General features: G+C 38.7%; 1 protein-coding gene across 2 annotated transcripts; it reads right to left on the bottom strand.

The window, feature by feature from the left end:
• Positions 1 to 318: 318 nt before the first annotated feature.
• Positions 319 to 44,466, bottom strand: OSBPL3 (oxysterol binding protein like 3). Of its 2 annotated transcripts, XM_074150169.1 has the most exons (22): positions 44,322 to 44,466; positions 34,488 to 34,604; positions 34,227 to 34,280; positions 33,904 to 34,017; positions 32,956 to 33,126; positions 29,460 to 29,586; positions 28,514 to 28,617; positions 28,282 to 28,374; positions 27,523 to 27,679; positions 25,035 to 25,165; positions 22,172 to 22,279; positions 19,259 to 19,393; positions 18,460 to 18,553; positions 15,152 to 15,402; positions 13,138 to 13,275; positions 10,222 to 10,285; positions 7,167 to 7,245; positions 4,913 to 5,057; positions 3,305 to 3,449; positions 2,504 to 2,630; positions 1,810 to 1,932; positions 319 to 415 (listed from the first exon to the last, which is right to left on the bottom strand). In XM_074150169.1, exons 1-22 carry the CDS (start codon positions 44,412 to 44,414, stop codon positions 319 to 321), a joined length of 2,667 nt encoding a protein of 888 aa, XP_074006270.1. In that variant the 5' UTR covers positions 44,415 to 44,466. The 2 variants fall into 2 exon arrangements, with proteins under 2 accessions (XP_074006270.1, XP_074006271.1); XM_074150170.1 differs by lacking the exon at positions 22,172 to 22,279.
• Positions 44,467 to 60,948: the final 16,482 nt, after the last annotated feature.

Raw genomic sequence — 60,948 nt, 5'->3', positions numbered from 1 at the left:
GTAAAAGCTCCTCTTTTCCCTCTCACCCTTAACATTCAGTACTATTTATTAAATATTTTATAAAAAGAAGTTAGGGCATTTATACATTCAAACAATCACTGCAATAGTCAAAATAAAGAAAACAAATGGATTATCAGGTTCTAAATTATGCACAGTTCTGGAGATATGCACACTTACACACATACACACGCCCCACACATATATTATATGTGTGTGTGTATATATATATGGATGTATATATAGAGATATATTTTATATATACTTCTTTTAAATCAGATCTGAGAATACAGTACAGAGTATCTTCACTTGGCTCCTCTTTCACCAGAGGACAGGATTGTCCAGTTTGGAAAAACCAGGTTCTTTTCTAAGGTCCATGTAGGTTCCATTGCTCACCCAGGAGTCATCGCTGGATTTCCTATCAAAGATTAAACAAATGCCTTAAATGTAAAGCTTACATTTTCCATACATATGCTGTGTAATGCAATGTAGCACTATGCACAGACACCCAATCCAGCCCATGAACCACGTGCGGTGCAACTCAGTACAGCCCTCAAACAAGGCAGTATAGGCTGGGGAGGGGAACTGGGATGTTTGCACTGGGCCTCGATGGCTCACCGTGGTTATTGCACCAAGAGAGCCTATAGCTCTCAGTCAAGAGGCAAGACTCATTGCACTAGATCCTCTACCTCTGCTTTTAATCTAGTGTACAACGTTTTTGGCACAGTCACAAATCATTCTTTTAAGTAAATCAAGGCTTGTGATTTGTTGAAGATAGAAATCACTATTGAAAAGCCAAATGCATAATTCTTATCTCCTCTAACACTGGGTAACACTTTTGCTATACAGTCATTATTTTTTTTTTTTACTCTGTTATTTAAATCTACACCACAAATCTCAATTTTCAAATCCTCATTGTGAGGATGCAAATCCTCATCCGCGTTCACGTTCCTCATTGTGAACGTACAGTTAGAAAGTATTAGACTTTGTCTCTATCCTGCTGGAAGCAGCATTTCCTTCTCTTTGGCAGGTGTGATTGCCATGCGTTGAGTTGGCTCACCAGCTCCTTGTACAAGCAGAGCTCTGAGGCATTTCCCGTTTGCACCCATTTAAAACATTTCTGTGCTTGACAGAAGTATAATATCTATCTATCCAGAGAAAAAAATAGGATGCCAGATGTGTTAGCTGTGATACATAGGCCCATACAACATTCACCTTGGCTCCGACTCTTTCATTGCAGGAGAACAGAGAAGCCAGAGGGGAAAAGGCCATGTCCTCACTGGCATTAGTTTTTGCCTTTTGATGGCTGAAGCCTCCCATTAATTGATTTACAACAGGAAGAAATAAAGTGCCCTCTGAATCATAATTCTCTCCCTATCATATAGGGGAAACATGTCCAAAAATAGCCCTGGAAACCAAAGTCCCCAAATCTGCATAGTTCTGCACAAGGCAATCCCACTGAATTCAGCAGAAGTCCAGCAGAGGTAATTAAGCTAAATCCAGCTACTTCACCTTGCTTGAAAGAATCAAAGATGCTACATTCACTCAGGCAAATTCAAACATAGACTAAATTATTAACCATCATCATCAAGGCAAAAACATTAGAAAGAATTTCAGGGATGCACTAGTGAAAAAGCAATATATAAGCCTGAGTTTTAACGAAGTCTGGAGTGTTCTACATTGCCAAAGTACAAAAATCAAGAATATAGAAGAAATCTGGAAAAAACTGGAGCCTGCTCTATGGCATTTTAGAACCATAACTATAATATCAATTTCAATAAATGATAGTATATGCTAATTATTATATAGTACCTGAAAAATCTAGGCTGATGCTCTAGATTGTTTTCTTCCAGCACCTTCCGTCGTTCTCTCTGTAGCTGCTCGATCCTCTGCTTCTGCATTTCAGCTCCTTCAATATTCCCTTCTTCTAGAAACCTGTAGCACCAGCAGTGACAAGAGACACAATTGGTGCTCCTGTCCCCCATCTTTGCCAGGTCCCGCAGAGCTCCAGCATCTAATCTTTACAGCAGGCAGCTCACAGTGTTTGAAAGGTGACCAGCTACATCTGCAGGCAACTGCACTATCAAAAAGTACTTAAGGAATAAGTAACGTAACAAGCTCAGAGTCATTGTTAGATTATATTCTTTTTCCTTAGAAGTTAGCAACAGTAGAAATTCCACCGCAGAAAGATGTTTCAAGTGTCTCAGTTTTTGGCTACTCAAACACAGTACGCTCAACATCCAGTACCTGAAGTACTGAAGTTTTAACATCTCTGGAAAGGCAGTTATCTAGAAGCATGCAAGAGCCAATTTTAGGAAACACTGGTCCATAATGACTAGACCGTCTCTTGGTAAGTGATTAAAAAGCCTGTCTCAGATGCACATTAATGTAGAAATAGAAACACGCTGCAGGTGTCTACACAAAATGGTCTAAGCCTAGGGTAAAGCAAGCGTACAGAAGATTAAGAACCATTTGAGGAAGACATTTAAGTGTTAAAATTTCTTACCTTTGGTCTGGCCTAAAACGTGTATCAGTGGATGGGAGTAATGACCTAGTTTGCATATCCAGTTCATTTAACTCCAGTGCAAATTGAGTAAATCCATACCACTGTTCATAATCTTTAGGCATCGGATCTACAGAAGAAAAGTACATTCAGAATTACAATTAAATGCTATTATCTTTAGAAGGAAAATTCCAAGCTCCCCTCAGTCATTTTTTCATCTCTTAACCACGGTCTCAATCCTGGGGGAATAAAAGTTTTTTAATAACGTGACAAAAGAGAACATCCCCCTTGATAATTGCACTGCAACTAAACAGATTCTGTTTTCTCAGCTGAATCAGAGCACAACTGTGAGAAGGTCGTGGTATTATCATAGCGCTTTTTCAAACTACAGCAGACAAAATTCCACGAGTTTGGGAGAAGTTCAGATATGGCTGTCATTACAGAACTGAGCTTTGTGGGCTATCCTCCAATGTTTGATACATGAAACACACAATGCTTTTCTACACAAAAAGTGGGGAGGGTTTGTTCCTTTTTTTTTCTCCCCTTCCATTTAGAGTCCTCACTTCATGCCCAAATATGAAAATGAGGGAGAATGGAGAAAATGCAGGAAGCCATGGGATTAAGTTCTCCATACTATTTAAGTTAAATGATCTGTTCTTCTGGTCTAAATTTTAAATGCTTAACAAAAATCTAATATTCCACATCAAAATAACAAGAAGTCGGGGCGTAATAAAGAGATGAAAATAGTAAGCTTATTCTTAAGCAGATCTTAAGTTCTGTACATTAGCCATTCTCATCACTAACTTGCTCTCCATATGCAGTTTGAAGATGAAGTTGTCCCACAGTATAAACTTTCATGCCACTTCCCAAAGAGCCGATGCACAACTTTCCCGGCTTTATCCATGACACTGCCTTCAATCTCGTGTGCATTTGGATTCCAATACTTTGCCTACGATTAAAAGAAACAAAGGGGCAAAAAGGTGCATAAGAGATCAAGTGTGAGTGATTTTGCCATGTCAGCAGCACCCTGCTGTAAACCGGTTTTCTGCATTACAATACAATTACAATTACATATGCAAACAATTGCTTTTAGTATTATTAATTGGCTAATTAAAATACTAACATCGAGAATCATATTTATTTTGTTTGCCTTTTTTCGGGGCAGTACTAGGTGAAGCACAGCTGATGAATTTTGCCCAATGAGAAATAAGACTGACTCTCGACTCAGTTATCTACATCCTTTCCAAATTTGCAGCATAGGAAGAGAAGGAATTGACACAGTAACCTCCACTTTAGACAATTCACAGTATCAAAGGTGTAAGATACGCAGGCTCTCAATTTTAAAAATTTGAATTCTAAACATCCATTGCAACTCTGCAATACACTACAGTACTTTCAAATAAGTATTTGCAAAAAAATATCACCCTAATGCTTCTTACAAAGTGCAAAGTATTCAGGAAAACAAAGAAGAAAAGGAAACTTTCCTTCTGCAGCTGAGCATGCCATGCTGCGTAAGTGTGAAGTACTTAGCTTCTATCTGTATGGTCTGTTTCTATGTAAAGCTTTCCCCAGCAATCAGATGCAGAAAACGCAGGTTAAGGTAAGTCTCCCAGCATGCTTTGGAAAACTATTCCTCAGGTTAGAAAATCTGGCATTGTTTCAGGTTTTCATAAATTTTCCTTTACTAGGAAGAAGTAATCTATTGCCAACACCTAATTTTAATCTCAGGTACAAGGGCGTATCCTCAGGAAGGCATATCTTGATGCCTTGTACTGAAGCAAAAGCTGTAACACCACAACCTCTCACTTAAACTCCTCCAAGGACCTGCAAAGGGCTAGAAAAGAGCGTTGGGTGAAGCACCCCATGTAAGCACTGGTTCTACTCTTGCTGAATGAATGCCATCACAGCAGGTGCCAATGTGTTAGCAGGAGGTACGTAGTTAACCACCTTACGCCCACCTCTCTCGTCCAACACAGAGTAGGTTTTTCATCCACTCGTGGATGCCCCATCCCTGAAGGTGTTCAAGACCAGGCTGGATGGGGCTTTGAGCAACCTGCTCTAGTGGGAGGTGTCCCTGCCCATGGCAGGGGGGTTGGAACTAGATGAACTATCATTCTACCATTCTATGATTCTATGGTCATATTTCTTCCTTTCCTTCCCCCATATTTTCCTGCATGTCAAGTGAAATCACCCGAGAAAGCTGTTGCTTCTCTTTCTTGTCTGGCTCTGCCTAGTGAGTGGCAGTTCCTTCAGAGTTAATATTTCTCAAAGACCCACAGGTAATTACAGCAGAACTAAAGGAAAATACAGCTTGTAAACAGTTGTACTGAGCTTCAGCAGAGACCGCCCACCCACTGGTGTGTCTGTTAGAAAAGGCTTTGCCAACATTGCTGCAGTTACTGCTGAGATTACCTTTATGAAAGTCAGTTTGCAGTGGCAAGTGTCATCGTTAAGATTTTTGATGATGATCTCTCCATAGTGTTCAATCCATCTTTGCCCACTTAAGATGTTATGGATACAAGATGTCACCTTGTTCCATGCAAAATGATCTTTAAAACTGTAAGAAAAATACACACAAGAAAAATCTCATGCAATGTTCAAACAAGCTGATAAACTTGTGAAAAAAAAATGCAGAGAACTTGATTAGAAAAAAACCCAAAAAACATTTTTTATTTTTTTTCTGGAATGCCTCATCTCCTTGTCCCACACCTTCTCTGAAACAAACCCTATGACAACAATCCTGTATCCCAGAAAACCCTTTTCACTTCGGCTGTAAACTTTGGTCTTGAACTCAGTTTTCTCTCAATTTACTTGTCCCTATTTTCCAGTTTTAAGTTGCCAAAAGTAATCATTCTAATATCGTCTACTGGCGGAAATGCCCATTTCACAGCTTGTAACACAGTGATGACTGAAAACAAAAGGACGTGGGCCACCACAGTCATCAGAAGGCTTATTGAGTGGAATAGCTTGGCTCAAGCTCTCAAGGCTGAGCCTGTGTGTGCTTCAGGCAAGAGCAAAACTTCTCACCAGGTAGTTCAAGATGCAGTTGCACACTAAAGACAGCAGCCAGGGAGAGATGAAAAATACCAATAGGTAATACAACATTTTACCTTTTATTAGAGAAGTATATGTTCTTATAAAACAGCTTTATAAAACTTCAAGTAAAGGAAAATCTCATGAAGACGTATGTTCTACAATTTGTTCTGGGTATTGATAGCCAAGTTGCTACTGGTAAGGTCAAGGGTAAACTTACAAAACACCAGTTTCCTCACAGCAACTGCCTCGCACACATCCCATGAGGACATTAGAATCACTCCTTCCCTCCCTTTAATCCCCTGCTTTCACTTGGTGCTTTGAAAGAGAGTGCACAAGGACAGTTTTTAGAGACTAGCAGACATGCAGCCAACTTACCCCATAGGAACTTGCTTTCCTGCCCCTACCTGCAGGCCACATGCTCTATTACGCATGCTAAAAATACTGTATTTGCTCCAGAACCCCCCTTAATACTAATGCTTTATTTTTGCCGATAGCCTCAGTACCCTTTTTTATACTCTATTCTACAGCAGATATTCAGGGATACAAACCAGCACATGGAGATGACACATGAATCAAATTATTTTCCACTTCATCAGCCCACCCTGGGCCCTAATCCCTTAGTTACCTTGCCTCGGAACACTCACTCACATCCTAAAGACCTTTCACTCCACAGCTCAGATTAGCCACTATGAACACAACACCTTTTATATATTACCTTTTGGACACTATCTTACTATACGGGAATTTTACGCACTTAGAAGAAAAAGGCATGCTTAGGTGCTTAGTCTGACAAGTGCTAGGTTCTTGGGTTATTTTTCTCTCTTCAGATGGCAGAATAATTAATTTCATAGGCGCTCTTTGAAAAACATTTAATTGGAGCACTACTCAACCTTTAGACCTCTGGTTCTGCAAACAGGACAGATACAGGCCAAATTTTAAAGGATTTTGATTGTTGATCTATAATGGGCACTCTGACAAGCCAGCAGAGGAACACTGCAGAATTTTATTAAAAAAAAAAATAAACTATACTCAGCACTTAACTACAGTGGCGGCTTACTTCCTTGGATAATAAACATCAGATATGCAACTGGTTCTATTTGTCACTTACAATAATTATTTATGCAGTGATGATAGCTATCAGCCTCACCTACAGAGCAAGACCACATGGTGTTAGGGCTTGTACAAATATAGGTACAAAAGACAGCACCACCACCGCCGCCCGCTCCCCAAAACCCACACTCAAGCAAAAGAATTCATAGCTTCTTCTACCATGCAGTTTTTCCCTGCGAGTTTAAAATGCACAAAGCTTGAAATTCAACTTAAGTATGAAAATACTAACTTTGCTTTTTTCAAGATACACAGGAGTGATGTTTATTTCATCTTTTCTTTATAACCCTTGGAAGAGTTAGTGCTTCTGTTTTACGCTTCTTTTTTTGGTTTGGGTTTTTTTAATTCCCCTCCACCCCCACCTCCCGCCTCTTTCTTTTTAAACTAAATTATAATCACCAATTCTTCCAAAGGTCTAATACGGCACAGCACAGCTTGTTCTCATCTGGATAAATGTGGCTCCAGCGTGTGCAAGCATGTCTGTGCCTGTGTGTGAACAGCACCGCACGACTGCAGCACTTACGCGGGAAGAGTTACATGTGTTGTACCAACTGGAACAATTTCCATGGACTTCCCCCAGAATTTGTTTTTCCATCTTACATCTGAAACAGGAAAAAAAAAAAAAAAAAAAGACAAGTTTAGTCATAAGCTTGGGTGAATCATTCTATTTCTGGGTTCTACTTTATTTTCAAGAAATGCAAAATAACAAAGTGCAACATAACAATGATGGTCAAAGAATGATGTGGTTCTTCGAATGTGATTTGTTGGTTTGTTTTTTCATTACATTATTGGTTATCTAAATAGCAAAGTAACAGGTTTAAAAGTTTTCTCTCAAAAACTTTTTCAAAAGAGAGGAATTTGAATAAGCTATAGACAGCACATATTTATCTGCAATTCAGTCGCTAGTGAATGAATGCAGACATTTCCAAAAACAAGAGCATAATTTCAAATACAAAAATATAGCAACTAAGAACATCCACAGTGGAGAAGCAAAAGAATGTTTCAAAAGGCACAAAAATTGCAGAAGGACTTAGTCCAACTTCCTCTGCAAGTTTAACTGGCCTTTCAAAATCTTGTCTGAATCACAGAAAGATGTGTCCAAGTTTCACATCATTTCTCAAAAAAGAGATGAGAAATCTCAATGCAAATTTAACCAAATTTATTGAGCAAAAACACCTGGAAGAGAAAGAAACATGGACAGAGAAGCGTGGCAGAAGGGCTATAGGTTTAAATTAGGCTAGATAATCAGGCAGTAACTTCCACAGTAACTTCAGAGTTCAGGGGAATAGTATCCTTGCTGTATTAGACACTAGGAACTCCATTCCCTGCCCAATCCGAAAAATAGGGGAAAAAATCACCTCTAGTCTCAAAAATATGCTAGTACTAACACAAGGAGACCAAACCACTGTTTCCTATGCAACCGTGGGGGGAGCTGATATGCCAGCTGAGAGATAGATGCTCAAACCATAGTTAGAGGACTACATCTCTCCTGAGTGTGTATGTTCAAGCGATGGGACCGAGTCACACCAAGCTGCCTACCATTGCAAAGGCTGGAATGGGACATAGGGCAGAATTGATCATCAAAAAAGAACCCTTTGGTTTTTTTTAATTTTTGAAGTTTGATGCTGGGCCAGCATCCTTAAAAACAGCAATTCTCTTGTGATTCTAATACCGCACAATAAGAGGTCCAAAACTGCCTTGACTGTTACGGTATCGAGCCAAATTCTGTATTAGCTTTCTCTCTTCTGCAGTGGGATGGAAAAAAAAGGGCAAAGGCACATCCTGCTGAGTTGAATAGTTTAAATGTAATTATCAGACTGTGTTATGTTCGGTTTTCTTATAAATGGCACAGCTGTCCCATGGAGGTCAGTACATGGGAAACATGTTGGGAACGAGTGTGTAACTTGATCATGCAAAAATTTTAGAGCAACTAAGAAAAGGGAAGTTTTATTTTCAAAGCTATGTTCAGACTAATTCAGGCACAGATGCTGCAATAGCTGGAACTTTCTATTCTGCATTTCCATTGTTTGTGTGTCCACGCTCCTTTGCAAAAGCAGAGTCAGCTTCCTAAGTCAGGGAAAATGATTTCCAAAATAACTGCCCCTTGTCAGAACCCAGTCTTCTGGCTCACTAGAGATGATCAAGAGATTTCTTGATGTTGAAACAGATGAACTAAGGTCAGCGTCTGGTGGGATGACAGCACTACTCTGGCAATGTTGCTGAGGACTGTCTCCTTTTCCGCTGAGGAGATAATATGGTAAAAGTGAACAGATCTTCGCACACAGAAAGAACTTACCTGATTGACAAGCTACCTTTATGATTAACTTGATGTTAATCTTTCCACATAAGTTAATGCAGCCGCATAACAGGAGGCCAAAACATTTACAAACTGTCTTTGCATGGAAAAAAACCCATTGTCTAGATCTCCCATAAGCTCAGGCGGCCACATTTAAAAACCAAACCAAACCCCAAGCCCCTGCAGTAACCTGATTGAGACTCCTGCGCTAATCAAGACCAAATCTTACATGCCTTCTCATTGATCAGGTCATGTTTACAGAAGAGCTTTGCTCTCTAAATGGAAGTGTTAAAATATTTGAGCGATAACCGTTGTCAAGATCTGTAAAACAAATCAGTCGCATCAGATTTTATTAAGACAGGCTGCTATCTAGTTTTACTTATACAGTATTCAGTCAGTGAATAAATTTTTTATCATCTCTGCTTTTTGGCTAAGAACAAAAGGACTCTTGTACCAGTATTTGTTTACAAAGCAAAGAATTATATTGAATAATGAAACTCAGACTAACGACAGAGTTCCAATTTCTGTGCAATATGGCTCCATCGGTAATAACTACAATCAAGTCAGCAGAGTCAATCTTAACAGAATTCAAGGTTATAATGTGGCTACAGTGCGAATTGACAAACCTCTGCTTGAAGGACTTTAACTGAGTTAAAAGGCACAGTTATGTTCTGTGTACACTCCAAAAATATCTAACCACACAGGTACTGTGACTGGCTGACAGCTGCACCAGCGTTACACAGCAAACAAAGCTCCAAAACAGGCTTTTTGGAAACATGTTCATAGTCAAATTGCACAAAATCTTACATACTGTAATAACGCCAGCAGAGAAAGACATGGTAAATATATTTATCCTTGCTGTTATGCTCATTTTTGGAATTTTTTCTCTGGACAGGTTTACAAGATCTGCCAACACTCAGGGTTTAACGTGTAGTTTTTCAATCTGTGTTCTAGCTTGTTTGTTTTACAAATAGCTTGAGGGACAACTCTTCTTTACTAAAGAACCCCCCCCAAAAAACCCACTTGATTTTAAAGAAATGCATTTGTACATGAAAAGAATCAATTAATTTTATAAAAAAACCCACAAACTTGACACTTTTATAATGGTAGAACATCCAAGTAAGAAACATGCAAGTAAGTACAGGATAGCATTTCTTAAAGACATTCTAATACAATTTAAGCAGGAATTTCACCTTTTCTCAATTTCTGGATGTTTCATGTTAAGACATACACTGAAAATATTATGAACACTGTAAAAGTAAATGATAGACTAAAGAGTTACCTTGCCAAAAAGCAAAATTCACAGATTCAGCATGGCATGCAGAAATAGGTGGATGGTGACTGACCTAATAGCAAGACATGAAAAGAGGGGAAAAAAAAATAGGACATATTAACACTCGAACAGCCATTTTGGTTTGGGGTGGTTTTTTTGTTTTTCATTTTTCATTGAGGGTGGTGAGACACTGGAACAGGTTGCCCAGAGAAGCTGTGGATGCCTCATCCCTGGAAGTGTTCCAAGTCCAGGCTGGATGGGGCTTTGAGCAACCTGCTCTAGTGGGAGGTGTCCCTGCCCATGGCAGGGGGTTGGAACTCAATGATCTTTAAGGTCCCTTCCAACCCGAACCATTCTATGGTTCTGTGATTCATTCCTATATGACATTTATAAATTGGACATTTACTTTCCTTTTGCAGTTATGTCCTGAAGGGGGAGTCAGTGAGATTAATACGGTGCTGAGACCTACCAAGCCTTGAAAGAAATGGGAAGCACTTATTTTAAAAGGCCTGTGAATTTTGTTCATTGAGTGAGAATCTAACTGTATATTTTGTACCTTGTCTCTAATGTGATAATTATATTTATCCTTAGGGCCCCCTTAATATATTAACAGAAGCTGCACTTTAAGCACACAGACAAAAGTAAAAAAACCAAAGGGACAAATTCTTCTGTACAGTAAATACCCACAAACCCCTGACTATGAGGGAGGAGACAGCGATCAGCATCTCTGAGGGGGCCACGGGTGGAGATATCAAGCCATGAAATTCCATCAAGCAACCCCTACTATTGCAGTAGTGACACCTTAGGTGTTTCTAGTGCGAAACTCTCACCGCACACGCTGCATTTTATCAGCTTTGGGTAATTGCACATACACGAATTAGAGCAGCCACCAAAATAGCAAAGCGAGGACTGAGTAAATAAAGAAATATACAATGCAGACTATTCAAAGGGAATAGCAAATAATACCCTTCTGGGTGAACACGAGTAACAACTGACCAGGACCAACTCTTTGATGTGTAATGCCTACTCTTCTTTCGACAGACAACTTTCTTTTCAAGTCAAATTGCTATTTCTCACTATGAATTTAATTTCTTAACCACCTACAGGGCTCAAGTGTAGTTTTACTTTCTTCTTTGTTACTCATTTTGCAAATATGTTATCGAGCATTTTTCTGCAGACATCCAGTTATTTACTGAAGATCCTCTACTTGGTTTTAAAAAAAAAATAAAATAAATTACTAATTACTCTAAAATATGCCCTAATCCACCAAGACCAACACTCTCTCTCTCACATACCGCACTGAGATTAACCCCAGATGTCACTATAATTCATGGGTTAAACTTAGCTCTCACTTAAACTGTTATAATTCCAGAGTAAAGTCATGGGGTTAAGTGGAGTTACTCTAAACTCACTCTAGTAATAGAACAGAATCTCTGTTATTTTACAGATTTTGCCTATGCATTTAATGGATTACATGCTATCTGCATTAACAAGATATTTACTGTATGCATCTAAATGCTTGCACAAACAAGCAATAAACAACAGCTTCTGATGCAAAGAAAATATTTAATGCTTGCAAACTGCATGAAATTTCTTTCCTCCTATACTGCCCTCCCCTCCTAATATCCCTCCATCCCATACTATTACAGTAACTTTACCACTCTATAAACTCATGTCACATATTGCATGTATTAAAACAATAGTTAATAGCCCAAGCCCCTTCAAGTATTAAAATTCTTCTTTGGAAAAAGTAGCCTTTGTATTGATAAATCCAATATTCATGGGAAAATCTCTTCCTTTAATTCAATCTAACATTAAGCTTAGTACCAACTTTTATTCCCCACTGCAGCGGTCTAGACACGTCATCTCAGAACTGAAGTAACGCAGTGAAGAACCAGACCCATTACTTGAACTTTAAATTTGATTCTTGCTTTGACTATTTTGCACTTTTTTTTTTGCCCCTTATTTTTACTCTTGCCTGTGACATTTCCCGAGACTAAGGAAAGAAAACACAGCACTCCTTTTTGTCAGTTCTCACATGTAATGTACAAAATGTTGTATCTTCAAAGGTGGTCAAAACCACTTTTTGTTTCCTAAAGGAACCCCGTTCGAAGGCTTTTTTGGATCAAATTTCTAGGTTGTACACCCTTGCTTGCTGCACTTTTTGTATTTTTTTTTTATGTCTAGACAGAGTGAGACAGCTTTCCATCATTCTTACTCTGTGAGGCATCAGATTACTTAAGTTTTATCTCTTTTTAACATAGGTCGCAAGCTTAGCAATTTTGGTAACTTGGTTGGTTTAAATTTAATATTTTTCACCCATACTTAATAATTATTCTCCTATTGGGGAATTATTTTCAGAAACACTCAGACCTTGGTGTGTTGTATGCATCCTTCACCTACTAAGCTGTGGTACCAGAGTTGAAAGGCTTAGCCCACAAAGTATTTGGACAGGAAGGAGAAACATTCACAGTGCCATAGTAAATACTAGTGGTTGATTGACTTACACAAGGGAAATATTTGTGACAAAAGAAGACATTAAACAGCTGAAGATACAGTATTTGTAACGATCACACACAAAAGAAAATGACAAGAATGTGAATGCTTGTTGGAGCTGTGCTCAGATTTCAGCATGGGGAATGGCACTTTACTTAACCAAGTTATCTAGTTACTGCAGCAGGCAGCCTGCCAGCCTTTGCTTCCCGAGTGTCAGCTGCCGGTTGTCATGTTCCATCCCAGAGACAGCAGACTTTCCTCATAAAACAATTTCCTTCATTTATAATTCTGCATTGTCTCTTGAGTTTTGCTAGGCTCAGGTCATGTAAAGTAATTTTGTATTTCTCTCAATTCCAGAGGATACCAGCCACGCGTTTAGAATTAAGCAGTGTATCAAGTAGCAAATCTAAGGGTTGCAGCATACAGTACCTGTTCCGCAAAGAACTGGAAACCCTTATCTTCACGAATACATTCATAGGTTTCTCCAAGCACAGGATTAAATGGCTTACTTCCAGCTCGGTAGTAACTGGATGCATATGCAGAGACTGCAAATGCAGCTATATACACCTGGGAACAACAGATGTGGAATTTTGGTTAATTAATTTATCACAGCCACGCACAATTTTTGCTACACATTTTTATTTGACAGAAGGAAAAAAAAAAAAAAGTTTCTTATCCTGACATCAGATTCTGTCTTTTTCCCCATCATTTGCAGACTACAAACACGAATGCCTCCTGCAAGTTAAGCACTAGCTCACACATTAGAAAATTACTCAATCTTCAGAGAGTCATTTGATGGTTCAGGGATGGAGTTATTAGGGTCAAACACTACAAATTTCATCAACTGAAAACAGCATTTGTGAAAACTGTCTGAAATAGCTTAGCATTCTGCCACACAGGTCAAAGCAGTAACCTTAAAAATCACAGTTAGATTTTGTGTTATATCTGGCTTTTATAGTTATGGTCTGCGATTGTACGGATTTTCTAAACTTGGCACAGGAAGTATTGGATGAGTTTTCACCAACTTTGGTATTTCTAATGCACTTTGAATTTAATTGCCTTTTACCTACTGTGTGCTATTACCTAATCGTGAAACTGTTTTTGATTATGATTGAGACACAGGTAATTCTTCCAAATTTTTGCAGTCAACTTAAGCATAATTCCTCCTAAACCGGAGGAATTAGAATTGGGGTTGCTCAATTCAGGTCTCTTTTGTACCATTCTTCTCCCTTTTCATTCCCTTTTCCTCATCTTGTGAAAGTGTAGATGCTCTCGTTTCACAATTTCAGAAACTGAATCCACTTCAGAATGGCCCTTCTATGAACTATTACAATTACTATGCAACAGCCAGCATTAATCTTGCCTCAGAAATTTCTCAAAGGCAAAGAATATTCCATTCTGAGGTAATTGCCAGATGCTTGGGTGTGGGAAGGAGGGGAAAAAGGTTCTTCTCACTCCCATATGAGCAACTACTGCTCATTTCCTTTTCCTTTTAACACATGTTCTCAAGAGAACAAAAAAAAGCTATGCACCTAAAACCCCCATTAATAGCCACATCCTCTGTCCTGAGAACAGACATTAAATTGTAACCCTTGCAGAGTGTCAGAATGGAGCAAGAGGCTTTTCAAACAGTATTTTTAACACGACTACTTACATTCATTAATAACCTAATTTTAAGATAAATACATTGAGTTGCAAATGCTTAATTCAATTTAAGGGACAATCTATAGCTTCCATATAAGAGAATTTAGAGAGCTTTTAATCCCTTATTTATGGGCTTACATATTAAGTAGCTCTTGTGCACCTGGAAGCGGAACACCTGAAAGGCATTTTTCTCTTGTTCTTTTGCCAAATGCTGAATTCAGGGCTCTGCACCAGCAGAAGATGACACCGTTATGGTACTCAACATACCTTCATAGTGCCTGGTTTTGAGATCCTGAACATTTTGGATCAACCCCAAAACTTCACAAAACCAGTTAATAAAACAAATGGAGCTCATGTAGTTAATCTAAAGATGTCACAATAGTGTAGGGCTGGAAGATCCAGCACCTTCTACGTGCAAATGTGTTACTAGATTAGCCACCCTTAAAAAAAGATCTATTGTATTTTTCATGCTCAAGAGGGATGTTTACTAGTTCAATGACCCCCTTCCCTTTTTGCTGTAAATTTTTAATCTTACAGAGTAAGAGCTGCAAAACAGAACTAAGCTACAGCAAAGTACTTGAGGAGACAGAATTCCTGATAAAGAAACAGAAATTATGCAGAACAGTCAAAAATAGGGGGTACGTAAAGATATAAAGACACACGTTCGTAGAGTCTGCATTTCTCAGCTGGTTGAGAAAAAGAAAAATGGAACAGAACGTCTTCAGTTCTTTGGCAGATTGTTTTTGTATTTATTCTAATCATATTAAATGTTACTAAGTATTTGGAATAACAGATTTACCATCCGTTCAAATGGGTTATGTGTATGCGCTGCTTTATCTAGTAGTTCACTGTACTCCAGCTCCTCGCAGAGACGCTGAAGGGTGTTAAGTGGCTCATTTAATTCAACAGGCATGGCCACTTTGGAGAGATCCTTTCCTATATTATTTCTCAGGATATTCCAGAGGCTGATGTTACTCGTATTAGGACACGGAGCTGGTAAACACGTTCTTCGTTTAGAATTGCATCCGATTCCACTTTCAGAAATACAGTCTGAAAAGGAAGGAAGTGGCAGAACAAGTCAATTCACTGTTTACTTAGTTTCATCCCCTTTGCAAACATACATTAAAATGCAACCATCTTTTTTTTCCGTAAAAAATTCCTTCCACCCTCACAATTCATTCAAGTATTTCACTTGTGGTTTAAAGATAGCCTGTTACAAAAATGATGAAATTAAGAACAAGGTTTTAATTTCTGTATGTTATCTGAGGTAAATGTCAGGAAAAAAAAGTTCCTTCACCTTAAATGCTGTAAGAAAGGCTCACGCTTCCCGCTGATTTTGAATGTGTGAATATTACAACTATTTTACTTGTAACAGAGACGGATTCCTATCTGTTTAAGGGACATAAAACCTCCCTCCTTGACAGAGCTTCAATTAAGTTGACACTTCTGAGAAGGCAAGGCGGAACTTACAGATCCAAGCTTAATAACAACTCCTACCTATTTTTTCCTACTTTTTTGAATACTCCTACCAGGGAAATTTACTTCACATTCACATGCAGGCTTTTCCACAGCGCTCCCCGTAATGCTTAGCATTTAAAAAAAATTAGTGATAGCTTTTACATGCAGCCATATGTTGGTGGAGAAATGGCCTGTTTTAAAGGTGGAAAAGCTGAAGCAACTGTGGAGCTATGGGTTTCCTGGAGATTTTAAAAAAAGAACTCATGTCAAGAGTCCTTCACATGAATATCCGAGGCCTGTGTTGCAATGTCAAAGCAATTGGAACAGGATAAATAGTTCTAAGTGCACCATGAAATGATGTGTGGCAGGATCAAAATAGAGTTACAAGCTTCTGCAACAGGCACTAGTCTAAAGTGATTACATTGCTAAGCTGTACATCAATCTCACCTCAGAGAGGAATACGGTTGCCACTACAAGAACATATTTTATCTTTGCATGTCCTTGGAAGCACTAGGAAGCTCTTACCCTAGAATCATGTCTCCATTTGGAGACATTTAGGTATAGCCCCAGTCTGTCAACCCCTGTCCGCATCCGGGTTTCCTCACACAGCTTTGTCTTAGAGGAATTAAAACAGCACTGGGCAGCATGTCTTTCCTGTGCTGCACGTGCCCAAAGAATCACTGCCCTTAAATGCACTATTTCAACCAGAATTTCCTCTGCTGGTCCACTGACACAAGCATGATATCAGCAGTGCTTCCAACAGTGACGAAGAACAGATAACTCTAAGGGCTAACTCTCCGTCACTGCTATGTATGCCAGCCCATGCCTCAGATGGAGGATTTCAAGTGCAATCAGCAGCCTCAAAGTTTTAAGGAAGAAGTTTCCATCTTTCCTGCCACTCACAAGCTAGAAGTCTTAGTATCTCATATGACCGAGCTGCTGTAACAAGGACGGGTGAACTATTTGCACTCTACTGCCTATCTCTTTCTTTTTGCATAAAACTGGCATATGCACTATGAACCAAAAAATCTACCAGAAACAATCATACTGTTAAGAGTTAAGAGGTTGGCTCCTGTACTTCCCTCTTGAAATAGTTTATTTAATACCAGAAGAGGCCAAAAAGAAGGATGTTCCTGTAGATTCCTCAGAAATGAGGGGATATCTGGAGAGGAGGGAGGCAAATGCTAAAAACTTGTCCTTGTTCAAAAGGGCTCTCTGAAATGGGATTTGGCTATGTCCTTTGACAGCTTCTGATTAAAAGCAGAATACTGATTGACTGGACTACATATTCTGGACCAGTCCATTAACGGGGGTAAACTGGTGACAAAACTAAGTAGAGAAACAACTAAGATATTCAGACACCAAATTTTCTATATAGTGAAGTTTGACCATCCTCCATGAAAAGAAAAACCCGTGCAGTTCTGGTTTGCAAGAGATGTGACAAATGGCCTGCAAGAATACTGAAGGAGATTAAGATGTCTGGCCTCCAGCTAGACTCAGTGACTTGTAAGGCCAGACTGGACCATTATCATCATTTGGTCTGACCTTCTACATTACAGTGGTCAGAGGATTTTATCATAATCCCACAATTTATGGTTCAGCTAAAGCCCTGTAGGAAAAAAACATCCAGTTTGCTATTAACGGGAGCGGCAGCCTGCCCAAAGCACAGAAATAACAGGTACCAGAGAAGCACGTGGAGGTGCTGCTAACTCGGAAGAGCTTCAGTGTTACAAAAACATGAACAGCCAGACTAGTACAGTTTTCTAAGCTCCAGATCACGAGATAAACCAATCTGTACTATTTCCTATCTTTCAAAAAAAAAAAAAAAAAAATCTTTATTTTTAAACAGTTACAGAATACAACAGATCTCCAGGCATATCAAACCACACGAGTTCATAGAGATCCACTGGTCCTTGGAGATGATCAGGAAACAGCTGCTAGTAAGAAACCACTGTTCAGCATTTTTGAAGATAAAAATATATTGATAGAGCGGGAAGAACATTGTGGTTAGCTGAAAAGAGCTGAAGGCACAAAGCCAATTAGTTTGTTATGACCAGTTCTTCTCCCTCTTTTTTTGATTCTGTCTCTAATTAGCATGACAATTAAATAAGCATATGTACTAACAAGACTATCATGATAAAACATGCAAAAAAGAAATCCTTATGATCATACACCAGGCCTGCCACTGTGTAATTATTCTCACGTTTAAACACCGAGTTCTGCTAAAAACAACAGAACTGTGCGGTTGCTAAACTGCAGACTGAAAAAACAAAGTGACAAGAAAAAAAAAATTACTTTTTGGAAAAAAGAAAGCAGCTAGGCCTTGCTACTTTGAAAAATCCTTGGCCATGAAAGGAACTGAAAAGGAGTGGGAGTTGCACAAAAGAAGCCAAGAAAATAGGTGTTTCTCTGCTGATGCAGAGCCACCATCCTGCTTGCTCAACGGTGCCCAGGCCCTGTTAATCAGATTAGCCAGAATGCTCTGTTCTAAACAAATCTGAGGCTGTAAGAGAAAAAAAATCGCAGGCTGTTCACATCTCAAAACCTGTAATAACAAATTTTTTCTAGTAAGATAATTAAAAAATAATCCCAAACAAAAAGAAACAAGGAAAATTCTCAAAATATTGTATAATACAACACTGAACTTACCTAAAGTTTGTCTTTCATTCTCTATGTCATTGCTTAAGTTATCTTCTGAGGCATTATCACTGATATCACTTACATATGAGTCATCATCCGATACCTGAGTGTGGGGTGGAGAAATAAGCAAGATACATCACTCACTAAAATAACCCCATATGCACATAAAAACTGTTACGTTCCACTACAATTCTTGTTTTAGTAGATTTGAACTGTTTAAGCTGTGTTTCAGTATTACAGGAAAGTACTAAGAAGTCCTAAGAAGACATAACTGAGTTTGGAAAAGATTAACATCATTGAAAATTCAACTATTCTTTTAGTGGAGACACGCTTCATCTTCTTGACCCCACAGCTAAGGCAGCCTTCCTCATATCAAAAGCCAAGGTTTTTATAGAGTTTGAGAGAGGTGACAATATGAGCTATTAAGTTTCAATATGCAGGACATCAGCATCAAGGTACCTGCAAGTACCACAAGGACAGGTATGAATATATATTTCCATGATACAATTTCTTAAGCACCTGTATAATGACTCAAGGCAGACAGTACAATACACGCAGTATGTGCATACCAGCTACCTAATTGCTATTTGTCTCAATGTGTGTATAAGACTTCTCCAGAATAATTGTTACATTTTACTGTGAAGAGACAATGATAACGAATAAATACATGGAGCATGTTAATTTCTAAATGTTTTGACAATTTTCATTTTCTGGCAGTCATCTGATGTGCCAGATGACTCAGAAAGACTACACATCAAGTAGCAGCTAAGAAACTACATCAGAGTGATGTCAATCTGAATGCTCAGACCTCATTTTCTGAAGAGCTAGCAGACAGCAGGACTTCCTGTGCATCAAAAAATTCCGTGAGAGAGTCAGCTATAGACAGTCTGCTTTCATTGGAGACCTGGTGGACCAGACCTCTGCTTTCTTCTCTTGAATTTTCCTGTTTCAAAGAAATAAGAAGTTTTGAGAGGAGAAAAGAGAAGTACCACAAATCCCATTCCTGCATGCAATTCCACAGTCACATAACCTGAAGGGCTGTAAAACACAGGGAGAAGATTGCACGTGCTCCCCTCCAATTTGGTGAAAGGTAGCATGTGTTTCAAAGAGGGATTTAAAACCAAATTTAAACAGACAAAAGAGAAGAAGAAAAAAGGAAGGAAAAAAGCAATGCATATTCAGTAAATCAGTTATGGTGCTGCATGTACATTTTCCTCCAAAAAAAATAAAGTCAAAATGCTTTGATATTTGATTGATTTAGCCAGATATACACATGTGTATCATCAAAAAGCAAAACTCTAATCTCTTTACATTACATCCCAGATTCACATTCCCTTCTGATCTTAGCAAACGAATTAGTCTTCTCCCAAGTCTTGTTTAATGCAAAGCCTGTGGTGCGGTGGCATACAAAATTCAGGGGGGCAAAGTTGCCTTCTGTATAATAGCAATGCTTTCCCGGTTCTCTCTCCTCACTAGGTAATTTTCTATGCTGTGCTTTGGAAAGCTTTCCTTCATATCCACACCTGAGTCAGCTCCACGTAAACCAAACCCAACATATTATCAAAGCCACGTAGATGACATTGCTTTTGCTGCTGCAGGCATGTTCAACAGCCACAGAGATTTTGGTAACTCCTCACGTGGAAGCTCTACAGATCGGTGGTGTAAGCAGAGTTCCAAAAGGTGGCCTAGCAAAGGTGGGGCGATCAGGGAGACTTGGTTCATTCTGTGGATGTAGTAAAGAAGTAGGAGAACATTGTGCACTATTGTTTTCCCTTGTAACTCCATCAACACTAAGGAAAAGGGCTGGCTGGCCCAAAGCAGTGCATTAGCTGCTCTCAAGCTTTTCTTCAGGAGATGCTTTACTAACTGACCGCCCTATCATGATTTTGCAGGAATTGTAGTCTTTTACTTTCGGAACAACATAAGGAATAATCTGACAAGCCTATAATCAAATTGATAAATCTTCTTTCAAAGCTTTTCTGCCAGTAGATTTTATTATAGTATGGAATGTTATTCAGTACGTGCAGATAATGGTGACATCGTAACAAACCAAACTGTTATCAAACAATAGACTTTTAAAAAAAAAATAAAAAAATAGTTCTGATACAGCAGTGAGAAAAGAGGAAACCTCAACGTTGTCTCTTCTAGGGGCAGGCAGGTAGACTAGCCTACAAGTTAAAAAAAAAATCACACACGCGAAAGTATTGCTACGGGGATTGTTTCCAATACTACTTTGAATCTGAAAACGAAAGTGTGCAGGACTTGCTCATAAAAGAACAGCAGGTTTTTACATTTATCACGAGAGTTTCAGGTTGTCTTCTTTCATGGTCCCACTCTGGCATGATAAACTACAACATAAACTGCCCAATAGAAAAGGTAAACTCTAACCTACCACAGCACCTGATGCATCATTTAGAGCCAAGTTTTGTGCAGTGGCTCTGTCTTCCTATGGGGCAGCGCTACTGTATCATAGTCCTCAGACAAATCTAAAACAAAACTTCTCCAGTGTAAGTCATTTCATCCTTAAGCTCCATCCCAAACTGTGCCAGAGGGAATTTTTGAATAAAACCTCCAAAGGACCTTTTGAAGCTATTTTTGTCGTGTGTGTGTGTGTAGTGCATAGAAAAAGTTTCAGGAAATAATCCGTCGACATTGCAAGGACCTCCACTAAATATAAAAATAAAGAACTGAAATTAAAAATCAATGCATTAATGCTTGTCTGGATAGCAGTTTAAGTGCTGTTCAAATTCTCATGGGATTAAAAGCAAAAGGCATTAGAATGATAAACTGATCAATTTTGAAGAAAAAAACCCCAACAAAACGAACTGCTAAATATGACCAAAACACAGCTCTACGAAAACAGAACTAAACCAGAAGTGAGCAGACGGAATGACTAAACTGTCATTAAAAATAAAAGGAAATAATAAGTTATATAAAACCCCCACCATTACATGCACTCAAGTTCTAATAAAAGATTTATACTACAAGCACAGCAGAAGTTTCTGTATGAGTTCACATTTAGAAAAATCCATCAGAACTAACACAGTTCTTGCTTCCCTCACTAGCACCATTAGCACCTAGATCCTATGACCTATAAACGCACCATATTCACATGCATTCTGCAGCAAGCCAAAAAACTGCCTGAACACCAGTACGTCTCAAACTGGCTAAGTGGATATGTAGAAGACTCCCTGGCTTCACACAAAGAAAATGAAACGGCTGAAAGGGCTCTTGTGTATCTCATTTCTTTGATCCTTTCATGGAAATGCCTGACAGTTGTTCTAAACCTTATAGGAGCCACGCTGGTAGCCAGCGTTCTGGGCTAACAATATTTATAGACAGGCAACAGAAAGAACTACAGAACTTGAAAGTTAACAAGGGAATAAGGGGGAGAGAAACAGTAGCATGAGGGGAACATGGCAGCAGCTCTGTTCATGCTGAACGGGAAGCAGGCAGGAGGCGAGGGAGACCACCAGGAACCAGTAGCAAAACAGCGATGGAAGTGTGCTCAGGGAAACTGCTCACAAGGAAAGTCTTTGAAATCAAATATTACACAATGCATCATCAGAAATGACTCATAACCATGACAGCGGACTTATTTTGCTAACACAATACACCATAGGGAAGACACGAAGAACACAACAAGATGCAGCTATACAGCACTGTCTAGATATAGGGGCTTGAGGGACAGACATCACTGAAAGAGGAAATCCATACCCACCTTCACCAAATCTGGACTTGATTTTGCATTAGATGCTGAATCAAGGATCATAGATTCGGCATGTATTCTGCGTAACCGGTCTTTAAGATCTGTGTTTTGTGCTATTGCCTGGAATATTTAACAAAAATATTGGGGATATAAAGTTCTCTCAACTAACTTGAAAGTGGCTTTATTGTGTAAAAAGGGCTGAAGAGTATTTAAAGTGCAATATGAAACACCATCATCACATGACTTTTTACTGGTTCAGCAAATCATTTATTGTAAATGCTTCAAACCTTGTTCATTATCTCCCAAAACTATTCTTCTTAGTCTGAAGGAGAATCACATAAATGGAGGAAAAAAAGCCAAAGATGGCAGGTATATTTCAAGTTACCAGGTTTTGCAGGCTGATTTAATAAGTTATAAATCAATTTTGTGCATCTTCTGTCTTTTCAAGCTCCCCTATCTCCAACCTAACATCTCTCAACATTCAATTTTCTCATCAGCCATATACTGATAGTTCCCTTTGCTTTCTACTGACAGAGAAATAAGACTTAAATTCAAACAGGTACAGGCACGATTTGTGTCCTATCAGCTTATAATGGCAATGATAAGAATAAAAAGCCTCTACTGCAAACTCATGTTTGTTACACGTTATTTACTCATGCTGGGTGCATCTGATGGACACGTGTCAGGTAGAGCAGACTTGCAGGAAGTGAATGCAACCCTTCCTGCAATGAAAATACCTCTGAAAAGAAAGATTGGCTTACTAATTTTGGAACAATACTGAATACTTACTGCCCATTTTAGTGATCTGAATCAATACTAGGATGTGGAGAACCCTGCTGTTTACACATCTGCTTCTGATCTTGACAGTAATTTTTGCTGGAAATAGTCTTTAGGGCAGGAAAGACAGTAAGATTGAAGTGATGATGGAGAGGAGAAAGTAATTTCTGGCTTTACATACATGTGGTCTGAATTTGCCATAGAGCCATATAGCACTTCCATGTCAAATGTTCAAGTGGACAGCATTCTGTTATACCCACAACATCAAATAAGTGCAAAAAAGAAATTACACAGTTTTCCTGAAATAGTATCCTCCAATTTTCAATGTTTGCTACCAAGTGTTTTCTTCTTTCTATTGTCTTCTTCCTCCCCCAAAAATAAAAATATTATACTTTTCCCTATTCTGTATTTGCTTTTCTTACACTGTGTGTAGGTCAAGGATACAATCTCAATGAGGGAGAAGCAGAGGCAAAGATGCTAATTTTGTGGTATTTTATCCACTTTAAATAATCCACTTTAAATTTTTTTCCCCTGCCAGGCTGATGAGAGCAAAACAGGCTGAAGTCTAATAGCTTCCAACCTGTGAGTCTGAGTTTTTGTTCCTCACGTACAGAAAACAAACTGAAATGAACAACAACAAACACTAAATCAAAGTCATCAACACAGGACTCTGCAAGGAAGTCTTAGAAATATGACAAGTTTATCATATCTGTGCTTCCATATGTCATCAAAGGAAGCTTATTCCTTTCTCCTACAGGATCTCTGCTGTACAGGGTGAGAAAATTTCTGTTGGCATCATGGCTTTACAGATCTACAGACTAAGAATAGCTCTCACTGGTGTTAACCTCTGTTGAAACTGCCAAGATGACTTCCTAATGGGCTACAAAAGGCTTATTATCAGATAAGACCTAAAAGGATGACTTTCAGAAGCTATTTAGAGGATCAAGATGGACAACAGAATTTCATTGCTTAGAAAAAATATTTCATGCTAAGCCGAGTGTTCACTGAGTTCAGAAATTTTAAAACAGATTTTATGATATGAAATGGTAGGCAAATAGCACTGGAAAAATAAGTGTCACCTATTCAAATATCACAAGTGGAACGTCTGAAAACCGAAAAAAAAAAAGAAATGCAAGCGAGTGAGTATAGTTATTATGCAACATGTTTCAGCTTTCTCTAAATGCTATGAAGACATCACGGCCCCTAAAGGTCTAGGCAAAGAGGCACGTTACTTAAAAACCTATAACCATATGCAGCTTTTGTAAAGCAAAGTGAAATTTTCATGCTGAAATAATTTTAAGATGATCTGTATCACATTTTTCAATGCCAGAGAGTCTTCCCTGCCTCTGATTTGGAATTTGCAACAAACACTGAAATTTTAACACCATAGCAGTGATGGCCCTCCTGACTCTGAAATCAGATCGCTGTGTGGTTGATCGTGTCACGTTCAAACGTGACAAACCTGAAAGTTCTGGTCTCAACCAGTTACAGAAAGCACACCAATTAAAATCCCCAACTTTTTAAACAGCACAATCTTTTGTCATTTAGAACTCTGCCCTAACAGCTCCGTTGCTGCTTTTAGACGACTAACAGATAATTAAGGTTTGAAGTCAATATAAACAAGTTTTACTTGAATTTGCTTTGCAGCGTCTTGGTGCAGCATGGTGAAGCTCTAGTGCAGTAGAAGGGACAGCTGAGTGCTCTCAGCCACTCTCACCTTTCTTTTATGCCAAGTCATACAGTGAATACTTGAGTGCTGTTTAAAGAAAAGGAGAAGAAAGCCCACAACGTTCCAGAACTGAGTGAATAAACAGTGAATGTTTCAAGAGAAAGCAGGCTTAACACCTCAGAGCAGCCCTCTGATTCTTAACATCAAATGATACAGATTACGCTATATACTTAATCTATCAAAATTCAGTGATTTCACAATACCTTGAACATTTAGGAAAGAGTATTTGAAAAACACCACATAAAATACTATAATTCAATACTGCAAATTCTAGCAACAGATACCAAAGAAACTGAAATGAACTACTATTAAATTTAAAAGTAGTATCTGCTGACGATAGAGCTTGCTGAAGTTCAGCATGTCACTTACGGATGTTAAGGCATTCTTCAAGCCAACTATCTGTGCAGATGGAGACGAGGATGCATCATGCTCCAGCATCTGCTTCAGCTTTTCTCTCTCTGTAGATAGGGTGCTGAAAGCTGACCTCAAGGTGAAGTAAACTGGAACCATTTTGTAAAAAGTGACAGTTAAAAACAGCTACCAATTGTATACATATCAATTATGTAAAACTTCAATGAAACATCATTTATGGTGACAGAAACAAGAATTTAGGTTGAGAAATCCAGGGTGGGTTACTAAAAACAAGTAGTATTAATCAAGGTTATAGGGCAGATTTTTTAGTAGGAGAAATGTTTATGGTGAATGCTACCGTGTTGACTATATTAGCCACAGTCAAAATTACTCTGATTATTTGTGACAGATGGCAACAAAGCTAACTAACCACATCTGCTCTTCACTTGCTTTTGTTCCCCAATTAGCTTGAATCTTCAGATGGTCATGACTCTATTCCACATTCCTTTAAGAATTCCAGTGGGGGAGAAGAAAAGAGGGAAGAAAAAAAAATGAAATAGAAAAAAAAATACCAAAAAAACAGCTACAGGGTTAGTAGTTTCCCAATAAGCAAGTCAACCGTGCTGTTGAGTTTTGTTATCTCTTTCTGGGATAAAGAAATTTCAGCTTGTTAGATGATTTAGTGACTCGAAGGATCAGATCCTGAATATTGTGCATGTTACGCTGCTACTTCTATTCCTTCCTGAGCCAGTATCACCAGCCTGAAACATTTAAATCATAAAACAGACCATGCAATTTAAAAATCACTACATTTTTAAAGGGGAAAGACACTTTCCTTATTTTTTTTCCTTTTAAGACATTTAATCTTTAACCACAAGGAATAAAAATTTATTTGAGATTTGTTTATATAGGATTTCAACATTCATCTAACTGGAGAATTACAGGATTTCTGAGGGCCTAATAAATCCTTGTAATACAGTCATGAGAACTGCCAATGCAAAAACATATCCATTTCCAGGGAAATGGTGACAGAAAATCTGAGCATGGATGCATGGAAAGGACAAAGAACAAGAAATCTCTGATACCTCTCCTAATCATCCACTCTGAGTTAACCTGAATCATCATCACTTCATCGAGTATTTGTTGTAATGTAATTTACTCTTCTAAGAAAATATTCTTAAGGTATATTTCAACACTGCAAACCATTACCAAAGCTAATTCTCATACTTAAACCTATTTGAAGAAATCTTCAACAGTATCACAGGGGGCAACGAGGAAGATATATCCACTATGATCTATTTTGTTAGCCTTTCATAAGCGGAACACATGACCAGAATCTTCAGTGACCTTTAATAACATTTAATAAATTGTATTCTAACTTAAATTTCCAAGAATTATTACATAGTAAAGTACTGATGTTACATTTTATTTAATTTGTATCAAAACCTAAGGCAATAGTTTTCTTCGCTACCCTTTTTTGGAAGGGGTGTGGTATAAAGCAACTTGGGGAAAAAAATTCTTTGTACTCATAATAAAATGATACTGTATTAAATAGTACCAAGTCAACTGTCCCCTCAAATTCACGGGTCAATCTAACCAAAATTTCCAACATGGACATTTCAGGTAATATGATCTTGAGTAGGTAATTTCTTTGCTCTACTTAATAGCAACTTTTCCAACTGCACCCCATCCCCACTTCTCTTCTTTTGGAAGCGCACATCAGTTTTGACTACAATTGACTTTATAAAGTTTACTACTTCAATACATTCCTTACATAACGAAATCAAGATACATCAGCACTAGAGGGGAAAAACAAGCAAAGAATGCTTATTGATAACATCAACCATTATTTTGTGCAAAAGGAGAGAAAGCCAATACTTCCACAAGTCTTTCAGACGTAAATGCTTAAGTGCCTTCCTCACCAAGATCATTTAAACAATAAAAATGTTTCTGGTGCGAGGGTGATGGAGCAAAGGACTGCTAATGAAAAAGGATTTTGAGAGAAGAAACATTTCTAGTCAAGCTGCCCCTCTGGCTGCTTTACATGATTTTACTCTTCTGTATTCACTAAAAATAGGTTACTACCATAGCAACCCTTGCATCACCAACAAATGTTAACTCGGAAATACAGCGAAGCATATCGAATATACAAACATACATGTGCTCATATACACACATATGCAAACACAAGAGTATAATCAGCTGTTGTATTTTTAGCAACTGACTTTAGGATTATTTTTTGGGGCGAAAAAAATGCAATCTAGGTTTTTAGCACATAAAACAAAGGACTGACCCTTATTAAATAAAAAAATTTTAAAATGTGATGATTAAGCCACTTTTTTCAAATGACTCAAGATCTCAACATTTGCAATTCCTCAAGGGAATTAAAGGAAGGGAGGGCAATTTCTGATTTTTTCTGAACATTAAACAGGGAGCATTCTCAGAAGTCGCATCATTATTTAAATTGTGATGATATAAAATCATATACGAAAGAGAATTTCACTACCTTTATGTGCAATGTGAAATAAGTCTTCTTGCATTTTAGTAAATTCTGATGATGTTTCAGAGCCATCGGAGTAATTTTTCTCCTCTACAAAATCTATTGTAGATAAGTTCGGATTGGAAGCATGCAGTCTCATGGGGGCAGAGAATACTGAAGGCACCTGTAAGGAGAACAGCCATTTGTGACGTTTTTACAAACTGTAAAAAAAAATTTTGTTTTATTGTACCCACCTGGGTTACATGTTGAAGACACCAAAAATGGGAAAACTACTGTCAACTACCAATAGGCTTGGAATAGATGACACCTGGCAAATGAAACCATAGATATAACTTTGCCCAAGATATCTAATTGGAGATTTGGCAAAACGCCAAGAAACAAGTCTATTGAGAGCTGTAGCATATGCTATACTATTTTTTCCCACTTTTAAATATCTAATGGTCTCGGGATGCAAATGTGTACAAAACTATCTGGAGAATTTGCAAAAATCTGTACTGATAAAAAAAACTCAACACCACAATAACCCCTCAAATTGGAGGAAAATTTAAAACATGGGTAATAAACAGGGCCAGTCTCCTGAAGGTAACAGCACAGATCCTATTGCAGTTATCGACGACAACATATTTGTGTTTGATATATTACCACTTACAATGAGCTAGCACAAGACACTGCTTAGAAAGGATTCATACTTCCTGAACTGGTCACACTAAGAAGTGACCAATAACTAAGATCTGGAGAAAGATGGGCACTGAAAGGACTGGTTACCTGTAACGTTCCTTTAGCCTCTTTCCCAACAACTCTGGATCGCCACCTCCTGTGTGTTCTCTTTTCCTTCTTCGGGCTTTCAAAAGGTCCAACCTTTTAACAACACACAGGACAAAAATAATACAGATTGACATAAACCTAAGAAGAAATACCTTGATCCTTTAGGATTTGGGGTTGTTTTTTGGAATTGCAAGGGAAAAACTTTTTTGGTTTTGTTTTTTAAACAACAAACCTGCATAGCATTTATAGCAGGCGCTGAGTATGTCCTGTGAAGAACATCCATGCTCTGTAACAGCTGGTTCATTTCCACTAAATACGTGTGACAGTTGGAGAGGTCTGTTTTGAACAAGAGAATATTTTCAGTTGCCCTGAAGTAACAGACACCCAGTAAGTTTTTTTCTTTCTGGTTAGTCTTCTTTTGATTGCACCTAACTTAAGTTATTCATTGACTAAAAGCACATAATTAGACAACTGGATAAAAACCATCTATCCTTCTATCTTCAAGTTCAAATTCAAAATATTGAAATGCATCTATATGGTATGTATAATGATAATATTTTATCCTAGTTGGTTGCAGAAAAATGAGAATAATGTGAGAATTACTGCAGTCTGGGACGAGTCGGAGCTCCTCATGGTGAGGGTAACGATGCCATAGGCATCAAGACTGAATCGTACATTCAGAGCTAGAGATGAGGCTCCTCTATATTAGAGCTGAAGCTGGCTGGTACATAGAACTTTACCAAGTAAGTATTACACAGACACTACCAACATGAGAAAGTTCTCCATGCTTTTAGGAAAGCATAAGAGCAGAAGGTGACTTTGAAGTACAAAGACTTAGCGCTTTTTAAATTACTAGATTTTGGATGCTTCCCATTTTGAATACCCAGCTTAAGAAAGTTTAAATCTTACTACTGAAGGTGATGTTTGCATATAAAAGAAAATGTACTGAAATACATAGGTTCCTTAAAGAGGTGCCCACAATTGATACCCCCACATCCAAAGTCACTAGTCCTTTTGAAAACATGCAAGTAGGCAGATATTCAACAAACACCCCTTTCCTTCTTCCAGTTTCAGAGAAAACTCTAATTGTAATGACTGCTTAAAGTGCAGTATCCTCGCTGTCAAGAAAAACTAGGGAAAATATTAGGCTATTTTCAAGTTCCTTCAAATATCATTACCTCTTGAGCATTTTTCCATGTCTTCAGAAGACTGTAGCCAAGATGAAATCCTGGACTCATTACTCGAAAAGGAAAATGACAAGTTACCTCCAGCTGACAATGAATTCTGTTTGGTCAAGCTGCCTGCCTGTTCCAAAGAAGAACAAGTGAATTATTAACAAACAATATTTTAATGTTTAAATAATTAATAAATAATTAATAATAATGTTGTATGCACAAATTTTGACAATCAACAGTTGAGGTTCATGATCAGGGACAAGGACTCTAAGCATCAATAACGTGGAGGAAAAAAAGTGTATGAACTAAAAAAACTAGGTGTACGCTCATTGAGCATAAGGTCAGGATACCAAACATAACTGCTGTCCACAAGCAGTAGAAATACTAAAGGAACCATTTGCTGAAAACTCAATTTTAAGGGCAAAGTTCCGCCCTTAATTTATATTAAGTCATCTTAATACAATTAAAGCACCATATGTGAACAGGTACAAAGTCAGGCATTCTGTTCCTTCTCCATGCTCCCCAAAGAAGCCCCCAAAGTAACACACACATATTTGTTAAGGCCATTTTTCAATTAAGAAAGAAAGATCTAGTAGATTTTATTTAAAAATTTTACTCAGGGTTGTATGGCTTTAGCATGGATTTGGCTTGACAGGCCTTAATACATGTGTGGCCATACACTTCATCTGGGTAAATACCACCCTTTTACAACATCTCTGTCGCCATTTTCAAATTTATCTCATTTTCAAGCAGTGCCCACTATCAGATGCTTCAGGAGATGCTGGAAGTTCTGCGTAAGAGCTAATTGAACAGCACAATTAAGTAGTTTCCAAGGGGAAAAAATTTCTACCCAATATTATTACCAGTGGATTGTGGCCTATAATGTTGTTTTCTTCTCTAATGTAACTACAAAAAATAGCCATTCAAATGCCTAATTATTTTTAGACCTGAATAAACCTTTCATCTTTAATAATACCTGCCAGGAAGTTGCACAAATTACATGCTTTGTCAACATCTTGTTTAAAATCAGTTTTTAAATGTTTCATCCTAAGTGCCATTACACGACCACTTTACCGGTTATGAGAAAAGCTGACTAAATTGTTTGGCTCTTCTCTGAAGCACACACTTTACAGACTTTGTTACTGCTTTCTCACCTTATATCAAAACTCAGGTAATTCTAGTTTTAAATCTATTCGTAGGAAACATCATCTACATCTCAGTCAGTTGTAGTTTTCTTAGTTGTTTCTTTTTAAGTAGTTTCTTATTAAATTTACAATATAAGTTCCAACTTGAGTTGCAGAATAAAATAAAATGCACTACCCACGTGATGTCATTCAGTACTGTGTCAATTTATATAGTCAGAATGCAATAATAGTAAGCATCAATAAGTACACTTATTTTTCAATTACTCTATGTAGGTTAGCTGTTTTATTCCTACATAAAGCTGTATGAGCTTTAGTCATCCATATATGTATACCCAAATAATAATCCCAGCACCTTTAAAAGCACAAGTAAACTGAATTTAAAGGTGGGCCATTGTATTGGCATTTTGTGAACAAATCCCACACCTCTTCAGAACTCTTGTCTCATATAACCAACTTTTCCACAACTCACATAGATGAGGGGCACAAGCAGGAGGGAAGAAGGAAGTAGGCATTGCTAAGAAACTGGTAAGAGAGAGTTTGTATAGCTCTAGTTAGCATAGTTTTGCTTTTAATCAGCATGGCTAAGCTTTAGAATCCAAGCATTCCACATAAACATATGTAGATACACACACCTCCCTCCTAACAACAAAAAAGCAGATGTGAGAACTGATCAGGTGTTTCTAAAAGCAAATAAAATGCAATGCAAAGTTCACTTGATATATTTTTCCCAAAATAACCTAAACTGTTGGATTGATATCAACTAGCATCAAGCGGGGCTAGTGTAAATTGGCAAACTTCCATTTAGCTACAGCAGAGCTAAGGTGATTAACTGCAGCTTAAGAACTATCCCCTTCTATTTTTCACATGAAAATAAGTAGGGCTTCTTTGCAGTGCAAATCTGGATTAATAAAACAGAAGTGAATTAAAGTCTTTCATGCCAAAGAAGAAATGGTTAATTTACTGACAGTGAGCACAGAATTTAGATATGGATTTTTTACTTTTTTTTTTTTTGAGAGACAGAGCACAAGCATAGATATATCTATGGGCTTTGCAATGTTCCACTTTTGCCCTTGATATTCTTCTTCCCTTCTACCCCTGCTGTCTTTTGGGAGAAAAGAACTAAACGGCCACAGGAGGTTTGCCATTTCCTTGCAGCCTCAGAAGAGCAGGCTGTCAGAACCAGAGAGGTGCTGGCAGCACGGAAAGGATGCAGACAGCTCTTTGCAGAACATCCTCGTTACCACAGGGTGAGATACTGCTGCTCCTTCAGCTGCCCGCTCGCACAGATCCCCTCCCGCTCAACCACTAACAAAAAGCTGTTCAGGCACAGGTTTGTGTTTGGTAAAACTCATACAGGACAGTCCTAACAAAGTGCTGAACTGCAGGTATTGGGGAACAAGCCCACTCAGATCATACAGCAATAGAAAAGAAAACCTTAGATAGGAGGATAACAAAGAGGTGATTGCTGCTTAGGAGACGCTTTGGAGTTGACAGAAACAGGGAGTCGTTTCAGTTACAGTAAATAACACAGTATTGCTAAAAAAGACATTATTCTCAATAGAGACCACTGTTTCTAAATTGGAGCACAAGAGCTTCTTTGGGTGAACATCAACCAGTCGATGTGCAGACTGCTGAAGTCAGAGAGTTTGTGTTGAAGCACAGAACACGATCACTCTTCTGTGAGACTGCATCAAAGAGGTCAGTTATGGTGTTGGACTGAGCATTTGTCAGGTCTTTTGTGAAACTAACAGTCACAGAGTTTACCTAACAAGAAGCCCACTGCCAACTGCACCCATCCAGACCCCACACCCACCTACAGCACGGTCCTTGGATTGGTCTGAATAATGCTTTACCTCAGTTAAAAATATGAATAGTGGCCACAGGTGATGGCTCTTGGATAATTCCTATACACTCCTCAGGTAAGCAGTCAGATTCATTAATGTAAAAGAGGATGGGTTTTATTAGCTAAAGGATAAATGAAAAAACGCTAAATGGCAAAATCTAGCCGAGTGCTCTTCTGTGACCCAGACTAATATTCACCAGCACATATCAGACAAATACTGATACATATCTCAAAAATTATGAGGATTCTAACTCAATATGAAGTTTTAAAAGTCATCACCAAAATATAATTTACTGCATTAAAACAGTGACACAATATTATAAAGTTTAACAGCATCATAGAGATAACTCCTTGGGAGTAAATCAATACATAATATCATTTTCCTCTAGACATTTTAGATCATAACTTAAACCCCACCACAAACTTCCATTATGCTTTTTACTTAATAAACACAAATCAGACTAATTTAATCCTCGATGAAAACTCATTATTTATAAATCATAACTATTACCTTTCTACCCAGAGTAGAATCACAGAAACCAGGGACAGAGTCCGTAGTAGTAGACCCAGGGAAGAAAAGATTACTGACGTCATGAGGAAACATGGAGATTTCGTTCTGACGGTACATTCTGTGATGACGAAGTTTTGCTACCCATTCGTCAAACAGCTCCTGAGACTTCACCTACACAAAAAGTTTTATAACATTCACATTCAAAATCACTAACAAAGAAACTAAGGTATTTTGTGCTTGTTAGACAGCTAGCCTGGCTGACCTGTATTGGTAAAATATCAGGAAAGTTTTTCTAATAATGTTTCTACTAAAATGTATACTGTATGAGCTTAAGCATGACAGAAAATTAATCACAGGATAAAGTCAAGAAAAAGAGAAACTTCAATTAGTATAGTTATGACTTCCAATGCAGAACACAACAATTAGCAACTTCTAGATGGAAAAAAACCCAATATAAATAAAAAATCAATTTAATTTGTAATTTCTTAATTGCCATTTTTAAGGTTTAGTCAAGGTTTAAGTAACCACAAATAGAAAGTCGATTTTGGTGATGTATTTTAAAAAAAAATATTCCAAAAGGATAGATAAATCTACATATTTGACTGTGGAAAACACTTCCTATGGATAAAACAAAGAGCAAGGCACAACTACTGAAAATAAAGCATTTGTGCAACAACTGTGTACCCTTTGCTGATAATGGTGCTGGGTGAAAAGAGTGCTGCTAAACATGAGGCATCTTCGAGGTTTCTATTTAGAACAGGGTTACTGTCTCTGGAACAGTACAATAAGGCTTCTCGAGGTATAAAGTATAACCAAGTCTGCTGACACTAAAAGCTAAGTTATTAGTGTAACTAACAGACCTCCTACTATTTAAAAAAAATTAAGGTCTCCACCATACACAGCTGATGTTAATTTGGGAGCAACCTTATAACAATCTTCAAGACCTACCTTCAGATGGTATATCTGCTCTTCTGTATCCAGATCTATACACTTTGTTGATTTCTTTACAGACATGACAGAAAGCCCAACATCAATACAGCCATGAATCTTCCCTCTCTCTATCTGCAAAAAAGCAAAAAGCATACAATCACTCCAGAATAAAGCAAAAGGATAGATATTACCTGCTGAAACCATCATCTTCCGCCCTTCAACCTACTGTTTAGAACTGCTGAAACTCTATTTCCCATTGCTAACAATAAGGAATTATTGTTATTTTGGATAAAATAGTGCTGTTACCTTATAATGGCCTTAAAGGGTTTCAAAACACTTACATCAGCTTGGCATTTAGAATACTTCAAAATCCCTCTGTCCAAAAAGAAGTATCTCTGTAAATGGAAATGCAGAGAATTAAAAACAAAAACCCAAACCAAACAAAAAAAACACCCCAAAAAAATGCAAACAAAAAAGCCACACCCCCATATTTCTTTGGAGAACATTTTCTCTGCTCTTAAGTAACCTATTTGCCACAAAACCGCACCAAGCAATGCCCACTCACACGGCATCAGGCTTTCAGCTACATGATCCTTTCTTACCTTGTGCCAGCCCTTCAAAGGCCATTTCCTCTTTTTCAGCAAGCAGCCCTCCTGCTTCTGCGGCTCCTGGGTACAATTCATTGCTCCCCGGAGTCCTTCTACAATTTCCCAGCTGTCCTGCTTAAACAGAAAATCCAAATCTAGATCTTATTTTTTGCAAAGAACAGAATTGTTAAGAAAGATTCAAGAGGATAAGGCTTTAAGTAAAAAAAAGACAAATGATGTTGAAATCTAACCTTAGATCCACCTTTACGCTTTGTTATGCGTCTTCCAAGAGACAAGATTCTTTTTTTTTATTTTGATAGAAACAATACAAACTTAACAAAACACTATTCCATGATACATTCAGTGAAGGAGTGTATCTGCTTACCAGAATTTCATACGTATATTTTTCTGTACATACAGTGTATAGCCATAGCCTAGTCACAACTTAGCATAAAAAACCTTCCGCCATCACAGGCAGAAACAGCCTGTGCTAAAAGGATATGTTTTGTAGCTTATGAAGCAGAAATAAAAGACACTGAAAACAAAGACCTTTTCTATAAAACTATTTTGCCCATATTCATCAACTCAAGGTTTTGTGTTTGGTGTGAATTACAGCCTCCCTAAAATAACAGTAATAAAATCAAATAAAAACAAATGAAAAAGCCAGGGAAGTAACTCAAGTACTATAAGGGACAAGATATAAAGGGAAAGTAGAAGAAAAATAAAAAACACCCTTCATCAGATACACCTCTACTTAAAAGAGGATCTCTCTTTTTTGCCATCAGGAACTCTTAAATGAAAGACCCTGCAGCAGCATAACAGAGAAGAGTATGAGTCTCATAGTATTTTTACAGTTCTTATTTATGGAACAACTGCTAATGACAATGGAACATGAGTTTCAAGATTTCTGATCAGCGATCTCATGAATTATTTATTGCCAGCTACCATTTGACAGGTCTAGAATTATGAACAGAAAATGGTATGTGCTAGTACCATCCCCATAGATTTGAAAAAGACAAAGAATACTTTAATGTATAGAATTTAATGACAAAAAAGGACTACTATGAAACACTTGGGGCAAAACAGAATTGTATCAGGCAGGTAAGTATTTGTGGCACTCCCTGTAAGATACATAGGGCAGTATTCCCAAAAACAACTTGGTTGACTAAAAAAAGCTTTAAAACAAGAATGAAACAAAAATCAGCAAGAGTGCTAGCTGTGCTGTACGGGGTTTGCGTGGCAAGGTTTTGGTAGAAGGGAGGCTACAGGGGTGGCTTCTGTGAGAAGCTGACAGAAGCTTCCCCCCACGTCCCACAGAGTCAGTACCAGGTGGCTCCAAGATGGATCCGCCGCTGGCCAAGGCCAAGCCCATCAGTGATGGTGGTAGCACCTCTGTGAGAACGTATTTAAGGGGGTGTGTGGGGTGAAATGCACAACATCAACTGCAGCCGGAGCGAAAAGTGACAATATGTGAGAGAAACAACTCTGCAGACACCAAGGTTAGTGAAGAAAGTGAGGGAGGAGGTGCTCTGGGCACCAGAGCACAAAGTACCCTGCAGCCCGTGGTGAAGACCATGGTGAGGCAGGCTGTCCCCCTGCAGCCCACAGAGGTCCATGGTGGAGCAGAGATCCACCTGCAGTCCATGGAGGACCCCACATTGGAGCAGGTGGATGCCCGAAGCAGGCTGTGACCATGTGGAGAGCCTGTGCTTGAGCAGGCTCCTGGCAGGACCTACGGACCCATGGAGAGAGAGAAGCCCATCCTGGAGCAGGACTTGTGACCCCACAGTGTGTTCCTGAAGGACTGCACCCCATGGAAGAGACTCACGCTGGAGCAGTTCATGAAGAACTGTAGCCTGTGGGAAGGACTCACATTGGAGGACTCCTCTCTCCCATGGGAGAGACCCCACACTGGAGCAGCGGAATAGTGTGAGAAGTCCTCTGCTGAGGAGGAAGAAGTGGGAGAGATAATGTGTGATGAACTGACCACAGCACCCATTCTCCATCCCCCTGTGCCACTGCGGGGAGGAGGGAGAGAAAATTGAGAGAAAAGTTAAGCCCGGGAAGAAGGGAGGGGGGTGGGGAAGAAGGTGTTTTTAAGATTTGGTTTTATTTCTCATTATCCTACTTTGATTTGATTTGTAATTAATTAAATTAATTTTTCCCCAAGTCAAGTCTGTTTTGCCCATGACAGTAATTGCTAAGTGATCTCCCTGTCCTTATCTCAATCCATGAACCTTTCATTATATTTCCTCTCCCCTCTCCATCCAAGGAGGTGAGTGACAGAGCAGCTTTGGTGGGCACCTGGCCTCCAGCCAGGGTCAACCCACCACATGTGCTCATTTATCCATCTCAAGAATCCTTATAATTCACCCATAGAAACCTAGAAAAAAAAATTACATCGGGTAATATGCTCATTACTTGAGCAACAAGGCATATTGGCAAACCATTTTTGAAAAGACGTTCATTAAACAGCTTAAGGAATGTGATCTGTTATTGCGCCACATTACTGGCGGCACTCCACTATTATGTTATTATTTTCTTTGCACTGCACTTCATGGAATGAACTGGAAAGCTGCTCTGCTTCCCTGGCTTGAGTTCACTCTGCCAGCATCACACAAGAGGCCGCAAGCAGTAGAAATGTGGGGCTGAGCAGCTCCCATCATTCAACATCCTACAGACCACCTAATGATGTACTGCTACCTGAAGGTAAGTCAAAACTGCAGTTGTCCTTACCGGAAGTGTCATCACGGCACACATTTTGCACCCCGACAGGTCTGGGTTTTACCCTTGTCAGTTTTGTAACAAATAGCTTCTTTACTCCCTCCAGATTAAGAGATTTTTTGACAGCTACTTAGCTACCATTATTTCTAACCAATGATCATGACATCATATTTTTCCCATTGAAAACCAGAAGTTACACTCCATATTCTTTTTTTTATTTTTACTGCTTTGGAACTTACTTAAAATTCTCAATATCATGAACCATTTCCTGATTTGGTGTAAATTAGTATGATATCAGATCAGGGAACAGAGAAGTTAGTCATGGATATCATGAGTTAGCAGGCTGAAGGGAGAGCAGAAGGCCTCCTGGGTCGTCTCCAGCACATCACCCTACCACCAGCTGCTGCTGCTGCTGGAAACCAAGGGCACAGGATGAAGCTGGCAGAGAATGATGCAGAGCGCCAGCCTGTGCCCCTGCAAGGACAGTTAGCGAGAGCTTGCTAGCTGCAGTTTGACAGCTATTTGAGTATGAAGGCAGATCTAAGCCTCCAGAATTAAGGACTTTCTTTCCCCCCCTTTTTTTGACAGAACATTCCAGTTGAACGATCCATCATCATGTTCCGGGATGACAGAGAGCAGCCTCTTAAAACACCATCAAATGTAGTGTAACGCTACAATTTACATTAACTAGGTAGCAGCTGAAGCTTAAATGTCCACATGTGGATAAAATCTCATCTCTTCAGAAAATATGATCTACTAAATGAGCCAATATAAAAGATAGTCTTGACATTAGCTGATTTCATATTGGGGACTTGGAAAAAGGTAAAACAGTTAAAAACATGAGAAACCTGATGGAACTAGTGAAAGATAATTCTAATTAAGAACTACCAGGAGCATCTGCAAGATTAAGAAAAACACTATGTTTGTGGTTTTGTTTCTTTCTTCTTGAAATTAGCTAGAAGAGCTTAAAACCTGTCTTGCCTGATTACTAAGCAAACTACTTCCCTTGCCTTAGCTGAAATATATTAAACTGCAGTACTCAAACACATAACTTTTCTGCTGAAAACTAACCTGATAGCAGTCAAGATCAGTGAAGAGCAGTTCCTTTTCAATATTCCAGTGTTATACCTAAAAAAGCAGCTTTCTTGAACTTTGGATCAAGTTACCACAGACTTTGATTAAGCTTAAACACAGTATATACCTGAGAGAGTGCTCTACTTGCAGGAGACGAGCACAAATTTGAGCACAATCTAGAAAAACACAAAAATCCAGATTCACCTTTCTACAAGCTTAGAAAGAAAGGGACTCCTGAAGTGAGACAGACCCATGCTACATTGGGCATATGAGGTGAAAGGAAGGTAGCAGCTGAGAGTTTTGGTAAAACTTTTAAATACAGAGCACATCCTGGCCTGTATTACAACTCCAATTTTGTCTGGGCCTCTCCTGCAGTCCAGGAGCAAGGTGTCTCCCACATTCCCATAAGACAGCCATGTTTCTCACTGTTGCTCTGGTCAGTGAGGTGGCCAAGAAAGTGCCTCCACAATTAAACAGTACGAAAATGGGAAGAAAAGCTGAAGTAGGAGCACTTCTTCCCATTGAGCAGGCCCAATGGCCTGCCAAACCTCAGGTGAAGGCAAGTCTCTTACATTTCTGCTCGGAGAACCTCACACTTCAGTTGCAAGCTTTACTGAAAGGTAGCTTCAGTTAAATTAGAAATGGAGCCTTTTAAAAGCACAAGACTATTTAATCAACTAAGTTACCTAAAGAAAGGCAAGGAATAGCTCCGAAAATGAACAGTTTGGGGAACTGCTGGATATATGCATGGTACAACACTGCAGTAACAGCATCTGGTCCTTTTATACGTATATCTGTCCAGAAGAGTCCAACCTTTCCCACCTGAACCCCCAAACTCCCACATTTTTCAAAATACTGCTCCTGCACCTCATTTTGGACCCGTTCACTCTTGACCCAAACCTTACAGGATCTTCATCAGTATTTTGGTTTTTTTGCAAAAGATTGACATCTCATTATATGAGGAAAAAGCATCAGTTGGCTATCGCTGGCAGCAGCTGCAGAAGCGAAAGAAAACTGCTTACTCTCCAAAATGAAGGCAAATGAATCAGGCTGGTTGGTTATCAACTGTTCTCATCTGTCTGAAATAGCAGAGGAGCAAATTGGAGATACAGGTTTTCCTGAAAGCTACTGGAAGCATTCAGATTATGCTCCATTTTGCTGATTCTTATCCCACGACATGGAACTAAAAGAGATACCCCAAACCACAGCGCTAAATTTCTAAAAAAAAACCAACCACACTCCCCATGAATGCTCCCAAACCTCAGGCAGAATGGCATTAACAATTTTAGTATAAGCCTGATGCCCCTATTGGTAGTGTCTTAAGGTTATGACACTACAAAAGATTTTGTATCGTTATGGCCAACGTCTGCACAAAATGATCAAGGATGCATTTGCTGCCCAGGCAGAAATTTCACTTGAGGCTGAGGGAGTAACATACTCTTTACTGTACTCAGGTCCAGAGGTGCTCATTTCAGACCAGCACTGGTAATTCACCCTGTAGTTGATACTTGGCTTATACCTGCTCTGTGGCTGGGGGGAAAAAAAAAAAAAAAAAAGCATACACTTTGATCTTCAGAGTTAAGTCTGTCATTAGGTAACTGCAGTCATTTTCTTTTTTAAATAAAATTAATCCCTTCTCATTTTCTGCAATGTTCTGTACCATACAGCTCCTCAAGGCGAATTATTTCAGGAGAAAGAATGAAGTAATGAGTTTGAGCAGCTCTCAGACCGATGCTTGCACTTGCAGCTCCCTGAACGAAACAGATGACAGTGCCAGACTTTCTTCCAGTGTAAAATGCAGTCAGTTGTACCGAATATTTTAAAGTGCCAAAAATAGAAACCCACTTTGTGGAGGATAACGGCTGGCATCAGCTGCAACTAAAGCATTTGTTACAGTTCATAAAATTGGCAGAAATGATTTAATTTTCTTTTTAAGAACATGAGACTTTTAAGTAGCTCTTCTGACATAAAGCTTTTCCCTACTGAATCTATTTTAAAAGTTAGTTAACATATTAGACTTAAAAATAACTACCACAATATATCTTCTTTTGATCACAGGTCAATTTAATTTTAAAGATCAACAATTTTTCTTACTCACAAAACACAGTTTGAGTTGTGGCTTTGTGGAAGGCATCCCTTTCCATGACTGAAGGAGAGGGGCAGAGAAAAGCAGAGAGGTGGGACGTGGCAGTAGCCTCCAACATGCTATGGGGCTTCAAGGTGAAGGTGCACTTAGTGGAACAGAATTAACTGTTAGCATCTTCAGTTCACACTGCAAACGTGTTGCATCTGGCAGAAAAAGGGCACCAAGCTTAGCAAAGGAAGGAGCAGGCCTCTCCAAGTCTTGCAGACCTGCTTAAGTTAATTCTTTTTTGGCACAGTGGCCCATCTTCTGCATCACAGGACACTATTTATGACACACGTTGCTCTGCAGGAAGCCGTAACTAAATTTTAATGGGCAAAGCAGCCTTGTACTATGAGAGTCCCAGTCTCAAGTAGCTGCTTCTTGTTTGGTGTTAGTGTGTACCTGCACCAGAGTCTGTGCCTAGGAAATCAGAGAGACTCAAAACTCAGATCCCACTCTTCTGGGGGGAAAAAACAAATGAGCCATCCAGGTCCCTTCACCTGTGCATTTCAGAATTTCTTTCTAATTAATCAGGTTAAAAGAACTGCTGTGTCAGATCAGCAGCACAGAGAAAAGCACCCATCAGGCAGATCTGTCATTAACCTGCAAGCAACGAACCAAGCTCTGAGGGTCCCTGAGAGAGGCACAAGTGTTTGAAGGAGGAATACGAAGCCCTCCATGGAGCTGGAAGATGAAGGAAAGAATATCAAAATCATAGCACTTCACTCCCCAGCCCGCACAGCATATGGCACAATTATTTAAACTTTCATGTTAGTATTAATAAAAAAGTATCAATAACAGTGTTACATTGTACTCTTCTACCATGGCTTTGGGAAAAAAAAAAAATCTGTGGTACTTTTTAGATTAGGGGAGTTTTAACAGATTTACAGAACCTTAGCTTGCTGCTGTTCCCTTAATAGAACACCTAAAGTGCTGTCATTTAAACTAACAAGCAAATGAAAAGGGCAAATGCTGGCATCACTCGTTCCCAGCCTTGTCAACCCTGAGCAGGTGGATATTAGTAGGTAAGGACTGCAAAGCTCCAATTTACCAATACAAGAGGCTGAGTGAGAAAAGAAGCAATTAATGACATAAACAAAACTACTTGATCAGGTGTGATGAGAAAACCTCTGTGAGAAGGGGGAAGCAAAGGGACAGGACACAAGAACATCTCAACATCCTCACTGCCCAGACCACCAATTTAGATTTTATAATATATGGTATTCTATATGGTTTACAACACTGAAGACAGGGTCTATCTAGCAAGGTAAATCTTTGTAATCTGCAAGACCAGAGCCTACTGGGGAACAGGGAGAAGATACCCATTCCACACCTAAAGGTGACACTGCTGTGTCCAGGCCAGTGAGTCTTGCAGAATACTGTCTCTTTTTGACCTAAAGGCTCCTCTTTCCACATGCAGCGCAGAAGAGAATCTCTAACAAAACACTCACTGAAAAAGGCTTCCATCACAAACTATAATTAAAAAATAAATTAAAAAAAAAAACAACAAATGTAAGGGAGAATGACTCACGGGAGTTATTTTCAAGTAAATATCCACAGTGCATACTGCACAGGAGATTTAAATCTTTGTTTTCCCCACCAAAACAGTTTGTTCTGTAAACTGCAAGACAACTTCAGTGTGAAAAAACAGCCACGTGAAAAACACCAAAAACATGACAGAATTAAGGAAGGAAGAGCAATACAGAACCATGCACATAAACACTGACAATATTGAAAGAAACTGTAATTTAGAATTATTTTTTTTTTAAATTTTGCTACTTTGAAGGAAGACCTCTAGATCACTTCAGCAGATGCAAACAAAATTATAGGATAAGCTAGAAAGTGATCGCACTAGGTAAAGTAGAAAATAGAGGAATTATTAAAGTATTTCTTACAATTGTTAGAAGTTCCTATTTAAAAATAAAAATATCAGAAGACCAGTGGAGCTTTAAAAGCCACATGTAATTTCTGAAAAGTGTGTTTGTAAATTTTCAGACAATATAGAAAAAGCAAGCAAGCAGAGCTTTTAGCTCTGCTTAGTGGTCACTTCCGAGCATATAACAAGTCACAAAAACCCTCCAACTTCTGTGGACTTGACTCTATCATTATCCCCTGAAAAGACGGACAATCAGTCAATTTACATAAGCTCCCCAAATGCAAAGGTACACTGTTACTTACTTGGTACTGCAATGACTGACCATGAGAAGATTAAGACTGATACACTGATCAAAGTGGGGATATGTAACACAATGTCCCAGATTATAATGAAGAAATATCAACTGTATTGCCCTTCAATATTACATTGGGAAACAACCTACTTTATACCTCCATTTAGCTTGACCTGATAGGTGTATGAGGCAATTTACCATCTGCCTGAATATATCGAATGAGCACCTGTACCAAGAATACAAATAAAACACCAAGGTGCATCTCTCACTTTTGTCACCTTTGCATTTTTGTACAAGGATGAAAGAATAAAACACCATGGATCAAAAAGATGGCATTAAAACTTGCTGATTATTCCTTTTCTCCAAAGAGAACAGGTGAGGGCAGGTGAGTAAGAAATGTGACCTGCTAATAATAGTATCAAAACCCTGAGGTAGCCAACAGATTTGATCACGTTAAATGGCAGTAAGCGAGGTTCTTGCAGAAATTGCTTCTGCGTAAGGATGGCTGCTTATACTGGCTGTGTAACACACCAGTGGATTTAGTCATGCTCATGGAAATCTCAGTATTTAAATACTACGTGATAACACTCGATAGACACGAACTTTTGAAACAGGCAATACCAAATGTTTTAAATTACACTTTTTAAAGGTAACCTCATACTGAGGATATAAAAAATAATGTTGCAGGGAAACAAAAAAAGCATCCTGAAAGCAAGGATTTCTTTGCTCAGTATACTAGAAATGCACAGCATTTCTTACAAGCACAGCACTTCAGAAGGCATAAATTGTTCAGAGATTTGTCTGCTTTGCCAATTGTCTGTACAGGGAGAGAAGTCCCAGAAAAGCAGGTGCTATTTCAAAACACAGCTGAGGTCTCCAAACCTTTTGGGGGATGGGGATGCTTGATTCCAATTAAAATTTCAACCCGAGGCAGCTTCAAGAGCTCCACTGAGCCAGCATCTGTACAAATAAAAGTTTATGCTGAGCATATTGCTCATGATTTTGCAAGCATGGATTGAGCTTAACTCTCAGCGTGGTTGCAGGTCAATGTCTCTTGCCCACATACAAAAGCTGCTTTACCGATCTCACTTGTCAGGTGCAAACACTCCTAAGACATTCTTTCGAAACTTTAGGGTTTAATGAATAGCATCATCTCTGCAGAAAACAAAGCATCCCTTGCATTAGACACCCAGAAATATTGCGTTACAGAATTATTTATTTTCATAACTACAGTTCTACAGCAACACCCAGCACACACAGGCACTCACAGGCACTTTTTAGTTTTGAAAGAGGTCCTATGTCAAGTTTCAGAAGTGTGTTCTCTTTCACACATGCATGCACATCTTTCCCCGGAAAATTGAAATAAGCAGAGCTGTTACATGATATTCTACCACAACAGTGGTAACTTACAAGGAAGGTTTGGGATTTCGGGATCACACCACTGAGACCAAGCCACTACAGCAGCAATAATTCACTATTAATACACCCTACATACAATGTGACAGAAATTCAAATTCACTGTTAGCATTCCAGTTTTACAACTGCCTGCTATTCAGCAATGTGTGTTTACTGTGTTTGACTCAAAACAATATGCTACTACCAACAAAAAAGGAAAAGAGTAAGGAAAACAAAGAAATGGTGAAATAAAACAAGCAAGCAACAGTAAAACAGATTTTAAGAGATTTGCCGATATTCAAGAACAAAAGTAACAGGCAATCTTAGTAATGCTTTCAGTTTGGCTAAAAAAGTTTGCATTACCTGTCGACTTCCCTGCTTGGAGGAGCAGCTGCTAGTACTTCTTGAAGGAGACAACATTTTCTGGGATACACCAAAGCTTTTTTCTTCACTCATGATCCAATACTATTTGTTTCACGTAAGCTCACTTAGAACACCATTAAAAGATAATTTAGAAAATATGTTGGAAGACTCCTGAGAGAAACACGGAACTCATCCTTTACCCAAATGCAGTCCAGAGGCACGATCTGGATCCCATGGACATTCCTAAAAGGGAAAAGAAAAACAAAAAGCCGAGTTATTAGACATCGTCTAATTGCCATCCTGTAGCATGAATCATAATAAAGCCTTTGGTAATACTGACTGCCTTACTGCACATTATTAGAAATAAATTCAACAATCACTTTAAGATAAAATTTAAAGTCTCAAACAGGAACAACATGAATTCTGGATGATAAACGCATGCTTTAATTTTCACTATTTATTCAGAGGACAAAGTACAGTATCAAGCATCTTTTTAAATATTTAAATTCATTTAAAAGATTAATAAAAACACATATAGAGTATAATAAATATTTATGTAAAATGGACTAAAACAGCCTCAAAAGGAGAAGAAAGCATCTAATAAAATGTCTCACAAAAAGGATGGTGAGCAATCAAAAGAATACCTCTTTTTCACAGTCCCCTGATAATTTTAAAAAGTAAGCATGGCTTCAGGTTGTATGGGGGAAAAAAAAATATCTCTACATAAAAGAGCAATACGTAAGAGTAGTGAGCACGCAAACTCAGCCGCATAGAGCTGTGCATGACCGCTCTCACCTGCAATCAGAAAGTTGTAACTATTGTCACATCAGTTCTCCCAGTCGGTGACTGGAAGAATAATGAGCAGGCTGTTTAATAACAGTGCTCTTTGCAGCATACGCAAATAAAAGCCACGCCAGAAACTCCCAATAACGGATTTCCAGTGTGGGCAAGAGTTGTCATGGTAACTGCATATTTTTTTAAAAAACAAACAGAGGACATAACAAAAGGGTGATGTTTTCCAAAACTTGGGGTGGTTGGAGGGGCTTTTTAAGAGCATATCGCTTCAGATTGTATTGTACTGGGCAAGGAATTTGCACATTAGGAAGAGTGCAAGAACCACCACCGAAGATGGTAAGGAAGTTTCCACAAAAAGAGGAGAAATATCATTTTCAAAACAGGGAGGCGCTACTTCACAATCCCCTCACTTGTGCTGTCAGAACAGTCCTTAATCGGGATTGCTGGTTATTGAAGTTTGCCATTCATTTTCTTTTTGAAGAGGCTCAAAAACCTATTCTGAGAGAAGCAGCATTTTCAGATCCCTAGTAAAATACTTTGTGTATTTTATGAATTCATTTCCCTTTAAAAAACAAAAAAAAAAAACCACCCAAAAAACCACAGACAAGTAAACAAAAAAAAAAATTTAAAAAAAAAAGTAAAACCAGGTGGTATATTTAAGATGAAGACAACACTATGCTGCAGACATCCTCTCTCCCTACCACCATAGTCTGAAGCACCCAACTTCCAAACAGAGACCTCTTCCAATCTACAGCACCTCTTTGGCAACATAGTTTGCTGTAACATTTCAACTAACATCACCTCTTTTCACTTGAAACAAGGTCTCTCTCTTCTAAGGTAAAGAGAGGCTAAAATAGCCTTTACCTTACCTACTTAGAAATACTCAGTTACCTCCAGAGCAAATCTGTGCTGGCCAACAATAATGAAACAGCCCCAGTCTCCAAAAGTCGAGTGAGAAAGGGAGCTCTGCTGGGGCTCTTTCACTGCTGAGTCAGCTTGGCAATTATTTCCAGGAACCACCAAACAGGTACAGAATCACAGAATCACATGGGGTTGGGAAGGGACCTCTGGAGATCATTTAGTCCAACCCCCCTGCCAAAGCAGGTCCACCTAGAGCAGGTTGCACAGGAACTTGTCCAGGTGGATTTGAATGTCTCCAGAGAAAGAGACTCCACCACCTCCCTGGGCAGCCTATTCCAGTGCTCTGCCACCCTCAAAGTGAAGAAGTTTCTCCTCAAAAAAGTTCCTCCTGTACAAAGCCAGCGAGCACAACGCCAGAGCTGAAGGAAACCAGAAGAGTACAGCAATGTGACAGCAAGGTCTGAAATGGGCCTGGCGCATGGGTCTTACACTGAAATTATCACTAAGATTAGGAATAGTGCATTTTGGAGAAGGTATAGTCGCTTCCTACCTGGAAGACAAATTTGTGTGGCATTTCATTAAGGACTAGCACTTTTAACATGTTTAGACTTATCTCAATTTATGCAGGTTTTAAACTGCGGAGTGAGCATAAAGTATTAACTTCCTTGCTTATTTTCAAACTTTATTTAGTAAAAAAGTTTAATGATAACTTCATTATAATTAACAAATGAGAAGTCAAATATCCACAACAGGAATGAAAACACGCTTCCTGCAAACTCATCCTCCAGATAACCCCTTGAAAGTACCGTCCAGCAAGTGCTTTGGTTTTTTGGCACACTATTCACTCACAGAACCATCTGTCCTCTTCACTGCTCCGTGTTCAAAATGAGCACTTCAGCGCTTGGCATTCATTGGTGACTATCTAGCATTTTGGCAAAGACTGGCAGAAATCATGGCAAGAAACAGGCTCTAATTTGCAGCAAAATTCAGTGAAAGTTGCTGTCATCAGTACCTTGCGAGTGTATATGCAGGGCGCGCTAGATGTAAGTTATACGATGCCCTTTGGATGTCTGAACACACAGCACAACGGTTGGGGTGTCCTGGAAGCGTCAGGTAACTGAAAAATATGGAGGTCTCATGGACACAAAAAGAAGTCATATAATCAGAAGAGTATTTCTACCATCAGGCTTTGGTGTTGAGTCTAAATTAAGATAAAGTGTGGCTACATTAGCATTTTAGGACAGAGCAGAAGAGGGCACTTCTGCTGCAAATCTCCTGGTCTTGCCACATTTAGGTCTGCGCTGCAGGACAGCCTTGGAACATGGAAACCAAATCCTTTCGGGATGAGCTATGCTCCAGGAGGGCATCCAGTGCTCGCCGCACCCAGTTCACAGCACCAGACTAGAGCTAGTCCTGACTTGTCCTATCCTAGTGTAGATGTTGGGTCCTCACCTTTAACTGATTTGCTACAAAGGTCCACTTTTACTGCACTGCTCTGCTTGCTAACATTGGCGTCATATAGACACAGACGTAGCCACCTAAGTAAGTACTTAAGATCTCATAGGGCAATGTCATTTGTCCTTTTTGAGTCAAAAAGAGAGAGATTGGGCACTTTTCCAGAATTCAAATGAGCTGAAGGTGACTCAGTCACCTATCCAGAGGTGCTTAAACCAGGGGCAGGAGACAGGTGGGGTAAATCTGACAGAGAGCACCTGAAATATTTTGTCAGTCTGCTTCCATAATTGGGCTTTTGAATTTTCCTTTATTACTTCAAATTAATTTACTACATGGGCTGAAGAAAAGGCTTTTGTAACCAGCCCTAAAGAAGGCAGGAGTGAAGCGTGCCCTCACTCCAAAGTGCTTTATTATTATTTTATTGGAGTTTCCCAGCAATATAACTTATTACCTTGAGAATTCCAGAACATTAAAACATACATGAATAATGAATGCAGCCCCAACTCATCTGTGAAAACTGCTGCACACTCCAGCAACTACTTTGTGCTCCTTTTTTAAAATTCTCTTCACGTTCAGGAAGAAAAAAAGAAAACCATGGTTGTCCTTCAACAATAACCCACTTATTCTTCCAGGAAGGTGTGAAAACACCAATCCTGCATCCCAAACTGACTCTCACACTCTGGCAGCCAACAGCAGTGACTGGGCCTCTCTAGGGGGACTGATATGAACTTAAGGCTACCAGGTACAAGAGTAATTACAACATTAAAGCAGCCATAAAAATCAGTATTATGCCAACTATGCTGAGATTGCGGCCAAAGTTGATGTTTTGGGGTCATCATGATCCAGTTTACTTCAAGTTCAATACATTTTGCTCCACCTCGTACCACAGGACAGCCTCAGAACTGTGTTCGTGCCCACCTTTCCTGCGGAGCACACAGTGCCGCTCAGTTTGGCTCACTCAAAAAGACAAATCAGAGGTGTGAGGCTGAGGCCAATCCAAATAAATTTAGGACACGAACTTTCACAAGTGCTAAGTACTGGCCTAATTCTTTGCTATCTAGTCAACAGCAGCAAAAGTAGGCCAAGAGAGTACTTTTGCAAACGACCTCACCAGGTGCATTGTAAAGAATTAAGAATACATGAGAATCAAATATTATTTATAGCTACTACATCCTAAACCCATAAACAGCACTTATCTCTACTTATCATCTGTTACTGAGCCTTATCATTCTACATCAATTAAAGCTAATATAAACAATATGAGAAGACCTATTTTTAAAAAAAGCACCATCCCGAGTTGTTCTCAAACCTTTAAAATGCACGAGTTCAAAGCAGCTCCTCAGTATCACAATTCATCTCTTGCAACTGTCAAAACAATAGGCTTACAGCAAAATCCAAGTTTTTCCACATCTTAGAAAAGAAAGGCAGAAATTTAGGAAAAAAAATATCAAAAAAACTGCAGTAAAAATCAACATTATGCAATTATTTTTGTTATGGCTCTGGAAGAAAAATAAAGCCTTAACAGCTGCTTCAGAGCTGATTCAGCAGTGAAAGAATACTGAAGAGAGATTTTGAGCAGCAAAACTAGAAGAACACATCTCATTTTATAACTGTAGTCAATTAAGGTTTTGTGTATAGAAGAATATGAACAACAGCCTAATGAGAGTCATGTGGACACAGCAAGCACAGGACTGAGCAACCCAAATTAGAATTGCAAGCAACATTGAGTGACTTTCACAGAATTAGAAAAGAATCCGTGCTGAAACCTTTGCTCTGTAGCTATTATTACATTATTAAGTTCCATTCACTTGTGTCCACCTGGATAAACAAAGCAATAGTCTTTCCCAAGTAATGCTTTCATGGCTTTCTCTGTTATACTTCAAATTGTCACCTTTAATCTATCCCAGTGTCTCATCTGGTTCAAAAAAGGAAAGAATTATTTATAGACTACAGATATGCCATGTACAACTACTGGAGATGTCTTTCCAAGGAGAGTATTAGCTGTTCCTGAATTACCTTCAGATTCATACTATTGAAGGACAAAGCACACAAATACCATTCTGTTGCTACCTATTACAGAAACAGACATAAAGCAGTTTAAAACAACTTCTTAATAACAAGTTATTAATACTATCTTTAAAAGCAAAAGTTCAAACAGCTTAGGGAGACTAACTAACAGGAAGTATTTCAGACCTGCCTTCCATCAGATAGGTGCTGTCTGTAGAGTTCATCCAACACAATCTCTGTTGAATGGATGCTTTCGATAGCCACGGACACAACTGCTCTCTGAAGTAGTCCGTTATGCAAAGAAACAGTTAGTTCCATTTAGCCCACCTCCTTGAGGAGGCTATCGTAGTAATTAAATGATACTATTTCAGTGACCCAAAAGAGGAAAATGTAGTTCAAACAAAACTCTCCTACTTGTCTAATCAAGAGAGACGCAGAGAGAGCGGGAAAGGAAAAAAGCAAGACAAATGACCAACACACCACATTTAATACCAGATTACTTTTCATGTATAACGTTAGTTACTTGAAGAAAGAAAATCCTGTATGTTCCAGTGTATGGCAAGCAAAAAACCAAACCAAACCAAAACAGAAAAAAATCTGGTAGGATACATCCCAAGAAAAACATCAAAGAAGAACACGTTTCAATGTCAAGTCTAGTCAGACTCTCCTCAAGCAAAGCAAATATCTCCTGTTTCATCACCCCTTGCGGCAAATAATTCAATCCTTCTATTAGAAAAATCTTATATAAATTTAGAAATAGGTCAATTAGCATTTTGAAATATAAGCATATATATAAAACCACCCCCTTTCACTCACATCCACTGTAGAACCTAACTATAATACTGCATGCAACATGATTCATTTTAAATGCATAATCTTGACACTGTTTCCACCTCCCCAGGAAATCTGTGATAGATTACACTTGTACAAAAAAAAGTTGCTGGGTATATATTCTAGACAGATACGTTAAAAATCTTGGTGACTAGCGATACAGAAAATACATGCAGTAATGGCCACATTATTACGGTAATTAGTCAGCTGTCATACCACTTTTTCCACACAACTTTTAATCGCAGTCAAGAATCATAAGTAAAAGGACTGACCTAGCTCACTGTCAGGTCCTAAATCATTAATAATTCTCTTCCTCCCCCTGCCTCTTTTGGAAACAGCCTTGCCTAGGGACAGTCTGGCAGCTCAGGGCTCTCTAGCAAGAGCCACCAGACTGAGTAGGGCCCCCCTTGTCCCCTCCAGCTCTTAGCGTGACTCTCACACACTTCACGGAAAAGCCAGAAGCTGAGGGACCATAGGAACCAGTCTGTAACCCAGTAACAGAGGGATCTGCAGTCTCCCTGTCAAGAGAATGGAGCAGAAAATAACAGCTACTGAGCTAGGATCAAATTCTAGACTGGGAGCAGATAACACTGCATACAGCAATGCTAATGAGGTTGACTGCCCTCCCTGTGCTCAATTAATAGAGAAGCAGTGGGTCTGTTTGCATGGGAAGTCCCATTTATCAAGGGAAGACCTTACAAGTGAAAAGACAAAGGATGATCAGGCAATAGAAAAAGAGAGAAAAGGCTTATTATCATTTGCAGTAAGGAAAGCAACAGGCACATGGTATCATTTTACAGTCTGTACTAAAAACCTTGGAAAGGCCCATCTGTTAATGATAACATCCCAGAGTTTGTACGAGTGGAAACGTTACCACCAGAGCTTTGGCACAGGCTAGGTTGCCTTTCATTTTTCTGCTATCTGTTACTATTTAAAGCTTCGCTTTGTTCACTAAAACAAAGATAACTCCACTACGCCCCAAGGCTTATTCCTTTTCAATACTGCACTCATTATTGCTAAAATGTTAGTAAAATACAAACTGTTTGTCTTCCCAGATTCAGTCTTGATAGGCACAATGTTAGTTCTGGAAGTCAGTGCCTTCTCGTGGAAGTATCTGTCAGTCTGCCAGCATGTAGTAATTCAAGATCTTGAGACAGCACTGTCTGCACATCAAGAAAAAGACATCACTTTCCTGTCAAATCATTGACGGCATCCATGTAACTTTGAATCAGACTGTCTCTTTGTGACCTGATAAGCTGCATAATGCTGTGAGATGCGTAAATCTACCAATATTGCTTGACACCAAGCAATATATTTTATTAAACCAGCAGACGTAGTTGATTTAACTAGGGAAAAACAAAACTGCAGCCAGTCACCTGTGATTTCAGGTAGAATAGCAAATAGGACTACTGGAAGAGTTTTGGTGGCCCAGGCGTGATCCTCACGAAAGTCTGAAGAAAAACATCATGGAGTATATATGAACAGCAAACACAACACCGAGATGTGTTATCTCATGCAGGAAGACTAGACGTGTTCATTAAGAAGTGGCAGGATTCAACAAGTCCTCTTTGATGTGGTGTTTTAGTGGTGTTTTCACAATTTGGCATCATCCAATTTCTAAAAAAAAATAAAAAAAAACCCAAACACAAAAGCAAACCCCCAAAAACTAGGGTCCCCCTCCCAGATACCTGTTTTTCCATGATACTCTGTAATCATGGAATGATGATGAATGTATGTCTTATGTATATCACTTAATTTCTAAAAGAAAAAAGTTACAAAGGAAACACCACTTCCCTTTGACGTTTAGTGCTTCTCCTTTATAAGCAGGCCGATTAACCCAAAATTTAAATCTCATTAACTTTAACGACCGTGGTAACAAGATTCAGTTCTTCCTAGGATGCACAGAAATTCATTTATGCGCTTTATGAAGTGTAATGACCAAGAGTTATGAAAATGTCACATTTCTTCTTGATCGACTTAACATATCTTTAGAGGCTTCTGTCTCTAAGTCCTTCCCAGTACACCTTCTTCAGTTTACTTTACAGCATTAGTATTTATAAATGCAGAGCTACAGCTTTCTTTTAAATACTATGCAGATTATGTCTTTACAGAAGGTCTTTCATATTAAGATTGCTTGAAACATCAAAAGAGGTGGGCAGCATTCTGAAAAACGTGTTAACCCTTTCTAACATCATCTTAGGCAAGCGGCCATTAACGTCCCAACACTGTTTCTGAACACAAACGTGTGACTAAACTTTGACACTTTAGAGAGATGTTCTAGGGAACAATTAACACATATAAAGTATACTGAGGACAATTAGTACTACAAGTGCCAAGTATTTTTGTTATTAATGCCAAGAGTTTGCTAACTCCAAGCTTTTGATTAAAAAAAAAAAGCAAATATAAAGAAAAAAGTGTACACAGAAACATCTTTCTTTTAAATAAAAATTAAGGGTGTTAAGGCTTGGGTTAGAGCTCTTCAAGGACAGACAGGACAATGCCTGCAACTGTCTTTTTGCTTGGAAACACAGATCACCTACACATATGCAGATGAAAGAACTGTGAGAAGCAGGTGCAGAGGGAGCGAACCATGGTCTTGGAAGATTCTACATCACAGTTAGTCTTAAATCCATTCATATTTATGACTGTAATGAACACCTCGACAATGGGAACCAGGAAAGATGTTCCAAGGATCAGATTTTCCACACATTATCTTCATGGCATAGGATAAAGATGAACCGAAAGAAACTTAGAAGCAGAAAGATGTAAGATATGGGGAACCAGACTATAAATCTGAATGATTACATGGAATGTTTTGCTTAAATAATATGAAATGGGAAAGTATCAATCACAATAGCTGGGTCAGCAAAAGAAGATGCAAGCTAGAGATGGTGGCCTCTCACTAGGTTAGCAGAGTAGCTCTTGAGCTCCCCACCTCAAATGATAGAACCCCATGACAACCTCCTCAAGTTCTGAAGGGCTGGTGGAGAACCCAAATCCATTGAGAGTTACCTTAGAGCCTCCACTCAGACAGAGCTAGCAGGAGAACTTTTGACCTTGAAAAAGGAAGACAGCAAACACAAAGTTGCATAAGCAGCAACCATGCTTGGGAAGAACAGAAGGTCTATTTCAGAGTGAATGCTTTCACCTCAGATCGTGTCCTGCCGCTGCCTAGCTACAATGGAACAAAAACTAAAAGCAAGTTAGGAGATTGGCCAAAAAGGAAAGCTTCAATTAAGACTTTGTGAATAATTTAATACTATTACATACAGCCCAGATCAAGGAAGATGTATAGAGTTTTAATGCACTAAGTTTGTTTATACAAAGTCTACTACAGTATGACATCCCAACGTAAAAAAAAGGACCTGCCTCCAGCAACAGAGCTCAGAGTTAATACAAAGCTGCTGAGAACTTCAATGGATGCCTCCATTGATGGGTTACAGCTCAAATTCATATTCACTTTATAACTACAGTTAAAGAAATTTTTGCTCCCAAGCAATCTGTAACTGTCCCTTTCCAGTAGTTCCCCTGCTAAGAAAAGAAATGCATTTAAAATAAAAATAAAAATCACAAGAGCTCTCCCTAATCCACTTCAGTGGAGAGTTGTTTGCCAAAGGGGTTAGTTCACACACTTTGCTTTGGCCAAAATGCAGAGATGGTCATCACCAACTTGTGGGCAAGGAAGTAGAAGCAGTATTATTTTCAACTGATCGAGACAGATCTGAAAAAGATACTCTGTCCCTAATCTTACATTTAGATTCAGGTTACTGCCAGCTACCAACTATCTATTTGAATTTAATTAAAAACAAAAGAAATTCCACATGATTAAAAAAGCAGCTTCAGCTGCACACCCATTCTCAAGAATTTTTAGAGGTTTAAAAGATGGACTGTTTTAATTAGGACACCTCAGCAATACGAAAGAATGAATAATTTACAAATAACTTGATTTGAGCTCAGTGAAAGGGTCCTACAACTTAACAATCCATATTTGTTATTTGTAATGAGTACACTCATTTTTTACTTCAGTCCAGTCACCATAAACAAGCTACAGAGACAGCAGACAACAACATGAAGAGTTTTATAGCATGTGCAGTCGAGCGTCTTGGTTGCTTCATAGCATTTTTGAGGTTGGTTATACTTGAACTGCAACTGAACAACCTGGATTTTAATTATAGGCTATAAAAGCAGAAATAAACGGAAGTGTTTACGAGCGATGTAGAGTCCCTTTAAACTGCTTAATGTTAAAAGAGTGCCACCATTCTTAGTCTTTGCCTTCTCCCTCTACTCTCCTCTGAACATCTCATCATTTTTGTGTTTGTTTCTGAAATGCTGGCATATGGCACTGGCTTTTCTAGACCATCAGGACTCACAACACAAAAATAAATTAAACCTGTGGTTAATTATGAGTAGTGCAGCATAAGGTGCATCCTGACATACTTAACAAGACATTTTCCACAATTTTTCATATAATGCACTTGAGGAATTTCTGAAAAGGATAATAGGAAAAAAAAAAGAGCCATTTCTTAGAGGAAGCAGCTAAAAGGGGGCTTTATTTTTAATAAAAAAATATGTCTAAAATAACATATAAAGTAGCAGGAAACAATACTGAAAGCTAATTTCTTAACAGATGGCAGTCATGCTCACTTCACCCATGCTGACCTACATATTTTTTCCCTTAACTTTTATTAATATTCATCTTTCACTGACTGTGTCTTCCACAATTTTGCCAGCAAGTGATACGTTTAGGATAAAAGGTGTGAGAAAAACTCATTCAAGTACATCTTTTTTACATGATAAAATACATAACGCATAAGCTTTACAAAGCTTATGCCAAAAAATTGTATGTTTGACATAAAATTGTCTTTTTAAAGGCTGTTCAAGATTCAAACTCTATGTACAAAGTTTTCATCAAGCCTTGACCACAAAACTTCAAGTTTACAGACAACAAAGCATTTTCATAGCTCACACTTTCTTCTAGAAAAAATACCCCTGTGCCATACAGAAAGTTAATTCACAACCACTCAACAGAATTTCATTATTTTGTTCTATGCATTTAATTGTGAACAGGTAGAAAAATTAAATGCACGTAGGAAGGGAAGAGCTGGAGGACGAATGTGAAAAAAAATTCCTGTGAATGGCAATTTAAGTCAAGAGAATTTTAAATTTCCATATAAAATGTACCCAATCTTTTCTTCTAAGCATTACATTATACCGTTTTTGAGAATGCTTAATAAAATATGTAAAAAAAAGTAAAAGATTTGAATATTTTTAATTCCAAAATGACAAGGATTTACATGGAACATCACATTAAAGATAAATCTTGGAGCGACCAGTGGCATTTGGAAGGATTACATTTGCAGAAGTTACACCATCAACATTTGCAGTTTTCCAGTCTTCTCTTCTGTACTCAAAAATAAGAAAATAAGTCAACTGCCTGCCCTAGAAGCAAACAAACAAGTGGCCGTGGGAGCCGGCAATCCCCCAGCTCCTGTTTCAGACCATGGTTCTGGTTTGGGGGATGTGGTGCAGGGGAGAACTTTGTAGAGCAGGGTTGATGGTTGGACTCGATGATCCCAAGGGTCTTTTCCAACCTGAATGATTCTAAGTTTCTATGATTCTCAGGCAAACTTGCTTGACTGCTCATCAGCGTCTGGGGAACAGAGCAAAGCAGGTTTGAGCATATTCTCACTTCATGTGCAATGGAGAGTCTGCTGCAAAAATATCCTTTTGGAAAGACTTAGAGGCTTTCCTGGAGTAGGAGAGGTGATCTTCTACATAACAAATTCCTTATGAATTCCTTATGAAATTTATGAGCAGGATTTTGTGGTGAGCAACATAGAATTATAGAATGGTTCAGGTTGGAAGGGACGTTAAAGATCATTGAGTTCCCCGCCATGGGCAGGGACACCTCCCACTAGACCAAGTTGCTCGAAGCCCCATAAAGATGTTGAGAAAAGTATAACATGCATCAGACTGCCTGACAAAACTCTGAAACCCTGCACATACAGCAGGGACTCAAAAGGACAAATAGTTCCTATTTTGACTGAAGGACCAGCCCCCTGATGTCCCTCATTAGAATGATCTTCCAGAGCAGAAAACACACTAATTGAGAGAATCATAAAATAGTTGTTGTTGAGGACCATGTGGGGATAGCTTAAGAGTAAGACATTGAAAGATTGTTCTCTAGTGTGATTTTACAATACCCATTCAGCAGACAGTGAAGTTGATCATTGCTTCAAGTAAGTAACCAAACTAGTGACAAACCAAGCAGGATCTCCTGTCACACTGCAGTATCGATTGCTTCACCAAGAGATGATTTTAGGAAAAGATTGCTTATCATCATACTTTTTAAAAGGTGAAAGGCAAGAAATACAGAGTACCCGGTGGTGTATTCCATCTCTTCCTTTCAGTCAATTGAATTAAAACACTGATAGAGCCACAAGCCAGTTCATTTAGGAAGCCCGCACTCCAAAACCCAAATAATTTATGTCAAGTACAAAAAAAAGTTATTGAATTACTTGAAGAAAAAGATTCTGATATTCTGATCTCTCTCCTTATGTTTCTCTCCTTTCAGCACCATTAGGTTTTTGAATAAAGATTTTGAAAGTGGGACAAATGGGAGCCACATGTCAGGCTCTGAATAGCATCCAGTAAAAGCTGACTGTATCTTCCTGCTTCCCAAAACACCCACCCTCAAGCGCAGTTCATTCAGACTGACCCAAAACTGCATTAAAAACTTTCACACTCCACATATTTCCCTTTCACATAAATCACAGCATTCCCAGCCATACAAATTCTGACCTATTACCAACCACCAACCTATTAAAAAATTCAGTATCATTCCCAAAAATGGGATTAAATTTGTCTTTACTCCCTATAGCGTCCAGCAGCTCATTTGCTCTTGTGGGTTGTCCATACAATTCCAGCATACAGTGCTTTAAAATAATTAGAGCTTCCATTAGAAGTAAACGCTGCAATGCACTGGTTTTGCTGCCTTGTGTAAAGGGATCTGACTTTGTACTAATTTTGCCTGGGGACTCCACCAACTGTTCAAACAGAGCTCACATCTCCTGTTGCCAGTTCATACATTCACAGCTCCATTTCTCTCCATCCTCCTCCCTGCCCCACTCCCTGTGCCTGGAATATTTTCCTAGAGCTAGGGGAGGATGTGGGAAAAGCATAAGGCATTTGATAGTTAAAACCAGCAGCTTAAACACCTTATACAGCAAATTTAAGAGGCTTAAACTCACCAACAAGTGCGGGAATTGTCAAGTTGGACGTTATGCATTATGCATGGGAAAGTAAATAGATGTGACAAATGCATTTCTTCCCATGTGAATGTAATGATTCTCAGCTAATATATCTAAATTAAGTCACACATTAGTTATGTCTGAACAGAGCAGAGTGACAATTAACATTCTGTACATAATCAACCACTGATTTTTTTTATATTCACAACCAATTCCAGGGACGCTGCAGGCCTTACTTTTCTTCAGCTGAGCAAGCAGCGAGATATTATTTCAACAACATCCACTTAGAACAATCAGTCTTCATGTCCCCATGCACAGAACAGGATATTTCACAGGTAGCAAATTAAATTGTGTGAAAACGAACAGTTCTAATTGGGTTGCCACAATTTATCCAACATTACTAAACAGTCTTCCATTTGATCTTGCCTGTAACAGACTGAATCAGGACTTCTTCACCACTGGACACAGAAATAAGCAAATATCAGCAATGTTGGTTTTCACCATCATTTCAGAGTACTCTGAAATATAAGTGGTATACAGAAATATGAGTACTTTTGTGACAGCAATAAAATATTCTTTATAAAGAAAGGTACATCTTCCTTTATAACACGTTACCTGTTGTTCCCACACTCCAGCTTAATGACAGGAATTTTACTAATACTGAATTGTGGCAGTTGCACCCTGAAGCTGCAATGCTGAAGGACAATTAAAGGTCACTGCCGATTAGATTACACTAGCCCCACGACTTGAACGTGCTTGAAAGCTGAGGCAGAAACCCCCTAGCTCTGAGTCACCGCAGTCTCAACAGATCTGGCCATTTCACTCAGCATCTGCATCACTTGGGCTTTCTGAGTTGGCCACTCTATTCGCATCAGTCAGAATGGCACCTGCCTGGGAGACTCAGGCGGACCACAGCCTTCCTCTCTACCAAATACAACTCCAGCAGCTATATTCTGTTCATTAGACTAAGAACTTCTGCAGCACCTTCCATGGAAAAACCCACAATTTGTGCAGGACACAAAGCTGCTTTATTTCCAATACCTGTGGAAAGCATATGCATATTTACATATATGCTTCCTATACATGCGTGCTATCAGCTGGTTCAAGTGCTAATGAACCTTTTTTAATCGTCTTAATGTGCACATTTATTTTTTCTATAACAATCCCTTTGTGTTTTAAATGAATACAGCATATCTAGGCATGTTGTGGTTAGACTTCTGGGCTATAAATTACATACATATGCATCACATTTTATTTAACTGAAAAGCATGAATTTATCTTCCCCCAGGTGACCATTCTAACAGCACAGCTAGAGCATCCCCCACACAGCCAGGCAAAAGAGAGCGTTAGTGGTTCCTTATCCCTTGGCACTATTAAAAGGGCCTCCAGCTTGCAGCCGAAGATTCCACTTCAGAATTATTCCTCAAATCTTGTGCTGCTAGTCATGAATTAACCAAGTCTGAAGATGCTGACAAGATAAATCCAAAAAATATTCAAATCTGCCTAAACAGATGCACACTAAACCTGTGGCTTGACCAACGTAACTTTGCAGAGTCCTCCATTGGGACTTCAAAGAAAAGAAGAAAACTGTGATAGTCATGTACACCGAGTTGCATTTCAGTCTTAATAAGGGTTTTCAAAACATTTAAATTTGTTTTTTCAAACATATAAGAGGCAAGACAACACTGACAGGAATAAAGTGAAATACATTTAGGAATAAGATTTTAGCCTGTTTATGCCTATAGAACCCTGAAGTCTGTTCATGATTTGAAAACGTCTTTCTACTTTTGCTTTGAAAGACGCATGTATTACACAAAGCCCAAAAGCCGATTTTAAGTGCAGAAATACAAAGTTGTAAGAAATGCTTATTGCTCATTTCTTTCTCTCATTCTTTATATTTCTCCAAAGCTTGTAGTCACCATCCTCTACATCTTTCAGCTGTACTGTTCTCTGTAGTTCCTACCACCACCCAGAGATGATGACTATTGATGCGGGGTGCCACTCTCCTACCACTACATCCACTTCTACTAAAGCACAGCTCATTTCAGTGATGCTGTTTTGACATACTGACAGTTTGAAAGATTCTTAGTATTGAGGAATGTTGCACGTTTCTTCTTTTGACCAATACTTCTGTGATATTGTTGAAAAATCTTCCATCTGAACTACAACTGTGGGGAGAAAACAAACTTAAGAAACCAGCCAAAACCAGTGAGAGCTTGCAGGCTTTTCAGGGAGCGGGAAGAGAACAGCCTCAAATGAAATTTGAGGTTTCTCTCTGCAAGTGTCTTGAACAAGACATCTCAATTTTGTCAAGTGAGATTTAATGATACAGTGTAAAGCTACTTCACTGGTGGAAGTGGTTTTTTCTTCCCCCCCCTTTCATTTCAAGGGCCAACTTTGTTTGTTTGTTATTGCAGCTGTTACAGTTCCTTACAGTCATTGCTTTCTTTAGCTTGGTACTTGGGGATTTTCTGTTTTGTAGTTTCTTTTTTTATTTATTTAAATGAAATGAACATTATTTTTCAAGTTGATAAATTAGGTCATTACAATTGTTGCCAGTAGAAGTAATACACATCATCCTTGAAAACAGACTTATTTTTGCCAAATATACCCAAAGTAAGTCCCTACAATATAAATTTATTCAGCTTTGCGTATACCATCAAGGTATACACTTACTAGAATAAGTGCACAATTTCTATAAGCCTAAATAAAATAATTTCAAGGCAGCCTTTTTCTCACCATATCATAAGTCACCCTGATGAAGATTATAGGAAGGGTCTGACAAAAGGGTAAATGTTTTATAACTATTCAGGATGAAGGAGTGATGCACTTTCCTCTATAGCATCTAGTATTGGCCAGTGCCAGAAACAGGTACGGAGAAGCACAGAGCACATCTATCACGCGAGCTCCTGCACCCAGGTCACCAGCATTCCTTCACCACCGAGTTTGCAAATACAGGGTAGATGGAAATCTCACAACTTTGCAGGGGGAGATGCTGAATCATGCCTTTAACAGCTGTTGCTTAGCTCTCATCACCTCTTAATTAGTGGTTCTTTTAGATTTCTCTGGTAACTGTATGGCACTGGGGGATAAAAAGAAACTCACTCCCGAAACATAATCCATATGCAAAAACTTTAAAGGTGAAGTATAAACTACAATTTGGCCAGACAGAACAAGTAGGCTTCTAGATTCAGTGTTTAAGTGAAAGTATGAATCATGGCCTGAGGGAAGAATAACTTTGCAAGCAGGAGAGCTTAAAAAAAAAAAAAAAAAAAAATAGTTTTTGGAATTTCTGGTGATGGAATAACTTTGAAAACAGGCAAGTGAACTCCCTCACTTTTCAACCACTCCTCTGCAGGATTTGGTCTATCAAGGAAAGAAACCTTGACTCCATATTTGATACATCCAAGTATTTCTTTGGAAAATTG

The sequence above is a fragment of the Numenius arquata genome, chromosome 7 (genome assembly GCF_964106895.1).
Source record: "Numenius arquata chromosome 7, bNumArq3.hap1.1, whole genome shotgun sequence".
Lineage (NCBI taxonomy): Eukaryota > Metazoa > Chordata > Aves > Charadriiformes > Scolopacidae > Numenius > Numenius arquata.
This window is presented reverse-complemented; position numbering and strand designations above follow the sequence as displayed.

Excerpts from the sequence above, each read along its gene's own strand:
- OSBPL3 (XM_074150169.1), bottom strand. The coding sequence starts at position 44,414 with ATGAGTGAAGAAAAAAGCTTTGGTGTATCCCAGAAAATGTTGTCTCCT. Across the intron at positions 34,605-44,321 it reads CCAAGCAGGGAAGTCGACAG|GACAGCTGGGAAATTGTAGA; the intron begins GTAATGCAAACT and ends CTGTTTAAGCAG. Across the intron at positions 2,631-3,304 it reads AAACTGCATATGGAGAGCAA|ATCCGATGCCTAAAGATTAT; the intron begins GTTAGTGATGAG and ends TTTCTTCTGTAG.